The sequence below is a fragment of the Coenobita brevimanus genome, chromosome 80 (assembly GCF_032717465.1).
Source record: "Coenobita brevimanus isolate Jiangsu-jjx chromosome 80, ASM3271746v2, whole genome shotgun sequence".
NCBI lineage: Eukaryota > Metazoa > Arthropoda > Malacostraca > Decapoda > Coenobitidae > Coenobita > Coenobita brevimanus.
In genome coordinates this window covers 34,050,900-34,122,988 of record NC_137033.1, presented here as the reverse complement: position 1 = coordinate 34,122,988, position 72,089 = coordinate 34,050,900, and positions in this window count along the sequence as shown.

The window sequence follows — 72,089 nt, the reverse complement described above, 5'->3', positions numbered from 1 at the left end:
ATCACTGCGGCCACTACCATCGATGTTGGGCAAGAGCTTTCCATCAAAATGAAGAATCAAGGGTGTTTGTGGCTGGAATTCTTTTTTGATCTTTTCAGCAATTTCAGTCCTTGATTCCTTCCGAACAGAATGGAGAGATCCAACAGACAACGTGCGTCCCCCGACGTCAAGCCCTGCTGCGATCAAGGCGGGAGTTACCACTTGCTTTGTAACTCGCACTGAAATGAGGCATGGGTTTGAGAAGGCCAAAGAGAAATTGCAAAGTATGGTGTAGTTCCCATCGGTAGTGGAACTGAATAAGCACTTTGATGAGGTGAAACGAGCTGTGGAACAAAAGAAGAAGGCATATGGTGAATGGTTAGCGAGTAGAGGTAGGGGAGAAGATGAGAGAGAGAAGAGAGAGGTATATGTGAGCAGGAGAAGGGAGGTTAAGAGACTGGTGAAGGAGAATAAGAAGAAAGTGGATGAAGAGTTTGGGAGGAATCTGAGTGTGAAATGGAGGGAGAGTAAGAAATTGTTTTGGAAGGAGGTAAAGAAAGTAAGGCAGTGTGAAAGGGGAAAGAATAGGGGAGTGAAAGACAGGAATAATAGATTGTTGGTGGAGAAGTGAGAGAAATTGAGGAGATGGAAGGAGCACTTTGAGGATTTGTTGAATGTAGAGAGTGAGAGCAGTGTGAGTATAAGTGGTTGGGGAATGGCTGGGAGAAGAAGAGATGAGAGGGGGGAAGAAGAGATCAGTAGGTCGGAAGTAGTGGAAGCGATGAAGAAGATTAAGCTGGGAAAGGCCCCAGGAATTGATGGAGTGTGTGGTGAAATGCTTAGGTATGGGGGTGAGATTGTTGTGGAGTGGATATGGAAGTTGTGTAGATTGGCTTGGGAAGAGGGAAGGGTTCCAGAGGACTGGAAATCAGGTATAATTGTTCCTCTGTACAAAGGAAAAGGGGAGAGAGAAGTATGTGGTAACCATAGGGGTATTTGCCTTCTTAGTGTGACTGGTAAAATATATGGTAGAATACTCATTGATAGGGTTAGGCATATGACAGAGGAGCTAGTTGGAGAAGAACAAGGGGGATTTAGGAAGGGAAAAGGGTGTGTAGATCAGATATTTGTTCTAAGATGTTTAGTGGAGAAGTATCTAGAGAAGGGAAGGAAAGTGTACGCTGCCTTCATGGGCTTGGAGAAAGCTTATGACAGAATAGATAGGAAAGGTATGTGGAAGGTATTAAGAATATATGGAGTGGAGGGGAAATTGTTGAGTACTGTGAAGAGTATGTACGAGGGAGCTAGGGCTACGGTGCGAGTGGATGGTGAGCTGAGTGAGTTCTTTTACCTCAATGTGGGACTGAAACAGGGGTGTGTAATGTCTCCATGGCTGTTTAATATATATATGGATGGGGTTGTAAAGGAGGTACAAGGTAGGGCAGTGGATGTGGGGGTGGCCCTAATGAATGAGGGTGAGATTTGGAAGCTTCCGGTGTTGCTGTTTGCTGATGATACAGTATTGTTGCGTGAAGATGAATGGGAGTTGCAAGGTTTGGTGAATGAATTTGGGACAGTGTGTAGGAGGAGGAAGCTGAAAGTTAATGTAAACAAAAGTAAAGTTATGGTGTTTGAGAGGAATGAAGTCACAGAGTGTGCAGTGAGGTTGGATGGTGAGGATATGGAGAATGTGAGTGCATTCAAGTACTTGGGTAGTGTGATGAGTAAGGATGGAACTTTGGGGGATGAAGTAAGTGAAAGGGTACAGCAGGGAAGGAAGGTTGTTGGCACACTGAAAGCAGTGATGAGAAATAGGGAGGTGAGTATGGAAGTTAAGAAGTCACTGCATGATGGTATTGTGATCCCTACCCTGACGTATGGAAGCGAGGCATGGCCCTTGCAAGAGGGGAACAAGTCAAGAGTGAGAGCAGTGGAAATGAGTTACTTGAGAGGAGCATGTGGAGTGACGTGGAGGGACAGGTTGACGAATGAAGAAGTGAAGGAACGTTGTGGGGTAGATGTGGATGTGGTTGAGAAGATTAGGAGAAATACACTGAGGTGGTTTGGACATGTGGAGAGGATGGAGAATGAAAGACTGACTAAGAGGGTGTATGTAGGTGAGGTGGAGGGAGGGAGAGGGAGGGGTAGACCGAGGATGAGGTGGAGGGATGGAGTTGAGAGGTATATGAGGGAGGGGGGGTGAGTTCCGGGGAGGGTAGTCAAATGGTGGGTGACAGAGTGACTTGGAGGCGTTTTGTCTGCGGCCACCCTTTGCGGGATTAGGGCGTCGGGCTATAGATAGATAGATAGATAGACCTTCCAGTTCCTGAAGGTTCGATTTTTCTGAAAACCCAAATATATACTGGAGAGAGAGAGAGAGAGTGAGGTGCGTGTGTGTGTGTGTGTGTGTGTGTGTGTGTGTGTGTGTGTGTGTGTGTTAAAGGTTAATTTTGTTCTGCATTCGGTTTTCACCAGTTGATCTACAAATTCTAAGAACTTGATTACTATTTTATTCTTGCTACCAACATAACTGGGTGGTGAAGCTGCCTGGTTTTATAACCTTCCTCAGCTCCGTTCCTTTCCCTCAAATGGAGGATGATGGACTGTAGAATGGCGGCTTCAACTTCAAGCCCACTAGGTTTTTGTTCAAAAGAGCCTACAACAGCATCAACGACGACTGTGACGACGACGACGACAACAAAGACAAAATTAACAACAATCAGAACAAAAATAAAAAGTAGCGGGGCACTCAGTGGAGCGCATCTCTCCAACAAGTGCAACGTAATTTCCGAACAATTTTTCATAATGGGTTAGGCTTTCGCATCACTGATTAGGGTTTCGCAAAAAAGTGTTTCCCTGATCCAGAATCTGTAATACGATCCGGGTCGGTCCCAAAAGTTAATCGATTGTTTCCTGGGATATGGGCTATCTAACCACCAGATTTGGTCCAAGTCCCTCTTTTATCTTTTGAGTAATCCTGCTAACAGACAAACTAACAAACTGACAAACAAACAGGAATGAAAACATACTCTCCTTGTCGGAGAGAATTATCATTATCCGGACTACCTTTTCCACCCCAAACGGGGGTGAGGTAGGATCCAGAGGGCAAGAAAAAAAAAAGAAAAAAGAAAAACAGAGAAGGAGATTAACCGAATTGCCCAATTGAATGAGCCACACACCCATTCAATCACCATTTAGGTCCCCAGAATCCTGGCTCCGCCTGATGAGTGAAAAAAATAATGATACAAGCTCCTTTCCTGACACATGCCCTTCAGTATCCTTCCAATATCAATCCCCCCTGGTACTCTATAACGGTCCATTACGTTATCCACATGACCAGCGTTAACTCTCCTATAACTCCTGGCCACCCTTATCACCACAAGGTGCCTACGCTAGTCAATGCCATCCTACTGAACTAGAGCTTTATATATCTCGAAGTGAAACATAATCTATCCTTCCACGCTGCCATTCATCACACATCAGCAGCGCAAATCCTTCTCTGCGTTTTCCACTTTCATTCATACCCGACCTTACACTTTTCAAACCCTTACACTCCTTCACTTCACACCCTTTCATCTTCGATTCACACAGTGCAGTCATGACATACCTATTGCACTCTTAAACATATTCAACATTTCCACCTTCTTGGCCTCCTCGTTCATGCCTTTCACATTCCACGCGGCCATACAAACCCGCCCATTTGGTTTGGGGCTTGGGCAGTTACTGGATCCTTTGAGGCTGTGTGAATTTTATCCCAGTTTGTAAAACGACAAAAATCTGGGGAAGCTGGGGGACACTACCCCTGCCAGACAACCCCAGGTTTGCATTCAGAGTTTTCCTTCTCCAAGGTGGACTACCAACGAAGGCTAACGAACTCCACCTATTCTGCTTGATGGCTACTGGCCCGGAAGCTCATCCTCTCTTTGACAAGTCTTGTTTTTGTCCTGCTGGGTCTAGCCACCCTTCTCACTGGGCAAAACTAGTAGGGTTAACGGTTTAGTTGCCGATGGCCCGACTATACCAAAGGTAGTACTTCTATCTATCTATCTATCTATTGCCAGACGCCTCAATCCCGTTTGGGGTGGCCACAAACAAATCGCCTCCAAGTCACCCTGTCCCCCGCCATTTCACTGCCCTGCTCCCAACTCACACCCCCCTCTCTCATATACCTCTCCACTCCATCCCTCCATCTCATCCTCGGCCTCCCCCTCCCTCTTCCCCCCTCCACCTCACTCACATACACTCTCTTCGTTAGTCTTTCACCCTCCATCCTCTCCACATGGCCAAACCACCTCAGTGTGTTCCTCATAACGCTTCCTATCACATCCACATCCACACCACAACGCTCCTTTACATCCTCATTCGTCAGCCTGTCTCTCCATGTGACTCCACAGGTAGTACTTGATTACATGTTATCAGTAGCAGATGAATAGAGCTGACTTGACAAGCATTTAGTAATAATAATAATAATAATAATAATAATAATAATAATAACAATAATAAAAATCATCATCATCATCATCATCATCATCATCATCCAATCCTGCGTTGCCTTATGAGGAGCGTAGGAGCTCGGGGCTAGGGAACTTGGTCCTGACATTTAAGATGAGAGTGACCAGCCTCACCCATCCCTGAGTGGCATTAAGTGAGCAGTCAACCCCAATCACCCCTTGGATATAAACCTTCACAGGTTCAGTCCACCTAGAGTGCTGTATTTATTCACAAAACCACCAGGTGCCAAAATTTGGTTATATGGTTACCACCCAGCATAGTAAATGGTTTCCTGCTGTAGAGGAAATCATTTGGCTAGTCACTCAGTGCAGAGTCACCCACAGACAGAAGGAAAATGAAAGAATGAAGGAATGAAAGAAAGAAGAGTGAGTGTAAAGTCAACCGCAGGCAGAAAGACGAGGAAAGAATGAAGGAAGAAAAAAGAGGATGGAAGGGAAGAAGGATGAAGGAGAGGAACGGGCAGACATCCGAGAGCAGCACTACATCGAGTGAGTGGATGGTGAGCGCCCCCACCTATCACAATTTAATAATAATAATAATAATAATAATATCAACAACAACAACAACAGCAGCAACAGGAACAATAAGAGATAATGTTACTAAATTATGAAGAACCTCTAGTAATGAAGGGAGCAATGAAGGCTACATTTAACCCCTCCAGTTCGACGCGCCTCTTCAAAGATTAGTACAGTATAACCGTCTGACGTAACAAGTGTAATATATGAACCCAAGAACAACTGCCATAATCTCACGGCCTGAGGAGGATTTCTACTACCAGTTTCTTAGCGACTTGTTTTACATATTACCCCATCACTAGATAAACATGGCTGAAAATTTCTCTGTATTATTGGGGCTAACGTTGAACGATTTCACTTGCTACTGGATTTTTTATTTATTTATTTATTTTTTGAGGTACATGGATAATATTCCATCTCGATTATCTCTGGACGCCTGGTCAGTGATTTGGTGGTTAAGGTCTCGTGTCGGAAACGGCTGTAGATTATGCGTTAGGGTTCGAATATTGAAGGTACAGTGCTTAAATTTGCTTCTGTTATGCAAAACCCTACCAGATGCCTGGGTCGGTCACCTACCCATTAAAGTTTTGGACGGCGATAATCAAATCTACCACTAGACGATTTTATGCAGACTTCAGAATCTGAAAAATCTCTTTTAAGCCAAATAAAAAGGACTGGAGATAACCATCCATCCATCCATCATCTAATCCTACGTTGCCCCATGAGAAGCGTAGGAGCCCGGGGCTAGGAAAGTTGGTCCTGGCATTTAAGATGAGAGTGACCAGCCTCACTCATTCCTGAGTGGCATTACTTGAGCAATAAACCCCAACCACACCTTGGATATAAACCTTCACCGGCTCAATCCGATTGGAGCACCTTTATTACCCACTAAACCACCAGGAGCCAAAATTTGGTTATATGGTTACCATCCAGCGTAGTAAATGGTTTCCTGGTGTACAGGAAATCATTTGGCTTGTCACTCAGTGTAGAGTCACCCTCAGGCAGAAGGAAGAGGAAAGAATGAAGGAAAGAAAGACACAAGAGGGAGTGTAAAGTCACCCGCAGGCAGAAGAAAGAGGAAAGAATGAAGGAAAGAAAGACAGAAGAGGATGGATGGAAAGAAGGATGGAGGAGAGGACAGGGCGGACACCCGAGAGCAGCACTACATCAAGTGAATAACAAGGATTAAAATCATACATCATTGGACTGTTAGGTTAATCCTCTTCCTGATAACCTTTCTATCGAATGAACAAAATCATCTTGTTCTAGCATAAATTAACTCCCAAGGCGTACAAACGACAAAGAAAAAACAGTCGAGAGAGAGTACTTGAAGCTCTAGATTGTTTGGCTTCCTCTCAACTGGTGCCGACCTGATAATGAATAGTAGAGTACCACTATAGTGAAACGGTTAAAGAAAGAAGAGGGTAAATGATGGTTACAATTACAGTTATTTTTTCATATTATTGTCTTCTTGAGCTAATTCCTAGTAATTGAATGACAGAAAAGAACAGGCTCAATCGGTAGAGAGGTGACCTGTGGTCCTACCGGACCCAGGTACAAATCCCCCCTGGGGCAGGGAACAGTTTAAGGATTTGAATTTCGACTTTACCGATCTACCAGAAGACCCGCCGACATGTAAAAATTCCCCAGTTAATACCAATACACCAGTCCCGTATGAGACAGCCCTAGCATGTATTCAATATGGACGGTGGGTGTTAGCGCCGAAGTGGTGACATGTAGAGGTGTATGATTATGTAGGAGGACTACTGGGCCTTGGGAGCAGGCTGTGAAGCCTTTGCCCGAGTCGAGCACATAAAAAAAAAAAAACTTTGCAAAGCAAATCCTACCTAATTAGAATTATTATGAAGTGTCAATCCTCAGTAATTCTGCATTCGAGATGGAGAGTTAACAATTTTCGTCAAGTAAAATTAAAAATATAACATTTTCAGTGCGTACCGATTCATTTTTTGTCTTTTTATTAACTGACATGATTTCACGGATAATTTCATTCTTCTTGCTACCTCTAGGCCAGAGGTTCTCAACCTTTTTTGCACCAAGTACCCCTCGAGTAATCACCCCATCAACCCGTACTCCATTAATCTGACACTGAATACAAAATGGTACTATGTTAAGAATAATTCAATATACAGTGGTACTAAAATGGATATTATCAAATGTTTGAAATTATACAGACATTATTAAACAGTTTAACATTAACATCATAGTCAGTGTGCAATGATACTACACAGGCGTGAAACTGAAGTTACTTTATGAAGATAATGAGAAGCAGAGAACTTGGACCCCGAGCTGTCAACACAAATCTTCGCTCGGTATGCCTCTGCCAAGCCTTGCAACCGGACTCGCCATACAATCTCCATGACCTTGCTGACCTAATCAGCTCATCGTTCCTTCATACTTTATCACTGAAAAAGGTTTGGTCAAAATCCGTTGAAGGATTCATGAGATATCACACCCCTAAGGATAAACAAAGTCGACCCTATATGACCTTGACCCCTTGACCTTGGTGACCTAATCAGTTCATCGTCCCTTCGTACTGTATCACTGGCAAAAATCTGGTCAAAATCTATTGAGGGATTCCGGAAATATCGCGCCCACAAGGATGAACTAAGTCAACTCTGTATGATGTTGATATTTGATTCTTTAACCTAGCTGACCTAATTATTTTATTATCTCCTCTTATTGCAACACTGACGAAAGTTTGGTGAAAATTGGTCCATGAGTTCATGAGATATTGCGCCCACGTTAAAGTTACGGACACACACCCACAAGGATAAACTATGTCCACCTCATATGACCTTGACCCCTTCACCTTGCTGATCGCCCCTTCATATTGTAACACTGGGAAAAGATTGGTCCAAATCTGTTGAGGGGTTAAGGAGATATCAGGCCCACAAGGATAAATTGTGCTGACCCCATATGACCTTGACCTTTGACTCTTAACTCGCCCCATCCCGATCACTTTTCCACCACTGACTTCCCTCAATCCCGACCATTTTTGGAAAAAAATTTTCTTGGCTCAAACCTCCGCTTTTGGTGAGAAACATTGAAAATTCATAGAGAAATCGCTCACCTGAGGTTTAAAATACTCGATACAGATAGGAGTACCTCCTTACCTTACTGGGTTTTCTAACAGGCTGGCACCAAAGAAAACGAGTTCTATGGGAGGATAACTATTTCACACCACTCATAAACGGTATTTATTTATTTACTTGGTATGAATTTATATGTAGTACGAGAGTATATTGGTTTTCAAGCAGTAGTACAGGCATTATAAGCATAGTTTCACTCACTAACTCATCACCATACCTGACCTTTTTTTTTTACATTACCTGGTCATCATTTCTGACTGTTTCTTCCTCTAATGCTATGTAAAGTTTGTCCTCCACATTGTCATTGATTGGGAAATCACTCTGGCCCTGAATTTCATACTGTGGCATGACATGGCTTTACTGGCCAGGTCACTGATAACAGGTGAATTGCTGAGACAATGGCGTGCAGGGGAGGGGAGGAGGTCATGCTGGGTAAGGCATTGTCCCTGCCTGGCATCTTGTAGAGGAAGGTGTCACGTGTATACGTACCAAAAATCACTCGCGAAAATTGAAAATTGTGCAAATTAGGGACCTTGCAATTGATTCGCGTTTATGTACATCGACGGGATTGGCAGAGACAAAACGTGTGGACGTTAAAGAACGTCAACGGGACGCCGCGGATTAACCTAGATCACCTAATCAGTTCATCCTCTCCTCAAACTGCATAGTGACAAAAGTTTGGTGGAAATCCGTTGATGGGTTCGCACACACACACACACACACACACACTCACATACTCATGTGGTGTATGGTATTGTAGAAGATTACTGTGCCTTTGGAACAGACTGTGAAGCTTATGCCCAGAGTAGGACACATAAAAATTGCACGCACCCACGCAAGCATGCATGCATGCTCGCGTGAAACAAAAGACCAATCAGCTAATGCCAGCATGCCCTTCAATACAAGTTCCTTTACTCATCAACACCAAACTATATGCACATGACACACTACAATTAATGCCAGAATGACCTTCAGTACAAGTTCCTTTACCTGTCAACACCAAACTACTATATGCACGTTACACATTACACTTCCAGTTCAAAATTAAACAACAACAGCATCTTATAACCAAGCCTCGGAGTCTCGGAGTCCCCACGGGGGGAGGGGGCATCAAAGTCCCCATCCTCCGCTTCTCTCCTGGTGACGACAAAGCAAGATGCCTGAAACCACTGTCTGACTTGCTTCATTTCTGCAACAATTGAGACCTTTCCTCTAACTTCCTCTTTATTGGGCACCATCTCTCTCTGAACCTCACATTCTCCTTCCTACTGACACGCAGCTGTCTGAGGCAACTGATAGCAAACTCTTCTCTGTATCCTCCTACTTCTCTACACTCATTTCAAAGCCAATGGTGGCTGTTGCTGTCATGTTCCTGGACTTGAATCTTCTGAATTCTCTACTCTCTGGCTTCAGCTGTCTTGTCAGTCTCTGACTAAATATATCTTTGCTGTTTACTTACCCTCTAATTCTACTGGCTATGAAAAATTCTTTGACTATTTACTTCTAAGTTGGAACACATTCAATCAATTTCTTCTTCTCTGGAATCTCCATATTAGATGACTCCAATGTCCACCACCATCTTTGGCTCTCCTCTCCTTTCAATGATCCATCTGACGAACAATCCATTATCTATCCCTAATGACTCTGAGCAGCTTATACAACACCCTACCCATATCCCTGCCCGCCTTGGAGAGAGTTGCAACAAACTTGAATTCTTCCTTACAAGTAATCCTTCTGCTTATGCTGTTAATCTTTTCCCTCCACTGAGCTCCTCTGATCACAACCTTATCACCTTAACCCGTCCTGTCATTCAAGTAGGGCCTGTGGATCCTCCCAAAATTAGCAGATGTGGTACTTTGGAGCTGGTGATTGCGATGCCCTCAGGCAGTACCTCTTTGATATTCCCTAGAATGATTATTGCTTCCAATGCTGGGAGCCATCTGAATGCTTTGCTCATTACCGAGGTAATTCTCTTGGGCTTGGAAGCATACATTCCATTCACATATTCTATGACTAATGGAAAGAAACCATGGTTTAAGTACACTTGTCCCAATGCTGTCCACAACAGTGAGAAGGCCTACAAATGGTGCCGGAGCCAATCCACCCCTGAATCTCATCTCTTTTATGTTTCTGCCTGGAATCATGCTTAGTCTATTCTTCACTCTACTAAAAATAATTTTAGTCATACTAAATGCTCTGAACTCTCCAACTAAAATTCTTCCCGCTACTTCTTGCACCTAGCCAAAAACCTTCCTAACAACTTTATCTCATCATCCTTCCCTCTCTTTTTCATTCTAATGGCTCTGTAGCTATTTCTTCTACTGATAAAGCGAAACTCTTCACTCAAACTTTCTCCTCCAATTCCACTTTACACGATTCCGGTGCTGTTCCTCCATTACTCCCCCCTCCCCTCTGACTTCCTCATGGCTGATATTATAATTTCTTCAATAGCTGTATTTTTTTTTTTTCAGCCATCACTGGCCTCAATACTAACAAGGCATATGGGCCTGATGGGGTCCCTCTTGTTATCCTCATAAATTGTGCTTCTTTGCCTACACCCATCCTAGTTAAACACTTTAGCCTTTGTCTGTCAACCTGTACCTTTCCTTCTTGCTGGAAGTTTGCTCTCATTCAGTCTATCCCAAAGAAAGGTGACCATTTCCATCCCGCTAACTGTCGACCAGTTGCTTTAACATCCTGTGTCTCAAAAGTTTTCGGACTCATCTTTAAAAAATAAATAAATAAATAAGCACCTTTCCAATCACAACCTTCTTTCATATCATCAGTATGGGTTCCGCCTGGGATGCTCCACTGGCGAGCTTCTCACCTACCTTTCAGTCTCCTCGTCATCCTCATTTCGGGACTTTGGGGAAAGCTTTGCTATTGCACTTGACATCTCAAAGGCTTTCGATCGAGTCTGGCATAAATCTTTAATTTCCAAACTGCCATCTTTAATTTTCCTATCCTTTTATCTGTGCCTTTGTCTCTAGCATGCTTTCTGGTTGTTCTACAGCTGCTGTTGTAGACAGCCACGGTTCTTCTACTATATTCTATTCCATCGAGTTTGGCACCATCAGTGATGTTCTCAACGCCTGTAGCGTTGATGTAAAACCTCAACACAAGGTAAACCTCTATGTTTTACCTTGAGAACCAATATATAAAGGCATTACAAAAAGGTATGTCCAGTTCTGAAGACCTTCATTAATGCTACTGGTGTTGAGGACATCACTGATGGTGCCAGACGCGGTGAAATGGAGTATAGAGCTATCAGTAGTGGTGTTCCTCAGGGCTCTCTTCCAACTCTCTTCATTATATTCATCAGTGACCTTCTATGCTGTACATCTAACCCTATTCACTCATATGCAGATAACTCTACCCTTCACCTTTCCTTCGCATTGCGCAGCGCCTATCTCATCAGTTACTTCAAGAAACAAGGGATGAGGCTATGGCACACCTAATGTCTGATTTGGCATATCTGTGTTTGGGGTAAAAGTAATCTTGTTGTTTTTAATGCATCAAAAACCCAGTCCAGTCAGACAAAATCTTCCTCTGGAGTATCCTCTGATTTTTAACAATATCCAGCTCAATCTATCATCATCTTTAAACATACTTGGGGTTTCATTCTCTCGAGATTTACCTTGGAAAGATCATATTACCTCTCTTGTAAAGTGTCCTTCCTGAACCGACTCTGTGCCTTCTTTACTCTTGCACAGTTGTTGACTTTATCCACATGTTTTATTCGCCCATGTGTAGAGTACAACTCTCATGTGTGGGGAGCCTCCCTACATACAGCTCTTCTCAACAAGGTGGAATCAAAGTCTATTCGTCTCATTAACCCTTCTCTTTATACTGTCTCCCTTCAACCTCTGTCTCTTTGCTGCACTGTTGCATGTTTATCCCTTTTCTATTGCTGCTTGAATGGTCACTGCTCCTCTGAACTCTTTGCTTGCATCCTTCCACCACTACTGTAGGTGCGTAGCACCTGTCTAGGAACAAAGTCTCATCCCTTTTCTGTCCAGATCACTAATGAAAGAGTTAACCGTTACTTCTAGTCGTTCATGTATGCAACAGGGCAACTCTGGAACTATGTTCCTCTGTCTGTATTTCATACTTGCTATGATCCCCAGTCTTTCATATGTGGTGCGTCTAGGCACCTCGAAATGAATGGATCTTGACTTTGGCTCTCTGCTATTTAGTTTTTGTTCTTTTCTTGGAGGGAATAATCTTGTGGGCTCCTGGCCTTTGACGCCTTTTCTCATATATGAAGAAATCTAAATCAGTGCATAATGGTACCATACCAGATATTGTAAGACTATCTATCTATCTATCTATCTATCTATTGCCGGATGCCTTAATCCCGTAAGGGGTGGCCACAAACAAATCGCCTCCATGTCGTCCTGTCCCCTCCCATTTCACTGCTCTACTCCCAGCCCACATCCCTCTCTCTCATATACCTCTTCACTCTATCCCTCCACCTCATTCTAGGCTGCCTCCTTCCTCTACCCAGCTCCACCTCACTCACATACATTTTCCTCGTCTGTCTGTCACTCTCCATCCTCTCCACGTGGTCAAACCACCTTAACGTGTTTCATCTGATGCTTCTTATCACATCCACATCCACACCACAACGCTTCTTCACCTCCTCATTTGTCAGTCTGTCTCTCCATGTGACTCCACATGCTCCTCTCAAATAGCTCATTTCCTCTATGCGCACTGTTGACTTGTGTCACTCCAACAAGGTCCAAGCTTCACTTCCATACGTTAGAAATCAGTTGGTATCACAGTAACTTTTTCACTTCCATGCTCACTTCCCTGTTTCTTATCCCCAGTTTCAATGAACCAGAAACCCTTCTTCCCTGTTGCACCCTTTCAAGGACGTCACCCTCTAAACTTCCATCCTTACTCATCACACTACCCAAGTACTTAAACGCATTCACATTATCCATTTCCTCCTCATCCAACCTCACTGAACATTCAGTGACTTCAGTTCTCTCGACGACCATAACGTTTCTCTTACCTACATTAACTTTTAGATTCCATTTCTTACACACTCTCCCAGGCTCATTCACCCAGCCTTATGGCTCCCCTTCGTCTTCACTTAACAACACAGTATCATCTGCAAACAACAGGACAGGGAGTGGCCACACTATGACTAACGAAATTATAATTACTTCATTTGGCAAGTAAGTATTAACACCATGTTTTAAAAATGACAACCAGTATGAATTTCAGTGTGAAAGCTGTGGCTGTTTTGTGCAAACAAGTTTCTCAATTTGAGGGGCAGTATCACATAGACATACTCGAAGGTTATGCTCCACATTATCCTTGGTGTTTGGTTTTCATGTTCAACAACGTTGAAAGTCCTTGCTCACATAGGTAAGTACTAGGGAACATCATCAAAGACCTCACAGCAACATCTGCTACAGCAGGGTAAAGCTTACTCATTGCTGACCAGAACTTGGTTTTTGGAAGTGTTTCAAATGCATTTTTGCAACAGACTCGTTCACCAACTCTAGGAATTCTTCATGCACGTTATCTGGAAGAAGGTGCACATTAACAATGAATGGATTTCTATGAATATTTATTCCAACTCTCCCAGTTCGGGCAAATAAGATTGCAACTCCATCTGCAGGGAAGAAAAGTGTGTTTGCACAAGGTGCACCAATTCTAGTTTTCTAGTTAATTTGTTTTTATCAAGAGCCTCGCTAAGGTGTTCATACATGGTAAGGATTTTGTTTCTGACCTTCCCTTTTGCACAGCTCCAGCTTCATGTTGAATGATCTTAGTTTGTCTGTGAAATCAGTCACTGCAGTAAAATGGCTTTGGAAGGATAAGTTTGACGAGTTTAAACGTAAGATTATATCCTTCAAGTAGACTAGCCACTGGTTATCTGACAGGTTCATAGTGAACTCAAGGACTTTGTCTTGTTGTCGCGTTTGAAAAATTAGGGAAGCTTCTCTTTCAGTGACTCTGCTCTTGATACAACATTACCTCGTGACAACCAGCAGACCTAGGTGTGAAAAAGTAACATTTCTTCATCTGCACCAAACTCTTGTCACAGTAGGTGGAAGAGTCACGTCTTTAGGGCACTTGACTTGATGGTATTCACCATGCACACAACATCATTAATTATTAATCTTAACTCTGGTGGGAGAGTTTTAGATGTTAGGGATATCTGTGAAACATACTGTGAAATGCCTTGTTTCAAGATTCTCCTCATTCACGCTTCCATGAGACCCTCGACGGCCAAGCATTGCTTTTGCTCCATCAGTTAAGCACGCATAAATATTATTCCAAGAAAGTCCTTCAGCGCCTAGGAAATTTGAGACTTGATGGAAAATGTCTTCAAATCTTGTTGTCAACTCCAAGGTATTACAGAAAAAAAAATCCTGGGAATCTCCACCACTAATGTATCTTACAAACATTAGGAGCTGAGTGCAAGCAGCCACGTCAGTCAACTCATCAGCTGGATTGCAATTATGCTCAAAAATGTCCCTTTTATTTCAGGAATCATATGTTGTTTGGTATCTTCAGACATATCATTTTTTATAAACAGTTTCAATTGCGTGGGATACTGATGTGACTTTTGCCCAACATCACATCCAGTAACATGGCGGACTACATCCTTACAACATGGAATGAGTAAATCCTCTGCAGTTGAGTTTTTTTCTTGTGCAATTCTCAGTTATGCCATGTACGATGTAGGCAACCCAGATTCCTTATGTCGACTGAACAGTCCCAAACGATCAAAGTGTGCTTGCTTCAGTCCCTCTCCCTTTTGCATGAAGAAGGAAGCATTCTTACTTTTCTAAAAGTCTGGTTTTATGCACTTGAGTGACAAAACTTTGTGGCATATAACACCTGGAAATTTACACCAGTTTTTGACGATAATAACTGTGAATCCACACTGAATGTAACTGTCATCATAATGACGTTTCTCTGCTGATGAGGACATAACGGTACCTGGAAATGTAATATAAATATTTTCATAGCCAAAGACACATAATTCACTGACACTGACACGCAGTTATAATACGCTATCGCCACCGTCCTAAGACTATACAATAGAAACACAATCAGGCACTGATATCATCGTCGTAAATTCACACACTAGTCATAATGTCAAACTAGAGGCCCCTCCCAAAGGGGGGAATCACACAAGCCGCAAACCGATACATATCTAGCGCGGTTTGGAATATGACCTCGACCTTGACCTACGAGTACTTTCACTGATTTCGAACTTGTAGATTTTCATTCCTAATACACACTGTTAAATATTGTGATGATACCTTGAGCGGTTGAGTAGTACTCTGGTAAAAGACACACAGACCTAGACCTACTTTTACCAATTTCGAACTCGTAGGAGATTTTCATCCCTACTACACACCTGTAAAATTTTGTGATAATATCTTGAGCAGCTGCGAAGTTATCGTGCTGACAGACACACACACAGACAAACTGAAAGCAATACTCGTAAGAGATTTTCATCTCTACTACACACCTGTAAAATTCTGTGATGATATCTTGAGTGGTTGAGAAGTTATCGTGGTAATAGACAGACAGATCTTGAACTACTTTCACCAATTTCGAACTTGTGATCGCTTTTTTTCCTTATTACACACCTGAAAAATTTTGTAAGGATATACTGAGCGGTTGCGAAATTATCGTGCTAACACACACACACACACACACACACACACACACACACACACACACACACACAGATAGAAACTGAAAACAATACCAGCTTTCCTGTCGCGGCTGGTAAAGACCAGTCAAAACATCGTCAGGAAGTAATTTTATCAACACCATTTTCAGTTCCAACAATACAAACAACTTCAGGCATTCGTTGCACATTAGAAACAACTTTAGGCAGTCATATTGCCACCAGTGTCAAAAGAATAAACTTTTTTTTTTTTTTTTTTTTTAATGGCCATCACCCACTATTTTGGGTATTAGGCCAAACAATCTATTATACACAACAAAATTTTAAAAAAGTCCAAAATCATTGAAAACAGTCACTCTAAGACACAAAGGCGAACGAGGCAGGAAGAAGGGCACAGGACGTAAACATGGCAGGAAGAAGGGCACAGGATGTAAGTTAAACCGAGCTGGTGGCCGAGGCGGAGTCGGACGTAGAGATAGACTGCATGCCCTGGAGGATATGGTTGAGGATTTTCACCTCATCAGGGTCCTTGATGGTCTGGAGGGATCCCTGGCGCAGCTCGGTGAAGGAGAGCATAGCCCGCCGGAAATCCCCCTTGGAAAAGTCTTTCTCATCTGGAGTCACAGGGGCAGAGTCCTCGTACTCGTGAAGATGGTGATACACGGAGTCCATTTCCGACTCATCAAGGGCGGCAAAGTCTGCCCAGGTGAGGTGATGAACTGGACCAGAAGGCTCCCGTTCCACTGGAGCCAGCCCCATAGGTGGAGCAGACTCCACCTCGTCGTGTACCACGGTAGGAGCAGGGGAGACAAGGGCATCAGAAACAGCAGCCTTAGGTGGGGAAGGTAGCGCCGCATCCCCAACCTCCATAGGTACCACAGGTAGTGGCGGCGGGGCAGACTGGCGAGAGACTGAATGTCCGGCCAGCTGGAGCCTTGTAGGTGGAGTCGAGGGCTGCAGCTGCAGCACCCTCGGGACCAAGCTGGTGGAGGTCACAGGATGCCCCGAAGGACGATGAGTGGCCCTCCTCCAAGGCCTCTTCCGCACCACAGGCGGGGAGGAGAAAGACTCTGGGATGAGTATGGCAGGAAGCCCATTTGCCTGGAAGATGGCGGGCAGGCGCTGGGCGAGAACTGCCATATCACCCCCCGAGAAAGCCTTAGCAACCTCCACGCACATGGTGACTAGGGTGGAAGCAGAAGAGGCAGAGGCAGAAGCAGAAGCAGCAGAGGGAGACCGAGGCTGACGACGGCGCCGATGACGGGGGAGGGCGTGGTGAGAGCCCCGCACCGCCTGGCCAGCAGGGCCGGTGACGGAGGCAGCCGCAGGACCCTTATCTCCTGCCACCACGACGAACTCCACAGCCTCACCAGCCTCAACCGAAGGCACAGGGTGGGAAGGGTTGGGGGCCACTATGGACGACCGATGTATAAAAATGTCGTCCCCCGTGTCCCGGCGAGTCAAGAAGCCAAACCCCTTCCGTACGTGGAACCAACACACCTGGCCCACAACTTTAGCAGCCATATTTTCGGTTCAGCACAGCAGTGTATCAGAATAAACAGCAACTAGAAAACACTCAGAGAATGCATACCACCTCCAACACCAATAAAATTTAAGATTTACGACTGAGTAGTCACATATAAGACCATAGTCACAAACATGAGTTTCCAAAATGCTATAACATCACTAAAAAACGATAATCTTTACCACATTGTAAAAAAAAAAAAAATAAGACACAAGCATATATGATATACTGTTATCAAAAACACCTAAACACTATTAGAAATGTTATGAATATATCTCATTTAGGTAAACAAAAACGTCTGGAGACAGTGGGACAACAGGTACCGTGAATCAGTTGCGGGTAGCTGATGTAATGAGACAGTATACCCCAGCCCCACCCTCACTCAGGGCTGCTGCTTGAACGTAAACCAACCTGACACACGCATTTATAAGTGTCATTCTCTCTCTCTCTCTCTCTCTCTCTCTCTCTCTCTCTCTCTCTCTCTCTCTCTCTCTCTCTCTCTCTCTTTCTCTCTCTCTCTCTCTCTGTCTCTCTCTCTCAGTTTATTTTAATACATCTTCGTCAGCCTTCTAAGTACCCCTTGGAAACCTTCCTGCGACATCCTGAGGGTTCGTGAACCCCAGGTTGAGAACCCCTGCTCTAGATAATAATCATTCAGCTAAAGGCAATCCTTTTACAATGACAGGGTTAATGAAATATGTATGTAACACCTACGGTTCACACAGCTACTCAGAAATTGAATAAAATTGTCTATAGATATCTACAATCAAGCAAACAAATAAACGTACTTGGAATTGGGTGATGTTTGCTTCCTTTAGTATGGCTTATATTTGCTTCGTTCAGACGATATTCATGAACTAAGAAGAAACTCACTGAACTGCAGGAGTCAAATATAGCCATCACTAATAAACCTTCTTAAACTGAATAACATCGCCCAACAGTAGCAACAGTTGAGAAAAAAAGATGTCCAAGGAACGGGACGATGCTTCACTATAAACTTCGAAGAGATATGACCCGTTAAAGCAATATTTTTTCTTATGTATCCCAGCAGAGTAAAGAGAACTAAAGATTTAACGTACGCTACCGTTAGGGAACTGATTATCTTTGTGTTTCGGTACCTTACTGAAGAAAGAAGAATATTATTCACAGAACTTGGAACTGCGCAAAAATATTATGTCAAGTTGTCAGAATTATTGATATACTGTAATATACTGTATATATATATATATATATATATATATATATATATATATATATATATATATATATATATATATAATGAGAAGTATATCAGTGAATATCCATGTATTATACAGAAATAAACTGGTGATGAAGAGGCGCTATACTGTCTCCTTAACTCTCGAGGGTGCAAGACTTACTTCAACCGAATATAGCCTAATCTGCTTTGGGTGTAATACAAGATTATTAAAGTGTTTTCGACAATGAGACAATTACTGGTGTCGCATGACTCATTATCAGCTTAATAAAATCGTCTGGTGTTGCATGGAACAGAATTCTAGACCTTTTCCATACAGGAGAGGTTAACAGACGAGAATGCGACATCAAAAATATCCCTCCCAGCACGTACTGAGAATAGAAAAGACCCCCTAACACTCCTAATGGCTTAACATTATGATAACACACGGCCCCACTTTACAAACAACACGGTACTAAGATTCTGCTGTTTCTCTACCAAAGCTTTTAAATCCCAGGATTGAGGGTCATTTTGTGGACCGCGCTCGGGTTATGCTTTACTTGGTGGAATTGGGTTGACTGGACACATTCACTGTTCTTTCAGGTAGTTATGTTTTCCACTACAATGTTCAGATTTAGGTACTGGGCATTTTTATCTTACTGCAGACACTTTTATTTAGCAGGGAGATGTGGTCAAGTAGCTTGTGATTTGGACTTTTGCCAGAAAGGACCCAAGACAGATCCCAGACCAGGGCGGGGAAAGTTTGTTGATTTGAATTTCTCTTATATAGTTTTTACTGATGTGGAAAACACTGCGGCACATATTAAAAAAAAAATCTCGAATGAGACAGCCCTAACGTGTATCCATTAAGGACACTGGGTACTGGTGGTCAGATGGCTGATGCTGGGCCTCAGGCAACGAACTGTCAAGTCCATGTCAATAGCCGTTTTCATTGTTGTCTCTGTGTAATGTTTTGAAATAAATCATTGTCACGGTCATTCAAGACACAATTTCTTATGATGCAGTGATACCATCCATATAAGTTTAACCTTTTCAGTGCGATGACGTATTTACTGTTATTCTTGTTGCTACCAGACGATTGAATACAGCTTAAAACTAATAAAGGGCCATATTTAACACCTCAAGTCTCTCATTTTAATTTTATGCTGGCCACTACTAATCGATTTCTTCTTAGATGAGGAAGAATTGTTAACTAAGAGGACTATTTTTTGTTTTGGTTTTTGACACGATTTAATTCACATCATGTAGAAAATAATGACATTTATTTTATTCCTTCAACCTTATGGCGATATTATTAAACTTAGGACAACTCTCTAACCGGGAAGGGGTTAATGAAGACTATATCTAGTTTTGAGAGAACAGTTTACCCTAACTAATAAAATTTTCAGAACATAGCAAAAGTAACGATAACAAGAAGCAGTGCCAAGGCACAGCAAACCCTTCCCCGGCAGTCATTTTAGTGCTGACGTATAAACATAACAGGATATCTAGTCAAAGATGTCATATATCAAATTTGGAGTAAATTGGGTGAACATGGACGATTTCATGCCCTTCTGAAATTTTAAGCCTGACCCACCTTGACACTGACCCCCCTACCGCTAACTGGGGGGTGACTCCCCTGATGTAATGAGGCATATTATAGGATGCAGATTTGAAAGATGCACCTTTGGGTTTTGGTTTCATGTCGATATGACGAATTTGAAAGGAGTTATGGCGAAAAAAGTATTTTTTCTTTTTTCTTTTTTTGTACATTTTTAGGGCCTACAGCCGGGGCCTTGGCAGAAATTGGCCCAAAATTTATTCGTGTGATCAGCAGGTCATAGCCCATGATCCCTGCAATTGAAGTCAAAATCGCACTAGTAGTTTTCGCGTAAAAGTGTGAACAGAGACAGACAGACAAACAAACAGACAAACCGAGTGAAAACAGTACCAGTCCCCGAGCTCCTCTGGGACGCTGACGGCTAAAAATACACTACGGTGATGACAAGATTAACGCTATATAAAAGCTACTTTTCAGAAGTAACAATATTTATTTAAGCAATAACTAGGTGAACCACTAAGTTAAATCCCTCCAGCATCATAGACCCCATCTACATATTGTAAACATTATCCTCTATAATTCTACATTAAAGAATGAACTAGCTCTGTGTAAGGGAATTCTAAATTATCCCCCTCCTACTCCTCCTCCTCTTCATCATCATCATCATCATCAGCAGCAGCAGCAGCAGCAGCAGCAGCAGCAGCAGCATAACACTTTTTCTGCACCTCAAGGGAAAAGGACAGTCGTATTGAACTGAACACCTTCAGTATGTCTGTTCTGTAGATTATACTTGCTGCTAACGCTCAATCCTAATTTGCTCGTACTGAATAAAACTGCATGCAACGTAAGGTGCGCCTATACAGCAGTGTTATAATCAGGCTGTGTGTGTGTGTGTGTGTGTGTGTGTGTGTGTGTGCAGCTAGCCCCCCCCCCTCACGCCTCGCACTTAAGGACGCACTGCACTATACATATTCCATAGTTAATAGTTCCACTAAGTTGCCTGTAGCTATTTATGCTGAAAAAATTCACTGAGAAATATGCTTTTTATAATCATAAAAGGCTTTGTTCACCTCTCGCATCGTAAAAGATACAGTTCCTGCTAATAAGACAGGTACACCAATGATACACTGCCGAAATCATCGTCAGTATAGAGTATATCATCACAAATTGGCCAGTTGCATTTCTCAGTTCCTCTCCTTCCCAAAAATTTCATTGTACGACTCTTTTTCCCTACTTTTAACACTATACCAATATATGTTTTTTGGCATAATCGACATCGCAATATTTTCTCTCTTTAGATATATCTACTTGGTGACACTCAAAACCACCATATATACAGCAAACTATATAATATAGTAGTATATAATGCATGAAAAGAAGATTTTTCCTTCCGAAAATTACAAATGAAATTGTCCCGACTCACCGAGTAAAAAAAAAAAAAAATGGTGGGCGAGTTGGGACAATTGTCTATTAATCCTTCAGTACTGTTATCTTGTAAAAATGCATTTTCTGGATAAATCACAAAAAACTATAACAATCGAAGATTTCACCCACCAAAAAGTAGACTTTTAGCTCTAAAATTGATTGTGGGTGAAGAAAATTGGCAAAATATGTGTACTGTACTGTATTTTCAAAAACGAAATTTTTACAAAGATCAAAATGCTACCCTTTCATATTTGCACATTTTTCATGCATTATTCGTGGTTCTATAGAAATATAGTATTAACAACATTTGTAAAGTTGGGGCAGCGCTATTGAATGGCCACCATAAAATGGAAATGTCTTGGCATTTGGCATTGCAGTGCCCACTGTTCCAACTCTCCCCGTGTCCCCGCACTGTCCCAACTCACCACACTCAACGCTAATGTCTGTGAAAGTCCATCGTCTGTTAAATACTTTACTTAGTTCAGTGATGATTAGTTTACTTTAGTCATGGTTGTCACACAGGGCACAGGTAGCTAAGGTCTGAAATATATCACAAGCAAAATCTTAACCAATCATTGACTTCCAGTTTCTGTGTGCACTTACACTTATGTAGAGCTCATGGCATGACATTATCATTTGTTATTATTACTGGCAGTAATAATATCCTCTACAATGTAATGCATTTGCTAAACATAAACTGACCTTTTAGATCTTAAACTCATGAAGTCCAATACACTTGATTGCTGCGGCTGCTTCCGTTTCATAATAAAGTGATCCAGGGAAACCCACGGAATACGTCTCTTCACTTCTTGTCATAGTACAGCGTGCAAGTAGCGTAATTAGCAAGTTGTATGGACTGATCACGGGCGCAACACGAGCTGATGAGAGCTGACTGATGACTGATGGCGCAGGCGGGTGATGAATGAGTGACACTCAGCTGATGGCCGGTAAACGTCGCCACGTTAGCTTATTTTTCATGCCAACTCTGCCACATGTAGGCCTACATGCCCACAGGCACTCCTAACTAATTAATTACATAAAATTATTATTAGCGGAGTTTCCTGTTTTGAAGATAATATGTCATAAGGTACATTAAAAAAACTGAAAATTTCACAGAGCGCTACACGCTTCTTGCTTCCTTTCCGCCTCCTCTCCTCACCCGTCCGGTGGCCAGCGGCTCCCCGTCCTAGGCTAAATTAGAATATCTGTCTCGCACCTACAGTAAAGTAAGTCTTAAAAAGTATGTGTATTGAAGTCTTTTTACTCAGAATTGCATATTTTTTTTTTTTAGTTTTCTAAGTATGTGACATACCGAGTAGTACACCCTTCATTAAACAAGAATTCGACATTGGAGAATCGCAGCCTATTCTCGAAAACACGTAAAAATTTCGGGGGGGGGGGGCTGGGCCCCCGTGCCCCCCCCGAGGCTACGGCAGTGTGTGTGTGTGTGTGTGTGTGTGTGTGTGTGTGTGTGTGTGTGTGTGTGTGTGTGTGTGTAATTCACCGGGTCGGTCAGGATCACTTGATGGTCGTGATCGTCAGTTTTTACCCTCCCGAAAGGGAGCTGAGAGCTCATATAGTTCAATCTAAGGGCAAGGCTGTGACCTTCACACACGCGCACACCCATCCCCTTGCTCAAGGGGGACAGTAACCACACACTTCGTCAGTGAAACTTTTCGCAACCTGAGCGAGGCGCGAGAACGTTACCACTACCACACAATCACCAGAACCACCACTCACCCTATACCGCCGTTGCGAGTACCCGACAGCTTTAAATCACGTTAGTCATCTACCACTACCACCACACCCGGCGCATTTATTACTACCACACCATTACACTTCTGTCACTACCACACACCACCACCACCATCACACCAAGCGCATTTATTACTACCACACCCCTAAACTTCTACTATCACTATCACACACCACCACCTCCGTAAAAACCACCACCACCACAGCCCGAGCCTGTCACAATTTCACTGTGGCTGCCATTATCACACGGCACCACCACCACCACCACAGCACGAGATGCATTTAACACACCATTACATTACCATCACTACCACACAGCACAACCACATCCGCACCACTGAGTTACAACCGTGCGTTAATATTATGCAACACCCTACCTCTCAATTACCGCCACACAAAACACTAATTATCTACCCAGTGACTGCCACCCTATCATAAACATCCCGTACAAACACCATTCACACACACTACCACCACCACTATTACTGCCATACCACATAATACCACACACCTAAAACCAAACACCATTCATTTACTATCACACACCACTGCTATTCTGCAGTTCTGAAGAACTACCACACACCACTCACCTACTAATAACTACCACAGAATCACTACCACACACCACTCATCAACTACCACATTCCTCAGAATTACTAGCACACTTCTCCTTTCTATATTCCTAACTGCGGTCCCTCCACACCACAAACCGACCATTACACGTTTGCTGTCACACACCAGCTTTCACTAAACACACACACACACACACACACACACACACACACACACACACACACACACACACACACACACACACACACACACACACACACAGTTGTTACCATCACCTTTGTTCTGTGGAAATATACATTCCCTTGTTATTGCTTCCATCCGACGACAGGGTACTACAGTATTGTAATTATTGTAGTGAGAGAGAGAGAGAGAGAGGGAGAGAGAGATTATAGGAAATCCTAGATTTCTTTGTTATAAGGTAATAAGCCAACTGATTCATTCAGTTATGCTATATAAATTTATCAAATAATCTAATATACGATAATCCAGTGTGTGTGTGTGTGTGTGTGTGTGTGTGTGTGTGTGTGTGTGTGTGTGTGTGTGTGTGTGTGTGTGTGTGTGTGTGTGTGTGTGTGTGTGTGTGTGTGTGTGTGTGTGTGTGTGTGTGTGTGTGTGTGTGTTGATAACAAAACTGGTAGAAGGATTACGACTAAACTTGGCACGTTGGTGGGAACTGGGTCCCAGATGGCTCAGTTTCAATTTCATGTCGATTGACATTTTCTGAAGGGTTGTTTTGATAACTAATAATTGTCTTCATTGTTGTGCTTGGACGCATAAATCGTTGGTTGCAAGCAAAGCAAAGCACTGTTCAGAAACAGGTCTCATTTAAGCAAGCACTGAGCATCGAAGCAGCTATTCGTCAGTTTCGAGCAGCTGGAGGCGAGGTTGAATAACGGCCCTCGTCTGCAACCACTGTGTCTGTTCCAGGGTTATTGAAATCAATGTTATATAATCGTGTGTGTGTGTGTGTGTGTGTGTGTGTGTGTGTGTGTGTGTGTGTGTGTGACCGACTCTGGGCATAGGCTTCACAGCCTGATTTCAAGGCCCAGTAGTCCTCCAACGTACCGCACACCTCTACATGTCACCACTTCGGCGCTAACACCCATCGTCCATACTGAATACATGCTAGGGCTGTCTCATATAGGACTGATGTATTGGTATTAGCAGGGGTATTTTTACGACATGTCAGCGGGTCTTCTGGTAGATCAGTAAAGTCTGATTTTATGAAATTCAAATCCTCAAACTGTTCCCTGCCTCAGCGGGATATGAACCCGGGTCCGTCAGGACTGCAGGCCAAAACTGGAAAAAGGATTTTGATGAAGCTTGGCAGGATGGTTGGAACCGGATCTCAAGAAGGCTAGTTTCAATTTAATGTCAATTGACATTTTCTAAACAGATATTTTTTTATACAAATAATTTTTCTCAATGGCGTCACGATATGTGCGCGTGGAAGAGGCAGCGGGGCACATCCGTGGAGTTTGATGCATCTTTAAAGAGAGAGAGAGAGAGATGGGGGTTGTACAGTACATCTACAGTCTGATTATTACTTTACTGATGCTAAGAACAGACGATTTTGCTCAGCAGAAAATGATGGTAGATATGGTAGTGGTGGTAGATGTGACAGTGGTGGTGGTGGTAGCTGTGATAATGGTGATGGTGATAACTGTGACTGTGATGATTGTGGTGGTAGCTGTGGTGGTGGTGGTGATAGCTGTGATGATGATGGACGTGGTGGTGGTGATAGCTATGGTGATGATGGTCGTGTTGGTAGCTGTGATAGTGGTGGTTGTGGTGGTGAGAGTTGTGATGGTAGCGGTGGTAGATCTGATGGTGGTGGTGGTAGCTGAGATGCTGGTAGCGGTAGTAGATGGGGTGATGGTGGTGGTTGGGTTAGATGTGGCGGTGGTGGTGGTGATGCTAGATGTTATGGTGATGGTGGTAGTTGCGGTGATGGTGGTGGTGGGAGCTGTGATGGTGATGATTGTAGCTGTCGTGGTGGTGGTGGCAGCTGTGATGGTGGTAGTGGTGATAGCTGTGATGATGATGACGGTGGTGGTGGTGGTCTTCATGGTACATCTGGTGGTGGTACTGGCGGTGGTGGTGGTAGCTGTGATGGAGGTGGTGGTAGCTGTGGTAGTGGTGGTGGTGTTGGTGGTAGCTGTAGTGGTGATGGCAGTGGTGGTAGTGGTGGTAGCTGTGGCGGTGGTGATGGTAGCTGCGGTGGTGGTGGTGGTAGTTGTGGTGGTGGTGGTGGTGGTGGTGATGGTAGCTGTGGAGGTGGTGATGGTAGCTGTGGGGGTGGTGGTGGTAGCTGTGATGGTGGTGGTGGTGATGGTAGCTGTGGAGGTTGTGGTGGTAGCTGTGATGGTGGTGGTGGTGATGGTAGCTGTGGGGGTGGTGGTGGTAGCTGTGATGGTGGTGGTGGTGATGGTAGCTGTGGAGGTGGTGGTGGTAGCTGTGATGGTGGTGGTGGTGATGGTAGCTGTGGCGATAGTCGTGGTGGCGGTAGCTGCTAAGAAACTACTCTCATTTGAACAAGTGCTTTGCTCCTAAGCCATGCGTGGTTCAAAGATGGCTCTCATTTGGACAAATGCTGAGCTGAAATATATGGCCGTGAGGCTCTTATAATCTGCTATTGAAGTTGAGCACCAAGGTATATGCATCAAGAATACGACAAAAATCGTATTAATCGCCATCATCGTAGTCACCACAAGGTAGGATTTAGAATCTATCTATCTGCCGGACGCCTTAATCCCGTGAGGGGTGGCCACGAACAAATCGCCTCCATATCTCCCTGTCCCCTACCATTTCACTGCCCTGCTCCCAGCACACACACCCTCCTCTCATATACCTCTCCACTCCATCCCTCCATCTCATGAGATGGAAGATCAAGAAACAGGAATGAAAAGCAGAAACTAAACTTTCAGTTTTTTGTCCAGTGCAATGGGCTACAATTGGTCACACTTCATCTAAGCCTTCGACATCCTGTTGGTATCTCACAAGCAAAAAACATCTACACGTCTTCTGTGTTTTTGTTTTGAAATTAGTTTCACATACACTTATTGGACAGTGAGTCTGTCGAATACCAGATTGATGACGAACCCTTGTCATGCTCTTCTCTGTTCATTCATCGTTTTCCATGTTCTCTGATCTCAATCAGTTCCTTAGTTTCCTCAGCTTCCACGTTTACCTTTCTGTCACACACACATTTACCATATCTGTTGATTTTCTTCCTGGCCTACTTGTATAACCATATGGATGTTTCACCTGCATGAGACAACATCGCAGTCATTCAGCACCTTTTGTATTCTACATAGCAACGAAATCGCAGTTCAAACCGAGATCTTAAAATGCAGTTTGGCAGAATTGAAGGGAATTTTACTTGTTAGTGCTTAAGCTGAGGACTGTATTTTTGTCGACCTAAGAGGTTCGGTGGCATGAAAAATCGTAACCACATAATAGGAAACTGTTGTTAGTGTGATTCACAAGTTATAGTTCCTTGGCATCTTATCCTTAGTTATAACACATTAGTATCAAGTATTATTTATCATCCATCCCGTTACTGACCCATCAAGAGTGTAAAGGTTAAGCTCTCAAGCAAGATATTAAAGGTGAGTGTTATCAGTTGCTTGTCCCATAAAGGTACATGTGAACAATAAGTCCAAGCCATCCCTCAGGACAAACTCTTATGGGTCAGATGGGGATGGAGAGCCATAACCCACTAGACCACCAGACGTCCATCTCGTTACTTGGTCACCACCCACAGATCACTTCACATTTTAAAAGACTGAAGGAGGCTATGTCGAACATATCCTTTTCTAAAAGTCTGAAGGCTTTATATGATCGTCTGAGGTAGCAGGAATGAACAGATATGTCATCATAATGAAATAAGTTGGGGAAGAAGGGAGACATGATGCTTTACAAGCCGACGAAAATATGATCCTGTCTGTCTACGGTCGTTTACTCAGAAAAATCTAGGTAGGCGATTCATGAATTGGCAGTTCATGTATTTATTTCCCGGCTAAGCATCTTGTGAGATAGTAGTCTATCTGAAGTAGCTATCTCACTGTCTGTCTTCCCTGCTACCCATTATACACCGTCTCAACCTATGTGGTGACACTGGTACTCGATATCGGCTTCATTACCAGTAAGAGCCTGAAAGTGTTTGTGCCAAGCAGCCCGGGTCATTATCTGCGTTAAGTGGAGCTCGTCTTAAGAGATGGTAGTCTGTTTATTTGTCAAGCTATCTGTGTATCTCTTACCCGATGCCGCATTGTGTGAGTGGCAGTGATGCTTGATATTGGCTTCATTACAGACATTGTGGAGCAGTCTAGGTAGTATGAAGCGCCTGCACCGGTACTTGATGTCTAGTGAGGATGGAGAGTGTCTGCATATTAAACTAAGGTTAGGTTCTGAGCGAATACAAAAGTATAGGTAGTAAGTACACATGGATATGGCTGATATATTAGAGAGGCAGATCGAGGCCTCGTCATAGAGATCGGAATGGAACTACGCCGTACTGCAGCTGCCACATAAAGCTTCATAGGACTTATACCTTTGCGATTTATTTTACGATTTAATTGTAAATATTCCATTCTTCGTTTCTTTATCGTTTTTATATGATATAATTTGCATTCACAAGAAAATCAAAAGGATAATGAAGTGCGATGTGCAGAATAGAATCGTTATAGAAGCTATGTTAAGAAATTTCCAAAGCCACTAGAGAATACAGGCCCTTTGAGGCAACTACTCCAAGCTTGCAGACCTGGGTAGAAATCAGAAATCTGAAAAAGAATATCCTATTTAACTGGGTAACTTTCTAGTCATTCCGACTCTCATTCACCTGCAAGTCTGGCATCCGTCACGTAACACAAATCGGCTACTTTCCTATAATAAATCTCAGAATCACTATCACACAACACACACCTACATACAGCACAGCCCACCAACACACATCACCAGAATATTATGATTCCATCCCCCATGGAATTGAATATGATTACTTAGAATGGCTATGATTACGATTACGATCCAGTAAGCAGTGGAACCATTTCAGTTATGAGAGGTTTCACTGGCTGAAGTGTGACATTGAATTTTAGGCATAATATGAGGTAAAAATAAGCACAAGGTATTAGTTTATCACTGCAGCATATGTCGTGGAAGGGCATAGCCTAAACCTATCATCGTTCGCCTCCACCCTTGGTAGCCCCATCATGAAACCTCCATTCAGCCACTCTTTCCATTCCAAAATATATCTGCAGATTTCGTATCACATATGCAAAGATTTCAGTAATCAAAAATAATGCAAAAACGGCAAAGTTATATCTACAGTACAATGAATGTAACGAGACACACACAAAATGCTAGATTTTCTAATCTACAATATTTAGCGAGCATGCTGCCAGGCCCAGAAGCGCAACTGAATGTGAGTAGTCAGCTCCCCCGTCGTCTGCTACCGTTTTGACCACCGTATCACTTGTATTATTCATTTTTCTTGGATATGTTTTATATAAGCTTTATAGATAAAGGCATACTCATCTTAATATAATCCTATTCCTCTTTTTTTCCTAAATACACTGTGGAAAACATAAACTTTAGCTTCACAGCTGGCAAGTAATCGTAAGGTAATCATGATTATGATTACTTTGCAATGCAATCGATTACGATTAGCTACGATTACTCTGGCTGTGGATACAATAGCATCGATTACGATGACTCCTCAAATTCTGCTTACGATTACATCATGTTTAAACACCACCCGCCAGATCTGACACCGCCACATATTACATGCCTGCTACTTCAGATCACATGCTCGTCACTCGGGTACCACCACATACCACTGTCTTGCTAAATAGTTTTACATCTAAAATCATTATCACACACCATACCTCGTCACCACCTACCACCACACATCACGAGGACACTTGATGTTTCTTAGGACACACACACACACACACACACACACACACACACACACACACACACACACACATTACTACATACCAGATACCTACTAGACGTCGCCAACCAAGCCCCTACCTCAATCCGCCACCTTCCCCCATCCCACACACACAACATCACTTATCTCCATATTTCTTGCCACGTGTGTCTATCAGACGACACTGCCACTCAGCCATCATTAAGCCCTTTGTCAGACTCCATCATAGGTATCAGGGCTCCTGTGACTGGCTTTCATGACACACTCAGGTTTCTATGACCCTCTTTCAGCTAAAACTGTCTGGCGTTAGCTCAAAAACGATGTGTTCCGACCATGGGAACTAAGCCTTCCTGTCAAATTCCATCATGACTAATCATCACTCGCCAGGCCTTTCTATACACACACACACACACACACACACACACACACACACACACACACACACACACACACACACACACACACACACATGGCATTCCTATTTACTATACACAATTCTTCACTATTTCTTCATTCACTCAGTGCTTGAAATCAACGTTCTGTCTATCTATTGCCAGTCGCCTTAATTTCGTAAGAGGTAGCCACAAGCAAATCGCCTCCACGTCACCCTGCCCCCCGCCATTTCACTGCCCTCCTCCAGCTCACACACCCCTCTCTTATATGCCTCTCCTCTCCATCACTCCATCTCATCCTCGGCCTCCCCCTCCCTCTCCGTCCCCACCACCTCTCTCACATACACCTTTCTCGTTAGTCACTTGGTCTTCATCCTCTCGATTTGGCCAAACTATCTCAGTGTATTTCTCCTAACGCTTTCTATCACATCCACATCCACACCACAACTCTCCCTCACTTCCTCATTTGTCCGTCTGTCTCTCCATGCAACTCCACATACACCTCTCAGATAACTCATTTCCACTGCCCTCACTCTTGACTTGTGTCCTTCCAGCAAGGTCCAAGCTTCACTTCCAAACGGTGGAGTTGGTATCACAATACTATCGTGCAGCGACTTTTTTACTTCCAGGCTCACTTCCCTATTGCAAATCATTGCTTTCAAAGAACTAGCAACCTTTCTTCCTTGTTGTACCCTTCCAAGCTTTTATGTACTTGGGTAGTGTGATGGGTAAGGATGGAAATCAACATTAATAGTGACAGTTTTGACACTTCAAGGCCCCTTTACTCACTCTCGGACCCCTATGCTCACTCTCAAGCTCCTATAACTCATTCTCGCTAGTCATTAGCTGGAGTACCAGAGTTGTCCAATCCATGAGAAAGTTAAACCCCACTGTCATCAATCATCGACAGGGGCCTTCCACACACCACACTACACTCAGAAACCATTACCATAACCCATAAATCATTCCCCTTTCATTCGTTGTCGAAGCTAAACCCACACTCTCATACTAGTTCGTCCAAATTAGTTAAGAGGAGATTTTCGTCGCACTGCAGTTTACTGCATGTACTTTGTGGTAAAATGCGACAATTGCACCGTTCCGCATCTTTTTCATAATGCATCTGCGTGACAAAATCATTAGTCTAATTTTCATGTCATAGTGCAGCCCAGTATTCCAAGCAGAGAGATGACACCTTTAGACCTTTGGTTCCTTCTTCTTCGCATTAAAAATAATAATAATAATAATAATAATAATAATAATAAAGTACAACTGAACACTCAGCTTCCCTATCACCTTCCACATACCAAACTAGATACGTGTCCATACATTATCATTCATTCTTCATTAACTCACCGTTGAAAATAAGCAGGTAACATAACTGCATCATGATTCATTTAGCTGGACGACATCAATTTTAATTAATTCTTGCTGTTTTCTGATTATTGAAACTGCCGAAGAGAGAATGTTCGATCTGGAGGGGCAAGATATGGATTTAAATACCCTCATCGGAGTAAGAGTTGTTTTGCGTCTTTTTACGTTGAATCCAATACGCCTGTACATAGGAAAAACAAAATTCAATAGACTGCTAACATTCCAAAGGGAATGCAGAACGATTTACATCATCACAAATAAATGTGTGAAAAATAAATCTTCACCACTTTAACATCTTCACAAAGACGATAAACTCCACGAATAGTGTTGTTTTATTACACACACACACACACACACACACACACACACACACACTACAGCCATAAACCGACTATAGCCAATTTTAATTATTCACTGTATCCTCCTAGCATCATCGTATCATTTCAGTCTGATGACGTAATTTGTATATTAATTTTGTTAGTACCAGATGATTCTGTTACATTTAAGACAGACCTCTAACAATGAAAGAGTTAAACAAGGAGACAACTATCTCCCAGTTTTGGAAGGGCTTTCAAAAACTGAGTAAAATCGTCTGGTTGAAGATAAAATAAAAATAATAAATGAATTCATCCTATTGCAGGACTTACCATTGCATCGTAATACTACCATACAATAAACTGCCAGCATATTATATATACCTTTAAACTGTCACACTTCCATCACAACACCGATCACACGTAGAACGTTGTTACTCTTATATCAGATAAGCCACCAGCACCAATACCATCATTAAGCCTGTACAGTAGAACCTGAACTAAAATTACGAAGTTGCTATCAATGTTAAGTGCTAAGCAGTATAAGGCGATTAACACTAAAATATGATGCTAGTCACGGAGAAGCGTTATAGAATGAATATTGAGTCGTACTATTGTTTTTGCAATTACGTTGTAACAAGAGGCTAACACTAGATTATGATGTTGGTTACAACGAAGTGATATAGAATGGATAATAACTGTATTAATGTCTTTTTCTGCCATTGATCACAAACAAGAAATGAACCCAAGAATTATGTAACAGTCTTGAAGAACTGTTACAAAAAGGATGTTAAGCTTTATTGTTGTCCTCAGAATATGGGCACTATTATTAGTGTTGTCGCTGTATTATTAAGAACTCCACGTGTTGACATTGTATATTGTATATATATATATATATATATATATATATATATATATATATATATATATATATATATATATATATATATATATATATATATATATATGTACAGGGTGACCCAGGAAAAACTCCATTTCAAAGGTAAATGAAAAAAAAATGGTTAAAGATATTCAAAATATTATTTGCACGCATGAAACTTCATTCGATACAGTTTTTATTCATCATGTTTTAAAGATGACATCCTGCAAATGGTGGCCATCATTGTCTATAACGCTTGGAGGCGATTTCTGAAGGCTGCCATGGCTCGACGGGTTATGTCGGGTGGAACAGCGGCTATCTCCTGCTGAATAGCAACCTTGAGCTTGAAGAACTCGATGTGTGGTTTCGGCAAGATGGAACTACGGCACACACAGCTCGAAGATCATTGCAAGTCCTGAGTGAAAAATTTCCGGATCGAGTGATCTCGTTGTGTGGCGATGTTGGGTGGCCGGCCCGTTCCCAGGACCTCGCCCCTTGTGATTTTTTTCTGTGGGGCTACCTTAAATCACGAGTGTATACTCATCGACCCCAAACTCTTGAAGCCTTTATAGTTGCTATTCAGCCGGAGATAGCTGCTGTTCCACCCGACATGACTCGTCGAGCCATGGCAGCCTTCAGAAATCGCCTCCAAGCGTTATAGACAATGATGGCCACCATTTGGAGGATGTCATCTTTAAAACATGATGAATAAAAACTGTATTGAGAGAAGTTTCATGTGTGCAAATAATATTTTGATTATCTTTAACCATTTTTTTTTCATTTAACTTTAATATGTGGGAGATTTTTCTGGGTCACCCTGTATATATATATATATATATATATATATATATATATATTGATTATCTTTAACCATTCTTTTTTCATTTACCTTTAATATGTGAGAGATTTTTCTGGGTCACCCTCTCTCTCTCTCTCTCTCTCTCTCTCTCTCTCTCTCTCTCTCTCTCTCTCTCTCTCTCTCTCTCTCTCTCTCTCTCTCTCTCTCTATATATATATATATATATATATATATATATATATTTATATATATATTGTATGGTAGGTGGGGGCGCTCACCATCCACTCACTCGATGTAGTGCTGCTCTCGGGTGTCTGCCCTTTCCTCTCCATCCTTCTTTCCTTCCATTCTCTTCTGTCTTTCTTTCCATCATTCTTTCCTTGTCCTTTTGCCTAGGGGTGACTTTACACTCCCTCCTCTGTCTTTCTTTCCTTCATTCTTTCCTCTTCCTTCAGCCTGTGGGTGACTGTACACTGAGTGACAAGCCAAATGGTTTCCTGTACACCAGGAAAGCATTTACTACGCTGGGTGGTAACCATATAACCAGATTTTGGCGCCTGGTGGTTTTAGTGGGTAATTCTTGCGCTCCAATCGGATTGAGCCGGTGAAGGTTTATATCCAAGGGATGGTTGGGGTTGATTGCTCATGTAATACAACTCAGGGATGAGTGAGGCTGGTCACTCTCATCTTAAATGTCGGGACCAACTGCCTAGTCCCGGGCTCCTACGTTCCTCATGGGACAATGTTGAACTGGATGATGGATGGATGGATATATATATATATATATATATATATATATATATATATATATATATATATATATATATATATATATATATATATATATATATATATATATATATATATCAGGTGTTGATAGAGGAAGGGCAAGAGAAGGTGTGGCCCTGTTAGTGAGTCCGGAAGTACAGCAGTGTGTGATTGAATGGAAGGAGGTGTCATCGAGACTCATGTGGGTGAAAGCGAAATTTGAACATGAGTTGTGGGTGTTTGTGAGTGCATATGGGCCTGGTAGTGAAAGGGATAAAGAAGAGAGGGAGTCTTTCTGGAATGGTGTTGATGAGTGTCTGCAGAGTTTTGGAGCGAATGTGAATGTGGTAATGATGGGAGATCTGAATGCTAGAGTGGGAAATGTAGCAGTTGAAGGTGTAGTTGGTATGCACGGTGTGCCTGGAAGAAATGAAAATGGGGAACGAATGATAGCGATGTGTGTTGAGCGAGAGATGGTGATTGGAAATACGCTGTTTGAGAAGAAAGATATTTATAAGTATACATGGGTGAGACAGGAGGGTGGAAGGGTTGTTGATAGAGCTTTGATGGACTATGTGATTGTGTCTAGGAATGTAATAGGAAGATTGTTGGATGTGAGAGTTCTGAGAAGGGAGGGTGGAGGTATGTCTGACCACTACCTGGTGGAGGGAAAGTTAAGAGTAGGTAAGAGATGGGTGAGAGCTAGGAGGGTTAGGTGTGGCAGGAAGGTTTTGAAAGTGAGTGAGTTGGATATAAGAGAGAAAAAGATAGAGTATCAGGAGAAATTGAAAGATGAGTGGAACGCAGTGAAAGATCGGGAAAATGGCAGTGTGGAGGAGGAATGGCAGTTGTTTAAGAGTGCTGTGGTGAGGCATGCAGAAGAGGTGTGTGGTGTGAGACGTGTGGGTGGTGGTGTAAGAAAAGGAAGTGAATGGTGGTGCGAGGAAGTAAGTATGGCTGTGGCTGAGAAGAGACGTGCATATGAAGTGTGGCTGCAGAGGAAGGATGAGATGTCACATGAAAGGTATAAGGAAAAGAGGAATAGGGTTAGAAGGGCTGTGCTTGATGCTAAAATGGCAGCAGATGAGAGGTGGGGTAGGCGGCTGACGGAGAATTTTCAACAGAATAAGAAAATGTTTTGGAAGGAGGTGAAAAGGGTGCAAAAGAGAGAGTCTGGGAAGGAAGAACGAGTAAAAGCAGAGGATGGAAGGATGTTAATTGAGATGGATGCAGTAAGGAAAAGATGGGCAGAGTATTTTGAAAGATTGTTAAATGTAGAGGAGGAAAGGGTGGCTGAGATTGTGGCAAATGGAAGGGTGCAAGGAATAAATGTGTTGGGAGAGTTGAATGATTCTTTGATCGCGAAAGAGGAAGTGGAGAAGGCAGTATAGGAGATGAAAATAGGGAAAGCTGCAGGTATGGATGGGTGTGCTGTGAAATGCCTGAAGGGTGGTGGAATGACTATTGTTGACAGGTTAGTAAGATTCTTGAATGTGTGCTTTGTGAAAGGTATGGTGCCAATTGACTGGGCAAGTGCTTGTGTGGGCCCGTTGTATAAAGGCAAGGGTGATAAGTATGAATGCACTAGCTTTAGGGGTATAAGTCTGTTGAGTGTTGTAGGTAAGGTGTATGGTAAAGTGTTAATTATGAGAGTTAGAGAGGGTACAGAGGGAGTGATTGGTGATGAGCAGTGTGGCTTTAGGAGAGGGAGGGGATGCGTGGATCAGGTGTTTGCTGTGAGACAAGTGTGTGAAAAGTATTTAGCAATAGGCAAGGATGTGTTTTGGGCATTTATGGATTTAGAGAAAGGGTATGATAGAATTGATAGGGAGGCTTTGTGGACTGTTTTAAGATTGTATGGACTTGATGGTAGGTTACTAAAAAGGGTGAAAAGTTTTTATGTAAATAGTAGAGCGCGTGTAAGAGTGGGAAATGCTGTGAGTGATTGGTTTCCCGTGAGAGTGGGGCTGCGACAGGGATGTGTGATGTCACCTTGGTTGTTTAATATTTACATGGACGGTGTTGTAAGGGAGGTGAATGCAAGAGTTTTAGGTGGAGGTCTGAGTCTGGTGAATGTTGATGGTGGAGAGTGGAATCTGAAGCAGCTGCTATTTGCAGATGATACTGCACTGCTGGCTGATTCAGAGGAGAGATTGAGATAGTTGGTAGAGGAGTTTGGAAGGGTGTGTGAAAGAAGGAAATTGAAAGTAAATGAGAATAAGAGTAAAGTGATAAAGTGAACGAGATTGGTAGATGGTAGGGGGATGAATATAGTTTTGAATGGCGAGTTGCTTGAGGAGGTAGAGTGTTTTAAATATCTAGGGTCACAAGTTGCTGTGGATGGAAGAACAGATGCAGAAGTGAAGTGTAGAATAAATGAAGTAGGAAAGGTGTTGGGAGGAATGAAAAAAAGTGTTTAGATGTCGTTCGCTTAGAATGGATGTAAAGAGAAGGCTGTATGAGGGTGTTGTGGTACCAACTGCGTTATATGGGGCTGAAACATGGAATATGGGTGTAGAAGAGAGGAAAAGTTTGAATGTAATGGAGATGAGGTGTCTGAGGAGTATGTGTGGAGTGACGCGTATGGATCAAGTGAGAAATGATGAAGTGCGAAGGAGAACTGGAGTTGTTCGGGAGATGGCTGGTAGAGTTGAGCAGAGGCTGTTGCGATGGTTTGGGCACATGGAGAGAATGGATAATGAGCGATTGGTGAAAAAGATAACTAGATCTGATGTGAGAGGTGTAAGGCTGAGAGGAAGACCACGAATAGGATGGATGGACAGTGTGAAGAGAGCGCTGGATGCGAGAGGGATGTCTGTTGAGCAAGGAAGAGTGGCTGTGCGTGACAGAAATAAACGGAGAGAAATTGTGAATAATTGATGACGCAGCCCTGAGGGGATATTCTTCTGCATTTGGTCTGATCAGCTAGTCAGGTCAGGTGCGGGTAAGGAGATGTGTCTGTTATGATGTGGCAGGGGTAAACCAGTTCTGCTTTCGGGCCCTGCTGCGGATGTCACTGATTGCATTGCGCAGTTGGCCCTTGTGCAGTGTGGTGTGGTGAGGATCTGTCCGTTCTCCCCTTTGGGGCTAAGATGCGAATGAATGTTTTTGAATGGATGAGTAAATGGGGAGTGTGTCGTCCTGTCTCGGCTACCTCCCTTTCCTTGGGGGAAGCAGCCTAGGTATATACTGTAGATATATTCAGTATATATATATTGGGGGTATGCATCTAGAAGGTTGGCGTTCCAAGACCGTTCGAGATAGAGACTTGAAATTTTCAGGAGTGATGTATCTTGATTGAAGGCTTCTTTTGACACATTTTCCCCTTAGTACTAGCTCCGCACTAGCGCCTTCTATGCAATTTTTTTTCAGTTTCTGCTCTCTTGCACAGCAAAAACTACTGAATCGATTGCTTTGCAAATGTTCCACTATATAGTCGTCAACATACACTAGTGCACCTGCGTATTGATATTGAAATTCAACTAATATTTTTTTAGATATTAAGGCAAATCAAAATGGCCTCCTCATGCCTGAAAGTCCAAAATCGCGAAGTATTTGACCGATTTTGACCAAACTCCGTGGAAATATACTGGATCATGAGTGAACATTATCTGCATTGTATGAATGACATTGACCTTGAACTCAAGGTCACATCACAATCCGTAGAAATTTTTGTCATACCAAAAGTCTTTCAATATTAGATCTACAATCATAAAAGTATTTTCATCTGGAATGTTGAGTTCATTGAATATTGCTTCTGCATTTTCAGAATTCTAGTTATTACTATTATTATTATCATTATTTTTATGATGATCAGAATGATTTTTTTTTTTAATAGTAGCAGCAGCGGCACCAGCAGCAGCAGTAGTAGTAGTAGGAGTAGTAGTAGTAGCAGTAGTAGTAGTAGCAGTGGTAGTAGTAGTAGCAGTAGTAGTAGTAGTAGTAGTAGTAGTAGTAGTAGTAGTGGTGGTGGTGGTGGTGGTGGTGGTGGTGGTGGTGATGGTATTTATTGCTGTTTTTACTGTTGTAACCCCATGTTCATCTAAATGTGAACCCAGTAGACTGCAGGATGAAGTTGCCCCCCTTCTGAGTCCACCATCTCCCTTTCAAGGGAGGAGGGAGTTGAAGGTACTTGCATAATCAAACATCATCGCTGTCTAACTTTATCAGTGCCACCAAGCGAAGGTGCCTGTTTCCAGCACCCACCATTATCGCACTGACATCACCCACTTCCATCATTATGACAAATATTGCAGTTCCGTTACCATCACACAACTCAGGCAGCAGCAGTGATACCACCTCCCACCCACCGCCTCATTTATTGATACCGAGAAAATTACTACCACCGCCACCACCACCACCACTCTTGGTAGGCACATTTAGCCACCACAACAATCACTACTACAGTTTCAAACATCACAGCTATTATACAACCGTTATCCCACCAGCATTACGATATTGATATTACTCGAACTGCCACACAAAGCAACCATCGCCGGATCACAACCAGTTTTAATACAACAACCCCACCGCAGTACCACAAAGCATATACCCAACACCACAAAATAACCACAACATTTCACTACAGCCATCACTCTTGCCAAATGAAAACACCAACCACGCCACCACCCAGCAACTACCATCAATATTACCGCAACAACATCACCAAACTCCTTCCCCCTTTTTCCGTCTCTATCACTTGAGAACTAAAGCCAATTTCCACTACTCCTATACCGCCACCAGGAACACTACCACCACCACCACCACACATCTAAAGCATATTTGTTTTGACCTGAAGATGACTGGAAGTTTATTTTCAGCTTATCTGGCTGTCAATTGCAGTCAATTTGAAGGTAAATTTGTCTAGTAATTAGGAAACTGATTTCTACTTCATAACTAAGGCTTACGATTTTCATGTAATCACGACTTTGCATATGAACTGTGGGAGTGGCTTGGTTACGTCAGAGGAAAAAAAAAACGGCTATAACACCACTTCCACCGCAACAAACCCACCAAAGCTACACAACACAGCTACCACCATCTCCACAAACACCACCATGCATCCACTCCAATTACCCATCTCACCACCAGCATCGTTGCAACAAAACTAACACCACTCCTGCCACATACCAATACCACAAAACACTATGACGCATCCACTACGGTTTTCACTACCTTTACTTACTTCACTAGTAAAATCCCTTACCCTGCTTTTCCCACTCCGATTAGCACCGGAACACAGTCACTAACACCCCCACCAACAAATCACCACAACTACCACACAAGACAGCTACAACTCAGCCACAGTATCATCACACAACCATCACCATTTCCACTAAAGCCATCACAAATCCACTACAACCCTCATCACCATCACAAGACACTATCCTTCGCTACCTCTCCTTTTACCACCTCAACCCCTTCTTCCTCCCCAACACCCCTACCAGCAAATAGTAAAGCCTCCAGTGGCAGTTAGTAATTACCGCCATTACTGCGGTTCTCACAAGGATCCATGGCATTTAATTGACCTTGCCACACTCCCTGCACAAGTATCACGCTGGCCTGGGCGCTAATGAACCCGGAGATTCGAACCTGTGAGCTAATTACGGCAACATCCGATAACATCCTGCAGGAGGAATTGGCCACACGTTCCTCTCTCCCTAATTACTGTAAATCAAGTAGGCCTTTTCCGGCGTCCCCGAGAGTGGTTTAGTGCAAGCTTGGAGGTGACAAGGAGGAAGTGAAGGAGGTGTAATGGATGGAGATGGGTCGAGGGTCTGTTTAGTCTAGAGAAAGAGGTGTAATGGATCAAGGTGGGTCTAGGGTCCGTTCAGTCTTGGTTAGTTACAAGCTGATTGAGTTGAATTTACATTTTATCCCTCGTAGTCCTAATTTACTTTAAGCATCACCAGACGACTTTATGTAGAATAGATTACGCCTCAGTGGGAAGCAGGGAGACAAAGAGGTTTAGCTAATGGACTGAGCTGCTTCGAGGATTTACTTAATCTTGGCTAATTACATGTTGACTACGTACTTAGGATTTATTTAGTAGTTAAATCCAAGCTTATACCGGATTACTTTATACAGATGGCGCAAAGGAGGAAGAAGAAAAAGGAGAAGAGGAAGTGCACTGGATCGAGTTGCTTCCAGGTGACCTCTGTTATTAGCTGATTTAAAGTTGATTGGACGGTATTTGCTCAGTAATCAGCCTTTTAATTTAGGCTAACACCAGACAACCTGAAGGAAAGTGGACAAGAAGACGAAGAGGGGAAGATGTAATGATCGAAATGCTTCCACAGTTTGCTTAGTCGTAGCTGGTTATAAATCCTCTGCTTCGTAATTACTTTGTTTTCAATTTGCATTTATCCGTTTTATGAAGAAGGTATATAATAGATTCTAAGCATAGTGCGAGATAGGAAAACAAAGTAATGATGTAATAAATCAAGACTTTGCACGAACTGTTTAATCTTGGCTAATTATCCGAGAGAGAGAATGGATAATGAGCGATTGGTGAAAAGATAACTAGATCTGATGTGAGAGGTGTAAGGCTGAGAGGAAGACCACGAATAGGATGGATGGACAGTGTGAAGAGAGCGCTGGATGCGAGAGGGATGTCTGTTGAGCAAGGAAGAGTGGCTGTGCGTGACAGAAATAAATGGAGAGAAATTGTGAATGAATAAGTGATGACGCAGCTCTGAGGGGATATTCTCCCGCATTTGGTCTGATCAGCTAGTCAGGTCAGGTGCGGGTAAGGGGATGGGTCTGTTATGATGTGCCAGGGGTAAACCAGTTCTGCTGTCGGGCCCTGCTGCGGATGTCACTGATTGCATTGTGCAGTTGACCATTGTGCGGTGTGATGTGGTGAGGATCTGTCCGTTCTCCCCTTTGGGGCTAAGATGTGAATGAATGTGCTTGAATGGATGAGTGAATGGAGAGTGTGTCGTCCTGTCTCGGCTACCTCCCTTTCCTTGGGGGAAGCAGCCTAGGTATATAGATAGATAGATAGAATTATCCGATAATTCGATGTATTAATTCAATTATTCAGTGTTCTTACTGCAATCAATCATGACGTTGGTATGGATGCATTTTACTATTCAGGCAAACATCAGTAGATTTTGTGATGCTGAAATATCCTCGTATCCAGTGCGTATTGATTATGCACTGGACTTTATAACATTAATTATATGACATGCTGGGTACTCTTTGCTGGTACTTAAAATATTCTAGTTCACCTGCCAAAATGTAATCTTCTACATGCTCATCGTAATATTAATGGTGTGCCAGTTATCTATCATTTCACATACACCCCTTCAGTGAGTCAGGCGGGCAATTATAGACCCTTCACATTTTACGCCCGATTTTTGGGTCCGCTAAAGCCGATTTAGATCCTGGGTGAACTAAATATAGTGTGCTGAGAGGGGGCGCCGCTCCCCTCTCCTCACCGCTTGCTCTCTCTCTCTCTCTCTCTCTCTCTCTCTCTCTCTCTCTCTCTCTCTCTCTCGACATAAAAACACAAACATCTCTGAGTTACAGTAGGCCAACTTTGACATGTGTATCCCACCCTGGTGTCCGGGAATACGCCAGCCTCTGTTACCATACCAGGGGAATTAGCATCTGTTGTGTGGCTAGGTAAGGTTTAACATTTTGAGAGTATGGTGTTTAACCTTTGTGAATGTATGGAAGAGGCTGAAAGTTGATGGGGTGACTTCAGAAACAAGGTTGGGGCTATTCAGTTATGCTCTACGATGCATGTTTTTCGAGATATTTGGGTTTTTCTAAAGTTCACCGGACTCGGCTGTCTCTACCACGAGCCTGGGAGTAGCTAAGGTACCGCCTCGCATGAGCCTGTTTGCTTATCATCGTCATAACTTTCCATTCTTTCCCAGGATCCAGCAGGAGTGGTAAACGAAGGTTCTAACCATCTTCACTTATACATTTGGCCGAGTCGATAGAGAGGTGGTTCTAAACTCGGCTGGGCAGCGAACAATTTAAAGGATTTGAATTTCGTTAAAGTAGTACCATAAGACCCGCCGACATGTAAAAATACCACCCCGCTAACATCACTACATCAGTCCTATGTGAGACGGCCCTAGCATGTATTCAGTATAAACAGTGGGTGTTTACGCCCAAGTGATGATATATTGTGTAGAAGTATAATATGTAAGATGACTGCTAGGCCCTAGGAAACGGGCTGTTAAAACCTATACTTAGTGTCGGATGCATTAAAAAAGAGAGTGAAAATTAAAAAAAAAATACAGTGAGTATTAAACCCGAACGCACGTCAAACCTAAAATATTCTTTTTGTTGTTTAAATCTTATGGAGACTTACCGGATCTACTGGATTTAATATTTTAAAAACCCATCCCCAGATTTGGCAGTAATGGAAAGCCCGTTTTTACCCTAATTTTAATTGGTAGATCTATGACGTTCAGACCTTACTAATTGGTTGCAACAACAGTAATAGTAATTTACAAATGTCAGTGCCTCGGTTCCTGGAAATAATTATGTCCTCTATTTCGAGAGATATGAATACTGTCACTATAAAATTGAATATCATACCATTAAACCTCCCATGGATGTGACAGTTCTATTATTCTAATCCATGTCACACCAGATGACTTTATTCACCTGACAGTGTGTCACAGATGCCGGAGAGTAACAGTTAACACTCCCATGGTCGAGGCCACTCTAAAATTTTCCCGTATATAACACCAGATGAACTGATTCAGCTGAAAATGAATAACGGGAGTTTGAGAATATTAGTATAATGAGGAAAAATAAACAAGAATACTTTTAAGTTACTCGCGTTCCTGGCTAGGAAAACACTCAATGCTTTGGGAACTGAGTCGAGTTGGAAGGGAAAATGTGGACGAAAGAAGAATTACGCGGTGAAGAAAAGAGCTTTAGAGTGATGGAACAAGTGTCCGGGTTTAATACACGATATGCGAGCAATTATCTGTGGACAAGGAACAATCACAGACACATACAACCGTGCCTGACTAGGAAAACGCCCAACAAACATCATCCTAAATTACAACACGCAATCTTAGATTTAGAAACATAATGGTGATGCTACTGGCTTCCTGTTTGAACCCACTTATTACTAACTTCGATTACGTGTGGGAATAATGTATCTCTTAGTTTTCCTTTTCATGGAATGTCAGTAATGCAGACCCCCTCCCCCACATGTCTACACAATGAAGCAAGCAGACACATATCTATTCATACACACAAGCACATACATGTGCGGTTCATGTTTATACATATATAAAGAGATGTGTTTAGTTATATATACAGCATACACTTATATTCCGTATTGGCTGTAAGAATTATATCCACATAGCAGACTGAAACTGCATTCAGGCTGATAGTACAATATTTCTGCCCGACAAGGACCTCATTAACAAGGCTTCAGTCTCTGATCTTACATGGACTGGGTACATGTCGGCCGAAATCGTTATATTATTACAAAAAACTCAATTTCATTCTAATGAATAAAATGTTATTCAAATGATTCACTAAACACTGAAACGACTCTCTCATATATATATATATATATATATATATATATATATATATATATATATATATATATATATATATATATATATATATATATATATATATATATGTATAACTTGAAGAGGTTATTCCAGAACATATTTATAGTAAAAAATGCTATATAAACGTGCCTTCACTTTTCAACCGAGAGAGGCTGGTAAGTAAATTATAATGAATGTTTTCGTCTATACAGCCATCACCAACTATAGCTCCGTAAGGGATGAGAATTAGACCCACGCTGATACGGAATCTTTTACACAAAGTTGCATTAGAATTACAAGTTAGTGCAACAAGTCTGGGGGCAATTATATATATTTATATATACTGTTTATAAACACACACACACACACACACACACACACACACACACACACACACACACACACTCTGTAGAGAGGTGGCCTGCAGTTCTAATGAACCCAGGTTCGAATCCCGGCTCGGGCAAGGAACAGTTTAAGGATTTCAGTTTCGTAAAGCTGACTTTACTGATCTACCAGGAGACCCGCCGACATGTCGTAAAAATACCCCCGCTAATATGCACCGGTCCTGTATGAGACATCCCTAGCATGTATTCAATATTGACGGTGGGTGTTAGCGCCGGAGTGGTAACATGTGAAGGTACTGTATATGGTATGAAGGAGGACTACTGGGGCTTGGGAACAGGCTGTAACGTCTTTGCCCAGAGTCGTATATATATTCAGTACATACCTCTCTCTCTCTCTCTCTCTCTCTCTCTCTCTCTCTCTCTCTCTCTCTCTCCAGTATATACTGTATATGGAGAGGAACAGTACACGAAAGTCACCGTGTTCTATCATACAGACGCATCGTCATGGAAATCTTGAATTTTTAATTTCCCTGGTTGATATCAGGATGTTTATGGATCAGGAGGTTTTAAATAATATATTTGATTACAGGCTGCATGCAGATTTCAGGCATAAGAAACATATAAATATAAAGAGTAGGTTATTTGCAGCAGTACAAAGCAAAGAACTTGTTTGTTTTGCTGTTTAGTTTTGTTTTACTGGCCAATTCCCAAACCCTTCATAAAGCAACATTGTCGATTCCGAACAGGCAGGGAACACGTGAGTCTGGTATATGGCCAGACTGATCGTAGTAAATGGTTTCCTGGTTTGCAGGAAAACATTTGGTTTGTCACTCGGTGTAGAGTCTCTTGAGGCTAGCCCCACAATTTGAGAGTTGATGATGAACGGCCCCATATTGAGATAGTTTGCCCATATGGGGAGAAAGAAGAATGAGATATTGACTATAGTTCTTTTACCTAAACTTGGTCCAAATTTTCGTCCTTTTGAGTTTCTTTCACTTAGCTAATTAGCAGAAATCGAAAATCCTCGGCTCTATATTTTTTTCAGAGCACCTTTTCGTGACTAGCATCATATTCAAATGTTAATCTATGGTAAAAACTCAGCATTGAGATGGAAGGACGTACATTTTTGGCCAAGTTAGAATAAAACGAGTATAGTATTTTATGTGACTGAGATTGTAGGTGGGGGGAGTAGTATCTGCCTGCTTGTGGTGTGAGTCTGACAGCGGACAGCCTGATGATGGAGGAAATAATACCGTACCATGGAGGCTATCTACCTGTGGCAATATGTTCTATTACTGAGGCGTTTGGCTATAGTTAGGCAGATAAAGCTGACATCAGGAGGTGCATTTATCCCGGACTCTCGCGTTCATAGCTGCGTTTTGTTTTTACTAAGATGAGTATGAGTTTACATGTGAAGTGTCATACCGTTTTCATGATCTATCAGAAGGTTTAATTGTGTGTAATATAACGATTATGATTTCATCTTCACTTAACGAAAATAGGGTAAATATGAGAATATGCCATTTTCTTAAGTCTTGAACTAATGTTGTGTAATTTGTTTCCCTGATTATGCTTTTATCTCCACATGCTCGGCTGAGGAGCGAATATGGTGATGTTGGGAATTGAATTAGGATGATAATACCGATACTGATGACGATGAAGATGATGATGATGATGATGATGATGAGGAGGAGGAGGAGGAGGAGGAGGAGACGGAGGAGGGGAAACAGAATTAGGATGATATTGATGATTCTAAGATGGATTACGATAATAATAATGATGATAATAAAATATGTGGTACCATATCCCTGACAAAGGTTTGGTTTTGTACGAAGAATGTCTGTTTACTCGTGTGCTATCCTCTTCACTTATACAGGAACCAGACAGTGCACAGCCAAACTAGTGTGAATGTTAGCGTGGAAAAGAAAACATGCAAAATGAAGTCTGGAATTAACTGATATGGAGACTTGTTTACCTTAATAAATTATCAACTCCCTCACTAGGGGGATTTTTTTCAATTTTGTCTATCTGTTGCCAGACCCCTTAATCCCGAAAGGGGTGGCCACAAATAAATCGCCTCCATGTCGCCCGGTCCCCCAGGATTTCATTATCCTGCTCCCAGCTCACTCCCCTCCCCCTCTCATAAACGTCTCCACTTCATCCCTCTATCTCATCCTTGGCCTCCCCCTCCCTTTTCTCCCCTCCATCTCACTCACGTACACTCTCCTCGATGGTCTGTCGCTCTCCATCCTCTCCAAATGGCCAAATCACCTCAGTGTATTTCTCCTAATGCTTTCTATCACATCCACATCCATATCATAGCACTCTTTCAGTTCCTCCTTTGTCAGTCTGTCTCTTCATGTAACTACACATGCTGCTCTAACATAACTCATTTTCATTGCTCTCACTCATGATTTGTCTCCTTCCAACAAGGTTCAAGCGTCACTTCCGTATGTTAGAGTTTCTATAACATTACTATCGTGCAGCGTCTTGTTTACTTCTATGCTTACTTCCATGTTTCTTATCACTTCTTTCAAAGACGCAGCAACCTTTCTTCCTTGTTGTACCCTTTCAAGCACTTCACCCTCCACACTTCCATCCTTACTCTTCTCACTACCTGGTATTTAAATACTTTTCCATTTCCTCATCATCCATCCTCATTGTACATTCAGTGACTTCATTTCTCTCGAAGACCATAACTTTTCTCATCACTACATTCACCTTTAGATTCCGTTTCTTACGCAGACTCATTCACCAAGCCTTGCAGTTCTCCTTTGTCTTCAATTAAAAAAACAGTATCATCTGCAAACAACAGTACGGGAAGTTTCCAAACGCTGCCCTCTCTCATAAGGACCGCTCCCAAATCCACTGCTCTACCTTGTATCTCTTTCATAACCCTGTTCATATATAGGCTGGACAGCCATCGAGACATGCCACATCTTTGTTTCAATCCAACATTCATATAGAAAAATTTCACTCAATTCACTATCCACATGCACTGCAGCCTCGATGCCCTCATACATGCCCTTCACAGCATTCAACAACTTTCCATTTGTTCCATATATTCTTAAAATTTTCCACATTCCTTGTCTATCCTCCCTGTCATATGCTTTCTCCAAATCCATGAAGGCCGCATACAATTTCTTTCTCTTCTCTAGAAACTTTTCCACTAAAGACCAAAAAATGCATAGCTGATCTACACAATCTCCTCCCTTCCCAAACCTTCCTTGTTCTTCTCCAACTAATACCTCAGTTCATTACCTAACGCTGTCAGTAAGTGTCCTACGATATACATTTCCTATTACACTCAGAAGACAAATGCCCCTATGATTTCCACACATTTCTTTTTCCCTTTTTCCTTTGTACAGGGGAGTAATAATACCTGATTTCCACTCCTCCTGGCCTCTGCCTTCCTCCCAGTATCTGCACATCATCCATGTCCATTCTACTACTCTCACTCCTCCATGTATCAGCATTTCACCACACACTGAATCATTTCATGGGGCTTTACCCAGTTTGACTTTCTTCATTGCTTACTCTGTTTCCATCCTACTGATCCCTTCCTCCTTTCTCACCTCCCTCCTTCTTGCAAGCATTCCCCAGCCATTTATACTCACAATACTTTCATTCTTTATGTTCAACAGTTCCTTTAAGCGTTCTCTCCATCTGCTCACTTTTTCGCCCTTCTCCAGTAGCAGTCTACCATTTTTATTTTTTACTCCCCTACTAAATTCTTTCTCATCCTGTCTAACTCTCTTTACCTCTTCCCAGAACATTTTCTTGCATTCCCTCTACTTTATACTCAAATTCCTTCAAATTTCCTCATCCACTTTCTTCTTACTCTCCCTCACTAATCTTTTCACCTCTCACTTCCTCTCTGCATATAACTCTCTTCCATCTCTCAACTTGTTCCATCCACTCACTATTATGCTTTCTTCTTTCGCAAAACAGCTTGTCTCACCTCTTCATTCCACCGTGGTGTTCCTTGCACCCACACACACTCTTACGTGCTGCATGGATTTATTCTGCGAAAACCTTGCACACACCTTCCCCCTCCCTCGTTTGCTCCAAATCATGTTTACCTAAGCGCTCCTCCACTTCTCTCTTATATTCTGCCGTCTTTCCATCCTCTTGCAACCATTCTACCCTCTTTGGATGGACTACTTCTTCCTGTTCTTCCCTCCTTCTATTCCTCCGTTGCATTTGAACTTTGACTTCCACCACTATCAAGTGGAGGTTAGACTGTCCACTCCTTCAACATCTGTATCCTCTTGCATCCATAACATACCTTTTCATTCTGTCATCCACACACTCTTAATCAATCATTGCCTTCCGTTCATTCAGTTCACTGGCATGTATCATTTTGTGCCTAAACAGGGTATTGGCTATCACCAACGCCCTCCCTGCACAAATGTCCCCTAGAACATTGCCATTCCCATCCACTTCCGCTGGCACACCCCACTCACCAGCTACTCCATCCACCTTTACATTCCCTACGTTTCCATTCGTATCTTCAATCAAAAACACTCTCGTTCTTTTCAGTCTTTTCCACGCATGCCTTTACATTTGCCCAGAACTCTTCTTTCACTCTGCTTGCATGATCCTGCGTCAGCGCATACACACACCCCATATCCCACGTTGTAATGCTACTTCCTATCTAACCCACACAATACTTGAACCAACTGATCCATACTCTTTTATATTATCCTTCCACCTCTTACGCACAACATCACATACACCTTCTTTTGCCCTGTCATTCTCACCTACTCCCGCGCATATACCCTATCCATACTCCCACTCTCTCACACTCACACCTCACCATTTAGGCTCAGTTAAACCACGTAAGTCCACTTTTACACCCTCAAGCACCTGGCTAATCTCTCGTTTTTTCACCTCATCATTTCCACCGCTTTTTTTCCACGTCACAGTCCGTACCACGTACTTTGTTTGGTCCTTAGTCGTCACCTGTTGGTCAGTCCCGATCCGAGGTTTCTTGTTTGTATTTTTAGTTAGTCGCTTTCCGGGGAGAAGCACTAACCCTCCCCCAGCCTACTTGTTGACACGTAGGGAACACGCGTTGGTTGGTTATAAGGTTACCACCAAGCGTACTAAATGATTTGCTGGTTTACAGGAATCATTTGGTTTGCTAAATTTTTATATTTTAAAATATTTATCTTTCAAGGCGATAAAATTATGCTTAAGGAATTCTAGTAGTGAAGGGATAGTGATGGCTTTATGCAACTCCCCAAGACTGAAATGGCTCTCGAGCTGAATGCAATCTTCTGTAGGTAGCAAGAATTAACCCAAATAAGATTTCCTGTTGGTGAAAGAGTTGGAGAGGTATATGTAACCCCTTCAGTTTTGTCTCTCCTAAAGTGAAAAAAAAAAAAAAAAAAAAAAGCTTTACAGACAACATAAATAATATCAATACAGCCTCCACTAGGTGATGTAGTTTAACCTTCTGGGGATCGCATCTTCTTTTATCTTTAATTCCAGGTGACTCTACAAAATTTCATGCAGCTAAAAATACATCATAGGAGCCAGAGAAATGGGTGCATTCACCATGAACTCTCTTGGTTGGAATAATTTTAGTGTTATGTTGCAGGTAACTCCACACGATTTCATTCAGCTGAGAGAAAGGCTCGTTCTCGTCGGGTAGGGAAGCTCCTGAACACCTCAAAGCGTTTTATTTTTGGATATGGCAGGTTAATATCCTTTTGCACGTTGTTTATGAAGAGAATGGCGATGTCACAAAGACGTTATTTATGCAGAGTATGGCGATGTTACAAAGATTTATGTTACACAGAAGGACAGTAATAAGGAGTAATAAGCCAAATAAATCATTAGGAAATGGTGTCCGGGAGTTTCCTTAACCGACGGGAATACCAGCATAAGTCATACGAGCCCGGAAATTAATATCCTTCCTTATTACAGGTTTCCTTGCCCGTTCACAAAATCTTCCTGACCCTCACTGCCAACCCGGGTTCCGATGTGCTCACCCCACGAGCACAACAGGAAGACCTTAGCATGTTAACGGGCCAATTCCCTTCTCTCATTATAACCGGAAAGGGATGCCCAGGTTACATCGAGGTCAGAGGTCGCTTCAACTTAAAGATTAAATTTTCTGCTGTTAGATTAAGTGAGGGGAGATTATAGTGAGTTAAGTTGGTTTATTTCAAATTAGTGTCACCCAGGTTAGGTTGGGTTAAGCTACGATAGGTGTGGTTAGGTCGGATTATGAAGCTGCGTTGCATTGGATTAATTTAGGTTATATAAACGTACATTTCATCTTTTGATATAAAGTGACATTTTTATCTGTTTATGTTTAGTTTTTTGTCCATCTGTCGTTCTATCTACCTACTTACACCACCTATCTGCCTGTCTATCTGTTTGCGTTTCGGTCTCTCTATCTGTGTCTGTCTGTCTTATTTTTTTTGGCTGTCAGTCTGTCTGTCTCGCCATCTGTCTTTTTGTATATGTCTGACCACATCTACCTTTCTACCTGTCTATCAATTTGTCTGTCTATTAATATGTCTGCTTACCTTCTTTATGTATCTACTTATCTATCTTTCTATCCATACATCTATCTGTCGGTCTGTCCATTAGCCTATCAGCCCAACTGTCCACCTATCTATCTTTCTATACACACACACGTACATAGTACTGGTCAAGCACTAAATACAGAGATCAGGTTAGGTTCCCTGAGGTAAGCAAAGGCTTGATTTTTATACAGGCAAAATTTTTCACTATTTAATTGACTTCCTTGCATACGAGTACACACACACACACACACACACACACACACACACACACACACACACACACACACACACAATCGGTCAATCAAACAATATATACAGTAAATCCTCAAAGATCCAGACTTCAAAGATCCGGATTTTGCGAAGATCCGGACCATTTCTTGGCAAATTTTCAATTTAAAACATAGGCTACAAGATACACAATTTATTAATTAAAATTTACGAAAAAAAATATTTGTACACATTATTATACTATCCTATTAATTTTATATTATATTATATCTAATTTAAATTTTATCGGTTCTCCGGTATCCTTTTGTGAGGCGCGCAAATGTGAATGGGGGAGGGGAACGTGGCCTTGAGGGGACGATGAGCTGAGGCAGTTGACCCACCGAGTGTGAGTCGCGGGAACACATTGACCGAGTGAAAGCACGTTTTCTTTCTTTACTCTTCCACCATGGCTCCAAAGCGCAAACATACTGTGCTAACCGTAGGTGAAAAACTAGAACCCGAGGATGAACAACAGAAAGTGGCACTTTGGCAAGGTGAATATAAAAAATAACTGTTTGTTTTTATTTTGCATTAAGTTATACCTAAACCACCATAAGTTTTCTTTCATATGAGCAAATTTATATAATTTCTGGAAGATCCGGATTTTTCGAGATCCGGACAGGGTTATAGCCCCAATTAGTCCGGATCTTTGAGGGTTTACTGTATATATACTGTAGTCTCTCTCTCTCTCTCTCTCTCTCTCTCTCTCTCTCTCTCTCTCTCTATATATATATATATATATATATATATATATATATACACACACACACACACATATATATATATATATATATATATATATATATATATATATATATATATATATATATGGCCGCACTGTAGGGTGGTACAACCGTTCTGCGGCCAGGCTGTGTTAGGAAGAATGCCACCATATTCCCAGCGTGTCGTAAAAGGCAACTAAAAGAGGTAGGGTGAGGGGACTAGAGACCCCCTCCTCTGTTTTTTAGTTCCTGCAATGAGACACGGCATAGAAAGGGATGGGGGATATAGTTACCCCCTAGTGTGAAGATTGGGTCTATGATATGCGTGGATGTAGTACGATTGAGGCTAAAAGGCAGGAGATTGGGAGAATGTGAGAAGAAAGTTGAATGTGTTAGTTTTGGTTGAAAGATGAAAGGGAAAGGTGAATCTAAGTTTGGAAGTGTGAATGGAGGGATGTCAGGTGTTGATAGATGAAGGGCGAGAGAAGATATGGCCTTGTTAGTGAGCCCAGAAGTACAGCAGTGTGCGACTGAACAGAATGAGGTTTCATCGAGACTGATGTGGGTGAAAGCGAAATTTCGACGTGACTTGTGGGTATTTGTGAATGCATATGGGCCTGGTAGTGAACGGCATGTAGCAGAGAGGGATTCCTTCAGGAATAATGTTGATAAGTGTCTGCAGAGTTTTGGAGCGAATGTCAATTTGGTAATGATTGGAGATCTGAATGCTAGAGTGAGAAATGTGGCAGTTGAAGGTGTAGTTGGTATGCATGGTGTGCCTGGAAGAAATGAAAATGGGGAACGAATGATAGGGGTGTGTGCTGAGCGAGAGATGGTGATTGGAAATACCTTGTTTGAGAAGAAAGATATTTATAAGTAGACATGGTGAAGCAGAAGGGTGGAAGGGTTTTTGATAGAGTATTGATGTACTACTTGGTTGTGTCCAGGATTGTTAGAAGAAGATTGTTGGATGTAAGAGTTTTGAGAGGGGAGGGTGGAGGTACGTCTGACCTCAACCTGGTGGAGGGAGTGGAACACAGTGAAAGATCAGGAAAATGGCAATGTGGAGGAGGAATGGCAGTTGTTTAAGAGTGCTATGGTGGGGCACGCGAGAGAGGTGAGTGGCGTGAGATGAGTGGGTGGTGGTGTAAGAGACTGACGTGAATGATGGTGCGAGGAAGTAAGTATGGCTGTGGCTGAGAAGATACATGCATATGAAGTGTGGCTGCAGAGGAAGGATGAGGTGTCATATGAGAGGTATAAAGAAAAGAGGAATAGGGCGAGAAGGGCTGTGCGTGATGCTAAAGTGGCAGTAGATGAGAGTGTTACCTATAGCTATATAGGACTCTGCTAAACTGTAACTCATTTTTATTAACAGTGTGCAATGAACTTAGTAACCCAAGAGTGCTGTAACTCACCTCGTTAACACTGCGTCTCACTACCTTATTGTGGCTGAGCTTAACGATCCATAATCTTGTGCCCTATCTCTCTACAAATACCTAAAACTACGCTATCGAGACTGGTGTCCAGATAACCTTCTCTGTATAATGCCACCCCTCAGCTACGCCTACTTACAAGAGGTGGGAAAGGCAGTTGATTGAGAATTTTCAACAGAATAAGAAAATGTTTTGGAAGGAGGTGAAATGGGTGCGAAAGGGACAGTCCGAGAAGGAAGAGAGAGTTAAAGTAGAGAATGGAAGGATGCTAATTGAGATGGATGCAGTAAGGAAGAGATGGGCAGAGTATTTTGAAAGAGTGTTAAATGTAGAGGAGGAAAGGGAGACTGAGATTGTGGCAGATGGAAGGGTGCAAGGAATAAATGTGCTGGGAGAGTTGAATGATTCTTTGATCATGATGAAGTGCAGGAGGCAGTAAAGGAGATGAAAGCAGGAAAAACTACAGGTATGTATGGGTGGTCTGTGTAATGCCTGAAAGGTGGTGGAGCAACTATTGCTGAGTGGTTAGCAAGGTTGCTGAATGTGTTTTCTGAGTGGTATGGTGCCGATTGACTGTGTGGTTCCGTTGTAGAAAGGTAAAGGTGATAAGAATGAATGTACTAGCTTCAGGAGTGTAAGTCTGTCGAGCATTGTAGGTAAGGTGTATGGTAGAGTGTTAATTAAGAGAGTTAGAAAGGGAACAGTGGGAGTGATTGGTGATATGCAGTGTGGCTTGAGGAGAGGGAGGGGATGCGTGGATCAGGTGTTTGCTGTGAGACAGGTGTGTGAAAAGTATTTAGCTGTTTGCAGATGATACTGCATTGGTGGCTGATTTGGAGGAGAGATTGAGACAGTTGGTAGAGGAGTTTGGAAGGGTATGTGAAAAAAGAAAATTAAGAGTAAATGAGAACAAGAGTAAGGTGATAATGTGTACGAGGTTTGTATATGGTAGGAGGATGAATATAGTTTTGAATGATGAGTTGCTTGAGGAGGTAGAGTGGTTTAAATAATTAGGGTCACATGTTGCTGTGGATGGAAGAATTGATGTAGAAGTGAAGTTTAGAATGAATGAAGTAGTAAAGGTGCTGAGAGGAATGAAAAAAGTACTTAGATGTTGTTCACTTAGAATGGATGTAAAGAGAAGGCTATTTGGGGGTGTAGTGGTAGCAACTGTGTTATACGGGGATGAAACATAGAATATGCGTGTAACAGAGAGGAAAGGTTTGAATGTAATGGAGACGAGGTGTCTAAGGGGTATGTGTGGAGTTACGTATATGGATCGAGTGAGAAATGATGAAGTGTGAAGGAGAACTGCAGTTATGTAGGTGATGGCTGATCGAGATGAATAGAGAGTGTTGCGATGGTTTGGGCATATGGAGAGAATGGATGAAGAGCGATTGGTGAAAAAGATAACTCGATCGGATGTGAGAGGTGTAAGGCTGAGGGAAAGATCACGAATAGGATGGATGGTCAGTGTGAAGACAGTGATAGAGGCGACAGGGATGTCAAATCAGCAAGAAGTGGCTGCACATAATAGTAATGATTGGAGAGAAATAATTGTGAATGAATAAATGGTGACACGGCCCTGAGGGGATGCTTTTCCACATTTGATCTGATCAGCAGATCAGGTCAGGTGCGGGTATGAGGATGGGTCCATTATGATGTGGCAGGGGAAAACAAGTTCTGCTGTCAGGCCCTCTTGCACATGTCACCGACTGCACTGCGCAGTTGACCCTCGTGCGGTGTGGTGCAGTGAGGACCTGTCCCTTCTCCACTTGGGACTAAGATATGAATTAATGTGTGTGTGTGTGTGTGTGTGTGTGTGTGTGTGTGTGTGTGTGTGTGTGTGTAGATGAGGGAACTGGAAGTGTGTCGTCCTGTCTCGGCTACCTCCCTTTCTCTGGGTGAAGCAGCCTAGGTATATAGATAGATATATATATATATAAAAGAGCCATGTTGCTTGTTTGTTTGCCCTTTAATCACGTCCAAATCAATGGCCAGAGACCCCCAAACCCATTAATATTCTGAATCTGAGTGACCAAAGGATGGTTTTAGGGGGGTCAAATACTGATCTGGGTCATTTAATGTCACTGGTAGCGTTCATCTTTTAGGCTCGGGCAACGCCGGGTGCTCCTGCAGCAAATTTTTGACATGGAGACTCACACGACCTCCAGTTCGAACACAGACTATGTGAGGTTGACCTCCGAGTTCATTTGAGGTCACTGGTAATACACGCTGGAACGACTGGACCCAGCAGCCCAATTTTTGACGCAGAGACTCACATGACGTCCAGTTCGGACAAAGGCTATATGAGGTTGACCTCAGAGGTCATTTGAGGTCACCAGTCGGAGGTCACCGGTAATAGTAAACAAATGTGCACAAATACTGTGCTTTGGTCTGTGAATGCTGCAATAGAAAGTTCCTGGCCTCCTATTATCTCTCTTCAAAAGCACAGGAGGTACATGGTCTTTCTGGTGTAGAAAGAAAGATTGAACTAGAACAAATAGGCTTAAAGTGTTAGCCTTTTGGCCCGGCAACGCCAGGTATCCTTCTAGAATATATATATATATATATATATATATATATATATATATATATATATATATATATATATATATATATATATATATATAATCAGCCATAACTAGTCCACGGCTAAACAAAGGCCTCCCCCAAACTTTTCCACGAATTTCTTGACTGAGCCAATCTTTGCCACGTTTTCCCTGCAAATATATATATATATATATATATATATATATATATATATATATATATATATATATATATATATATATCATCAGCCATAACTAGTCCACTGCTGAACAAAGGCCTCCCCCAAACTTTTCCACGAATTCCTTGACTGAGCCAATCTTTGCCACGTTTTCCCTGCAAATTTCTCTATCTCATCTCTCCATCTCCTGTCTGGCCGTTTTCTGCTATGCCTACATTCTCTTGGTGTCCAGTCAGTAAGCGTCTTGCTCCATCGGTTATCCCTTATTCTAGCTATATAGGCTTGCCCACCTCCATTTCTGTTCCTTTATAACCTCCACAATATCTTTGACTTTAGTCTGCTCTCTCACCCAAGTTGATCTTTTCCTGTCTCTTAAAGATATTCCCAACATTGACCTTTCCATTGCTCTCTGAGAGCGGATTAATTTATTTTCCATTGATTTTGCCAGTTTTCAGGTCTCACAACCATACGTCTTAGCTGGAATTATACATTCGTTATATACTTTTCGTTTCATACAAACTGGAAAGCTACTTTTCATAATGTCTCTATGTTTACCGAAAGCTTTCCATCCAACCGTAATGCGTCTTTTTTTTCGCTATCATGATCTTTCGTTAATTTTAGTACTTGTCCCAAGTAGTTGTACTCTTCAACTTCTTCAAGAAATTTATCGCTTATTCTGATGACGTTCTTTGGTGTTTGTGGATTAAACATTACTTTAGTTTTACTTCGGTTCAGTCCTACTTTGAGACTTTCTCTGTTCAGGTCATTTAACATTTCTTGCAATGCCTTCGCTGTTTCTGAGATTAGGACAATGCCATCTGCAAATCTTAAATGGTTTAGCTTTTCTCCATCAATGTTCACTCCTTTGTTTTCCCAGTCTAGCTTTCTGTAAATACTTTCTAGGCATGCTGTAAATAATTTTGGTGAAATTGTATCTCCCTGACGCACGCCCTTCTCAATCTTATTTTTTCTGAGTCCTTATGTAATTTAACTGTAGCAGTTCCCTCTTTATATATGTTTTTGAGCAGGTTTACAATGTTCTCATCCACTCCTTGTTCTCGCAATGAATTTATTACTGCTATGTGCTCCACTGAGTCGAAAGCCTTTTCGTAATCAGCAAAACCTAAGCAAAGTGGTTTATTATATTCTATAGGTTTCTCAATTAGCTGGTTCATTGTATGTAGATGATCAATGGTCGAATACCCGCTTTGGAATCCTTCCTGTTCACTAGGTTGGTTTTCCTCCAATATCGTTGTTATTCTGTTCGTAAGGACTTTAGTGAAGAGTTTGTAAATGACTGATAATAAGCTAATGGGTCGATAGTTACTAAGATCATTTGAGTCACCTTTTTTGTAGAGTAAAATAACTATTGCATTACATCATGTTTTGGGAATTTTCTTCTGTTTTATACAGTGGGTAAATAAGTGAGCAAGCCTATTTTGTACCTCTACTCCGGTATCCAACAGAAAATCTGTTACTATTCCATATTCTCCCGGAGCCTTCCCTCTTTTCATATTTTTAAGACAAATATTTACCTCTCCTGGTGTTACCTCAAGTATTTCACCTGTGTCAACTGAAAAGTTAGCTATTGGTACTATTGGCTTTGATGCATACAGTTCTTTGTAAAATTCTTTAACTCTCTTCACCATCTTATCTCTGCATTTAATGATTTCGCCCTTTTTTTCTTTCAGTGATGTCATTTGTTACTTTCCTAGTGCCATTTTACTTCGGACCTGTTTCAGACTTTTTCCATTTTTGATGGTTTCGTTGATCTGATCCATGTTTCTCTTTCTTTTTTCTTCTCTTTATCTTTTGTTGATAAACATATTTAATTCTGCTCGTTCTATTTCGTCTTTCTTTGTCTTCACTCTCATTTCTTTTCGTTTTTTCATAAGCTCGAGTGTCTTTTCTGAATACTTCTTGGCTTTGGTTGTATTAGGTTTTGCTACTATCTCTGCTGATTCTCTTAACACTTGTGTTAGTCTGTCATTCAGCTCATCAATGTCACATTCAGCATTACTTAGAGCCTGAAATCTGTTCCTTATTTCCAACTGAAAGGCTGCTTTGTTTTCATTTACTATTATTGGGCATATCTTTTTATCTTTAATCATCTTTCTTTCATTTCTGAAATTGAATCTGGCTGTGCATCCCACCATTCCATGATCACTACCTATATTTACTTTGTTGATAACTGTGACATTTGTGATCGTGTTATTCTTATCTGTTATAATGAAGTCGATTTATTTATTTTTTTTTTCTCCATTTGGGCTTCTCCAGGTCCACTTTCTTCCTGTTCTTTTGTGGAACAATGTGTTCATTATTCTCATGTTAAACATTTCATCAAAATTTACCAGCATTTCTCCTCTTTCATTCCTTTCTCCCACTCCAAAGTTTACCATACATGCTTCTCCATTTTTCGACTTCCCAACTTTTGCACTGAAGTCTCCCATGAGCATTGCATATGTTGTCTTCTTCCATAATCTGGGAGATGTCATCATAGAATGTTTCTATTTCTTCATCTGGGCTTAGAGAAGTTGCTGCATATACTTGTATGACTTTCATGGAATACTGTTTGCATAGTCTAATGACAACAAATGCTGCTCTGTCAGATACATTGCTGAATTTAACAATGTTGTCTGCAAGATTTCTGTTAATTAGAAATCCTACATCACTAACTCTTTCATTTTCTTTTCCTTTGTAGTAAAATAGGTGTTTGATGTCTTCGAGCTGAATTACTTTTTCTTCTTTTCTGCGGATCTCACTCAAACCTAAAATATCCCAACTAATGTTTTCCAGTTCAGTCATCACGTTATCAAGTTTGTAATCTTCTGCGAGGCTTCTTACATTGTATGCATTGATCTTCATCGATTTCATTTTCTTTAACATCCAAGAGTCTAATTTTCCAACACAGTGCCTACTCACTTTCGGTGGCACACTGCCCATAAGCACAGGAGGCAGTGCTGTTGGACCTTTAGTAGACGATGATCCAACAGGAACGCCCGTCGAATCATTTGCAACAGAACTCATGTTTGGTTGGGAGAATTGTGCCAAATAATCTCACCTCCCTGCCACAAAGTTTCTGGTGAGATGTAATTTTTTTGCCACCTTATTCGTTATATTTGGTAGAGCCCTATATATCTATAGGGGGTCCCATGGTCTGCACCATCTAAGACGGTACCTCGTATATCTACAAGGCCTTCCCCTATCCACCACCCAGGGATGCGCCAGGTAGCAGTGGGATCCTATATATACACATATATACAGTATAGATATCTATCTATCTATAGCCCGACACCCTAATCCCGCAAAGGGTGGCTACAGACAAAACGCCTCCAAGTTGCTCTGTCACCCACCATTTGACTACCCTCCCCGGAACTCACCCCACCCTCCCTCATATACCTCTCATCTCCATCCCTCCACCTCAACCTCGGTCTACCCCTCCCTCTCCCTCCCTCCACCTCACCTACATACACCCTCTTAGTCAGTCTTTCACTCTCCATTCTCTCCACATGTCGAAACCACCTCAGTGTATTTCCCCTAATCTTCTCAACCACATCTACGTCCACTCCACAACGTTCCTTCATTTCTTCATTCGTCAACCTGTCCCTCCATGTCACTTCACATGCTCCTCTCAGGTAACTCATTTCCACTGCTCTCTCTCTCGACTTGTTCCCCTCTTGCAAGGTCCACGCCTCGCTTCCATACGTCAGGGTAGGGATCACAATACTATCATGCAGTGACTTCTTAACTTCCATACTCACCTCCCTATTTCTCATCACTGCTTTCAGTGAACCAACAACCTTCCTTCCCTGCTGTACCCTTTCACGCACTTCATCCCCCAAAGTTCCATCCTTACTCATCACACTACCCAAGTACAGTACTTGAATGCACTCACACTCTCCATATCCTCAACATCCAACCTCACTGTACATTCTGTGACTTCATTCCTCTCAAACACCATAACTTTATTTTTGTTTACATTAACTTTCAGCTTCCTCCTCCTATACACTGTCCCAAATTCAATCACCAAACCTTGCAACTCCCATTCATCTTCACTCAACAATACTGTATCATCAGCAAACAGCAACACCGGAATCTTCCAAATCTCACCCTCATTCATTAGAGCCACCCCCACATCCACTGCCCTACCCTGCACCTCCTTTACAATCCAATCCATGTATATATTAAACAGCCATGGAGATATCACACAACCCTGTTTCAGTCCCACATTGAGAGATTAAAAAATTCACTCAGCTCACCATCCACTCGCACCGTAGCCCTAGCTCCTTTGTACATACTCTTCACAGCATTGAACAATTTCCCATCCACTCCATATATTCTTAATACCTTCCACATACCTTACCTATCTATTCTGTCATAAGCTTTCTCCACATCCATGAAGGCAGCATACACATTTTTTCCCTTCTCTAGATACTTATCCACTAAACATCTTAGAACAAATATCTGATCTACACACCCTTTTCCCTTCCTAAATCCCCCTTGTTCTTCTCCAACTAGCTCCTCTGTCATTTGCCTAACCCTATCAATGAGTATTCTACCATATATTTTACCATTCACACTAAGAAGGCAAATACCCCTATGGTTACCTCATACTTCTCTCTCCCCTTTCCCTTTATATAAAGGAACAATTATACCTGATTTCCAGTCCTCCGGAACCCTTCCCTCTTCCCAAGCCAATCTACACAACTTCCATATCCATTCCACAACAATCTCACCTCCATGTCTCAGCATTTCACCACACACTCCATCAATTCCTGGGCCTTCCCCAACTTGATCTTCTTCATTGTTTCCACTACTTCCTTCCTACTGATCTCTTCCTCCCTCCTCTCATCTCTCCTTCTCCCAGCCATTCCCCAACCATTTATACTCGCAGTGCTGTCACTCTCTACATTCAACAAATCCTCAATGTGCTCCTTCCATCTCCTCAATTTCTCTCTCTTCTCCACCAACAATCTATTATTCCTATCTTTCATTCCCCTACTATCTCCCCTTTCACACCGCCTTACTTTCTTTACTTCCTTCCAAAACAATTTCTTACTCTCCCTCCATTTCACACTCAGATTCCTCCCAAACTCTTCATCCACTTTCTTCTTACTCTCCTTCACCAGTCTCTTCAACTCCCTTCTCCTACTCACATATACCTCTCTCTTCTCTCTCTTATCTTCTCCCCTACCTCTACTTGCTGGCCATTCACTATATGCCTTCTTCTTTTGTTCCAAAGCTCGTTTCACCTCATCATTCCACCATGCTGTCCCTTGCACACCCTTTCATCTCCTCCTCACTCCACAAACCACCTCACATGCTGTGCCTATCTCTTCCGTGAATATCTTACATACGTCTTCCACCCCTTCCATCTGCTCTAGCTCATACCTTCCCAATCTTTCTTCCACTATGCTCTTATACTCTGCCATTTTCTCACTATCTTGCAAATTCTCCACTCTTCTCACAGGAGCTGTTTCCTCCTGTTTTCCCCTTCATCTCCTCAACCATTTTCTTTGCAGCTTTACCTTGGCCATCACTAAGTGATGGTCCGAGATTCCATTCCCCCACCCTCTCCACACTTTTGCATCAAACACTTGTCTTCTCATTCGCTGATCCACACACACGTAGTCTATCGTTGCCTTTCGTTCAACAAGTTCACCATCCATCCTCGTCATTACTCTCCATGTATACCGGTGGATCATCTTATGTCGAAAGTAGGTGTTGGTTATTGCCAATCCCTTACCAGCACAGATGTCCACCAAAGCACTACCATTCCCATCTACGTCAGCTGGTACACCCCACTGACCAACCACTCCATCCACTCGTACCTTCCCAACTTTACCACTCATGTCTCCAATCAAAAGCACTCTCTCGCTCCTCTCAAATTTGTCCATACATGCTTCTACTCTCGCCCAAAACTCATATTTCACTCTTGCCACTCTGTCCTCTGTCGGAGCATACGCACACACAATTGCCCACCTTGTATACCTACTTTCATCCTCATCCATACAATCCTTGCACCCACTGTTCCATACTCTCTTATATTCTCCTTCCGCTTCTTGCTTATCATCAGACATACTCCCTCTCTTGCCCTCTCATTCTCATTAACTCCAGCACATATACCTAAACCATATTCCCATTCTCTCACCCTTTCACCTTGCCATTTAGTTTCAGTCAATCCACATACATCCACTCTTGCATCCTCAAGCACCTAAATAATCTCTCTCTCTTTCACTTCATCATTCACTCCTCTCACATTCCATGTTCCCACCCTCAGAATGTCCTTTGTCAGTTCCTTAGTCGTCAACATATGGTCCGTCCTGGTCCGAGGCGCTTTATTCACTTTTTTAGTTAGTTCTTTTTACGGGGTGGGACACTAACCCACTACCAACCCTTTTAGTCGCCTCGTACGACAAGCAGGGATACTGGGGGAGTATTCTTGAATATATATATATATATATATATATATATATATATATATATATATATTTCATTCATTCATTCATTGCCAGACGCCATGTATCCCAAACGGGGTGGCCCAGGGCTTAGAGTTAATTGTTTTACAGGGAGGGGCACTAATCCTCCACCAACCCCACTTGACACGTAGGAAGAACGTTATGCCAACAGCATCTGGTGTTCCCAGGCGGTCACCCATCCAAGTACTAACCAGACCCAACGTTGCTTAACTTCACTGATCGGACGGGAAGCGGTGTATATATATATATATATATATATATATATATATATATATATATATATATATATATATATATATATATATAATCATCATCATCCGGACCTCCTTTCCCACCCAAGGGCAGGGTGAGGAGCAGCAATGTCCAGACAGCACAAACTTGCCCAACCCAAATAGGCCACACTTCCATTCACTCATCATTCAAGCCCCCGGAATCCTGGGTCTACTGGATACGCCAAAAAACATTCACCACATTCTGCAGCTTCACACAAACGTATCTGTTTGAGTCAATCCGGACGCTGCCATGCTCACAAGGGGTGCCAAAATCCCTGATCATGCATTTCTCCTCACAACATTCATGCAGCCAGCTCGATCTCTTCTCAGTTCCCTAGCCTCACCGACTTCCAAACCTCTCTTCCTCACTCATCCACCATATCTCTCCACCTTCTCCTTGGCCTACCTCGTCTCCTCCCTCCTTCAAATTCGCTCAAGTAAACCTTTTTCACCACTCTATTGTTATCCATTCTCTCCACATGACCACAGGTACCATCTTAGGACACTCTCTTCGATTCTGTTGTCCACTGACTTCCTCACTCCACACCTTTCACGAATCACACTATTTCGTATCCTGTTCACCCTCTGTACTCCACATACATTCCTCAACAGTCCCATCTCCACTGCTCATACTCTTGACTTTTCATTTTCATGCCACACCATAGTCTCACACCCATAAGTTAGAGATGGCACTAACACTCCCTCATGTAAGCCCCGTGCAGCTGCAACACTCAAGCCTCTGTTTCTTATCAAGGCCTTTATTGCACCAGCTACTTTTCTTCCTTGTGTCACTGTATTTTCAACCTCTTTTGCACATTTTCCTCTTATTTTCTATAACTGTACCCAAGTATTTGAACTCTCTCACCAGTTCCAGTCTCACTCCATTCACTGTGACATCACACTGGGAGTCACCTTCTCTCTCAATAACCATCACTTTACTCTTCACTACATTTACTCTCAAGGCACAATGCTCACAGACATCAACAAAACTCTGCACTAGCTTACTAAGTTCCTGTCCGGTAGTTGCAAGCAATAGCCTACTGCATCATCAGCATACACCAAATTTGATATATTCCACCCATCACCATTCATTACCAACGCCATCCCTCTCTCTATTACTCGTGTTTTCACTTCTTTCAGCACCCCATCCATATAGATATATACTGAACAACCATGGAGACATCACACAACCTTGTTGCACGCCCACACCGATTGTGAACCATTCACTTAGATGCCCATTAACCCTTACACATGCTTCGCTACCATCATAAAAACTCTTGACAGCACCTGGCAGCTTACCATCTACACCATACATGTGCAAAACTTTCCACAATCCCTCTCTGTCTACTTTGACGTATGCTTTTTCCAGATCCATGAACGCCATAAGCACCTTATGGTCCTTCTCACAAGCCTTCTCTGCTATCTGTCTCTGCAAATACTTGATCCACACATCCTCTGCCACTCCTAAAGCCACCCTGTTCATCATTCACTAGGACTTCTGATATCTCTCCTACTTTCTCTATAATAATTCTTCCATGTACCTTCCCTACCACACTCAGTAAACTTATGCCACGATAATTCTTGCACTCACTTCGCTCACCTTTATTTCTGTACAGGGCTACAGTCACAGCCTTTTTCCACTCTGCAGGCACAGTTTCACTCATCCATGCTTTCTTACATATCTCCAACAAGTACTTGATTCCACTCTCCCCACTACACTTAAGCACCTCTGCATACACCTCATCAACCCCAGCTGCTTTCCCATTTTTCAGCCGTTTCACAGCGCTCTTCACATGTGCGAGTGTCACGGCTCCTGGCACTGCATTCCTTCTCTGCACGTCCCCCAAACCAATCATGTTTACAGCCGCTCTGCTCTCTCTATTCCCATTCATCAGGCTTTCAAAATATTCTTTCCGTCTGGTCTTTACTTCATCTCCATGGGTTAGTAACCTACCACCTGCATCCTTCACACTATCACATTTCTTTCTGCTTTCACTTCTACATTATCGCACCTCTTTCCAGAATAACTTCCTATTTTTAGAGGAGTTCACACTCATTATTCTTCCCAGATCACCACTTACCTCCTTCTTTTTCCTTTTCACTAGTCTCTTTACGTGCTTCATGCTCTCGATATACTCAGTTCTTATTTCAACTGAACCCCTATCCTGTAACCACTTTAGCCACTTCTTCCTCTTTTCTTCCACTGCTCTCTTAACCTCCTCATCCCACCATGCTGTACCCTTCTTTTTTTGTTGATACTCTTGCCACACCACACACCTCTTTAGCATTCCTAACTAAGCAATCCCTCTCTCTCTCTCTCTCTCTCTCTATGTGTGTATATATATATATATATATATATATATATATATATATATATATATATATATATATATATATATATATATATACATGGTGTATAACCATATGCCCGCATGTTCATCCACTATTTTCCTACAAAGAGGAACTCGGCTCGCTCCACTGCAACAGAGAGAGAGAGGTGTAATGAACAGTGAAGGGAGGATTACCGAGCTCCGCTTTGTTTCATTTTGCGGTAGCGAGGACCGTGCGTTGACCAAAGACGACTCATGTTGATGGAAAATATGGCAGACACAGTTGGCACACAAAATGGTGCAGCTTACCACACACACATGATCATATGCCATGCCTAGGAATATTATACACAGGCATTGCTGTTGACTGTAATATTGTTTTAGTTTTTATCACACCCCTTTACAGCATCTTTTTGACGATGTCAAACGAGTGAATTCTTGCGGCTTGAAGCCGATTTTATTGAGACTGTGATTGCCTCAGTTAATAAAACAAAATTATCAACGGCATGTTCTGGTTTAGGATGGCAAAAAATGACCGGAAATGTGGTGGATGCAGGTGGTTTGCAAATACGGCCAATCCCTCTTCACATATAGTCACTTATCAATGGCTTGGGATATTATGCACATTCAGGTATAGCTGTAAACAACGTTACTTGTACCATGTTATATACGTGTAATTATAACCAGTTATTTTTACTCGCACTCATATGGGTGTTAAATAATGCGTGAGGATATTAATGAATAGTCAGGTACATCGCGGACAGAAATACTAATACTAAATGCCACCAGTCGAGCAGGGCAGTACTCCCGAGGTGGATGGAAAGCTGATGACAGGGAGTGCTGGAGCTCCCGTTTCATCAGCCCTCAGGACTAGTTCCTGACCATCCCCCTTTGCTGAACTTTTTCAGTGTCTCAGTTACACAGAGAGTAGGCCAGCATGCTCTCCAGTACAAATTTCTCTAACTATCTTCACCAAACTACATTCACAGTACACACTACACTTCCTATTCAAAATTTACCTAAAATGGCGTCGTTATATCAAGTCTCGGAGTCCCCAGGGGGGGGGACCATAAATGCCCCCACCATCTGCCCCTCTCCCGATGACGACTCAAGGTGCCTGGAACCACTGTCTGACTCTCTTCTTCTTCATTTCTGCAACATTCGCGGCCTTTCCTCTAACTTTCGCTCTGTTGAGCACCACCTCTCCTCCTCTAAACCTCACCTTCTTTTTCTAACGGAGACTCAGCTGCCTGAGGCAACTGACAGCAAACCCTTTTCTGTATCCTCCTACTTTCTCTATACTCATTTCAAAGCCAAAGGTGGCTGTTGTGTATATATACCCAATGACTTATCTTGCTCTCGTGTTCCTGAACTTGATTCTTCTGAATTCTCCACACTCTGGCTTCGGCTTTCCTGTCATTCTCTGACTAAATATATCTGTGCTGTTTACTTATCCCCTAATTCTACTGACTATCAAAAATTCTTCGACTATCTTACTTCTACGATGGAACACATTCTATCCATTTCTCCTTTCTCTGAAATCTCCATTCTTGGAGATTTCAATGTTCACCACCACCTTTGGCTCTCCTCTCCTTTCACGGATCCACCTGGTGAACAAGCCTACATCTTTTCTATCCTTAATGACCTAGAGCAGCTTGTACAGCACCCTACCCGTATCCCTGACCGCCTTGGAGAGAGCTCCAACATACTTGACCTCTTCCTCACAACTAATCCTTCTGCTTACTCTGTTAATCTTCTCTCTCCGTTGGGCTCCTCCGATCACAACCTTATTACCTTAACCTGTCCTATCACTCCGGTACGGCCTGTGGACCCTCCAGGGAAACGTCGTCTGTGGCATTTTGGAGCCGCAGACTGGGAGGCCCTCAGGCAGTACTTCTTTGATTTTCCCTGGAATGATTATTGCTTCCATGGCCGTGAGCCATCTGAGTGTGCCTTGCGCATTACGGAGGTTATTCTCTCGGGCATGGAAGCATACATTCCTTTCTCATATCCTTTGACTAATGCAAGAAAGCCTTGGTTTAATCACGCTTGTTCTAATGCTGTCCGCAACAAGGAGAGGGCCTACAAAAGGTACCGGAGCCAACCCACCCCTGAATCACATCATCTTTACGTTTCTGCCCGGAATCGTGCTAAGTCTGTTCTTCGCTCTACTAAAAATAATTTCATCCATACTAAATGCTCTCAACTCTCCAACTCGAATTCTTCCCGCTCTTTCTGGCATCTTGCCAAAAATCTTTCTAACAACTTTACCTCATCATCCTTCCCTCCTCTTTTCTACTCTGATGGTTCTGTAGCTATTTCTTCTACTGATAAAGCAGATCTCTTCGCACAGACTTTCTCCTCCAATTCTACCTTAGACGATTCCGGTGCTGTTCCTCCATCACTTCCCCCTCTGACTTCCTCATGGCTGACATTAAAATTTCTTCAGTTGATGTATTTTCTGCCATCACTGGCCTCCAGTACTAACAAGGCATATGGGCCTGATGGGGTCCCTCCTGTTGTTCTCAAGAACTGTGCTTCTGTGCTTACACCCTGCCTAGGCAAACTCTTTCGTCTTTGTCTGTCAACTTGTACCTTTCCTTCTTGCTGGAAGTTTGCTCTCATTCAGCCAGTCCCAAAGAAGGGTGACCACTCCCAACCCTCCAACTATCGTCCAATTGCTTTAACGTCCTGTATTTCAAAAGTTTTCGAGTCAATTCTTAATAGAAAAATTTTAAGGCATCTTTCCTATCACAACCTTCTTTCCGATCGTCAGTATGGGTTCCGTCAGGGACGCTCCACTGGCGATCTTCTCACCTACCTTTCAGACTCCTGGTCATCCTCCTTTCGGGACTTTGGCGAAAGCTTTGCCATTGCACTTGACATCTCAAAGGCTTTCGATCGAGTCTGGCATAAATCTTTAATTTCCAAACTGCCCTCCTACGGTTTCTATCCTTCTATCTGTGCCTTCATCGCTAGCTTCCTTTCTGGTCGTTCTATAGCCGCTGTTGTAAATGGCCATCGTTCTTCTCCTAGATCTGTCAACAGTGGTGTTCCTCGGGGCTCTGTCCTATCACCGGCTCTCTTCCTTTTATTCATCAATGATCTTCTGGGCTGTACATCTGACCATGTCCACTCATGCGCTGATGACTCCGCCCTTCACCTTTCCATTCGGTTCCCGCAACGCCCGTCTCAGCAATTACTTCAACAAACAAGGGATGAGGCTATGGCACACCTAATGTCTGACTTGGCTCGTATCTCTGACTGGGGTAAAAATAATATGGTTGTTTTTAATGCATCTAAGACTCAGTTCTTACACCTATCAACCCGACAAAATCTTCCACAGGTATACCCACTAATGTTTGATAATATTCAGCTTGATCCTGCATCGTCCTTGAACGTGCTTGGGGTTTCATTTACTCGGGACTTGTCTTGGAGAGATCATATTGCATCTCTTGTAAAATCTGCTTCCAAGAGATTGGGTGTGCTAGGCCGACTCTGCTCTTTCTTTGCCCCTGCGCAGTTGTTGACTCTGTACAGGGGTTTTGTCCGCCCCTGTGTGGAGTGCAACTCTCATGTGTGGGGTGGCTCCCCACATACAGCTCTTCTCAATAGGGTGGAGTCAAAGGCTTTTCGTCTCATTAACTCTCCTCCTCTTACTGACTCCCTTCAACCTCTGTCTCTTCGCCGCACTGTTGCATCTTTATCTCTTTTCTATCGCTACTTTAATGGTCACTGCTCCTCTGAACTGTCTGCTTGCATTCCTCCACCTCTACGACGGGCGCGTAGCACCCGTCTGGCAGCAAACTCTCATCCTTTTTCTGTCCAACTCTCTAATGCAAGAGTTAACCGTTACTCCCAGTCTTTCATTTATGCAACAGGTCAGCTCTGGAACTGTCTCCCTCTGTCTGTATTTCCTGCTGCCTATGATCTCCAGTCTTTCAAACGCAGTGTGTCCAGGCATCTCAAAATGATCGGATCTTGAATTTGGCTCTATATTGTATTTTGTTTTTCTCTTGGAGGGAACTGTTACTGCGGGCTCATGGCCTTTGGTTCCTTCTTCCTCGCATTAAAAAAAAAAAAAATTAAAAGGACAAATGTTGGCAGCAGATATCATGAACATAGATGGCTAGAGAAAATGACCATCCCCGATATATGACTGGAGATTCTAGGTCAACAGTGTGTGTGGACCGAATATTGTTACTCTGGGACATCTTTTAATATTGAGAGGGAAAAAATTTATTTGTTAGGTGTGAAGATAATAAAGACATTAAACTCATATATACAGTTTAGGTACCTGGTTAATCCATAGACTCTTGTGGGATTGTATGACCTGAATTAATCGTCCGTTATAAAAGCTGGAATAAAATACGAAATTCTTCAGTCTCTGTAAGATTGTTAATCTAGTTTTGTAATTTTCGGTGCTATGTTAGAAGAGATAAAATGAAAAACATAGTAATTCACAACCTCACGGGAAACTGTAAACTTCATAGCAAATGAGAATACTCTATTGTCTAGTCAGTTCCTGAAAACAACGAAGGATTTTTAAAGAGTGGGAGGAGTAATGGGAATTTAAGAGAAACCACTCCTTTTTTTTCCACTTTCTGAAAGGAGCACAATTGATATTTTACGAGTGAAGACAGTAAAGGAGGCCAAATACAGTACTTGCCTCTAACCATGTCACTCCCACCCTCCCTTCCTCCGTCACTTATTCACTCACTGGGTACCTGTGTTTTCTAGAAGAATGGGGTTTAGGTCTTTTAGGAAGAGTGTTATTTAAACGAATTTTGCATAAAGGTAGACCTCTCCCCGGGCCAGGATTCAGACAGGGTGAGGCCCACGAGAGTTGCCCCTCGCAAGGGCTGCTGTCCCTGGGAGTCCCACTCAAAACTGGGCATTTCTTTTTTCTTTTTACCTAGGAACCTGAACATTTGCAGAGTGGTAGAGCTTCACTCGTGCACAGTTATAAGAATTGGGGGATCTTTGAGGGCTTTCCCCCACCGGGGGGGAAGGCAGTCTGTGTCCTTGGCCAAAGTCGTTATGCACGGCCAAAGTTTTTAACTGAATAACATGAAATTTTGCTTACTAAAAACATTGAGAGTAAATGTAGAAAAGAGTAAAGTGATGGTAATCGAGAGAGAAGGGGACTCCCAGTATGATGGTACAATGAATGGATAGAGACTGGAATTGGTGAGAGACTTCAAATATCTGGGTACAGTGACAGAAAAGAGAGGAAAATGTGCAAAAAAAAAAAGTGGAAAGGGAAGTGACACAAGGAAGGAAAGTAGTTGGTGTTATGAAGGCCTAGATAAGAAACAGAAGTTTGAGTGCTGCAGTTGAGCGAGGATTACACGGGAGTGTTAGTTCCAACTCTAACATATGGATGTGAGGTTATGGTGTGGCATGAAAATGAAGTCAGAAGTGAGGGCAGTGATGGGACTGCTGAGGAATGTAATGGAGAGAATGGATAACAATAAAGTGGTGAAAAAGGTATATCTGAGAGACTTTGAAGGAGGTAGGAGGCGAGGTAGACCAAAGGGAAGGTGAAGGGAAATGGTGAATGAGTGTGTAAGGAAGAGAGGTATGGATGTCGGTGAGGCTAGGGGAGTGACAAGAGATCGAGCTGGCTGGATGAATGCTATGGGAAGAAATGGATGATCAAGGATTTGGCACCCCTTTTTAACGTGACAGCGTTCGGACTGACTACTGGATACGTTTATTTGAAGCTACAGAATGTAGTGAAAGTTTTCGCGTATCAGATAGGGCCAGGATTCCTGGGGCTTGAATGATGAGTGAATGGAAGCGTGGCCCACTGGACTGGACAAACTTGGGCTGTCTGGACGTTGCTACTCCTCCCTCTGCCCTAGGATGGGAAAGGAGGTCCGGATGATGATGATGATGATGATGATGGTTAATATTCGCTCCGGTCACATTTTGGGAAGGATGGGAACTACTGTGGGTCGCCCCTCACAAGGAAGGGTCGGTTCCAGGGAGTCCCAGCACAGCCATTCATATTTTAGATAAGTACTTTCAGGCCTCTCACTGGTATCCAACTGTCTGCATTCTGCATTTTATAGTATTCATGGTAAACTTTAGTTTCTGCCGAAGTGTCGTTGCCGAGGCCTGATCTACAGATCTCTCTTTAGCCTGAATCGTGTTTTTTTTTTTTTTTTTTTTTTAATAACAGAACGGAGGAAGGAAAAACAAATGGAGAAAAAAAAAATTATCCATACACCAGATTACTGGTGTCCTCTGTTCACAAAATATCTGTAACAGTTAGACTTGAACAGTTGTAGGTTGAAATTTGGAGGAAAACAATTCTGGGGAAGCGAGTTCCAGAGAGATGCAGTTCGGGGAATGAAAGAATTCTGATAGGCAGAAGTTCTGCAATATGGTTGAGTGACATTCCAGTCATGAGCGCTACCAGATGCCCGTGTAGCACGAGGGAAGGCATGGAGAGGTGGCACCATGGACGCAACTTCGTCTGAGCATTTGCCAAAAAATATCTGTAAAATAATGCAAGGGAGGCAACATTCCTTCTTACTTGCAGGGGAGGTAGTTTATATGTAATGGCAGGGTTGTTAATGATTCTAACAGCTTTATTCTGAATTTTGTCTAGTTGTCTTAATGCAACCTCTCCACAACCATTCCACAAGGGTGAGCAATATTCAAGCTGAGAGCACACATGACTCTTATAAATTATAGCTAACTGCTCATCGGCGAAGAAGTTACGGACTCTGTACAATAATCCAAGTTTCTTTGAGGCGGTTTTAGCAAGTGATCTGACATGAGAGGTCCAGCTGAGGGCACTGTTAAGTGAGACACCAAGAATTTCAATACTTTTGGAGATGGGAATATTAGTAGCACTGAAGGTAATGTACGAATCTGGCAATATCTGTCTATTAGTAAACTGTATATATTTAGTTTTACTAGCATTTAAAGAGACAAGGTTGTTTTGTCGCCATTCACTGATTGCAGATAGATCTTGATTTATGGAGATGGCTGTACTGAGTTGAGAGGTAGTGATATTAGACTTTGTAAATGGATGTCTAAGTGTGAATGAACTATGTAGTGTTGAGTCATCTGCATATGAGTGAATGGGATTGTGAGTGACAGATAAGAGATCATTAATATGAACCAGAAATA